The sequence below is a fragment of the Hemiscyllium ocellatum genome, unplaced genomic scaffold, assembly GCF_020745735.1.
Source record: "Hemiscyllium ocellatum isolate sHemOce1 unplaced genomic scaffold, sHemOce1.pat.X.cur. scaffold_1409_pat_ctg1, whole genome shotgun sequence".
Classification (NCBI taxonomy): domain Eukaryota; kingdom Metazoa; phylum Chordata; class Chondrichthyes; order Orectolobiformes; family Hemiscylliidae; genus Hemiscyllium; species Hemiscyllium ocellatum.
Genome location: NW_026867766.1, coordinates 20,996 through 93,084, shown reverse-complemented (window position 1 = coordinate 93,084; position 72,089 = coordinate 20,996). Strand labels below are relative to the sequence as shown.

The following is a 72,089-nucleotide window of genomic DNA, read 5'->3' as shown; positions in this document are numbered from 1 at the left end:
TCCTAATACAACCTGCTGCCCCCTGATCCTAATACAACCTGCTTCTCCTGATCCTAATACAACCTGATGGTTCTTAACCTAATACAACCTGCTGCCCCTGATCCTAATACAACCTGCTGCTCCTGATCCTAATACAACCTGATGGTTCTTAACCTAATACAACCTGCTGCTCCTGATCCTAATACAACCTGATGGTTCTTAACCTAATACAACCTGCTGCCCCTGATCCTAATACAACCTGATGGTTCTTAACCTAATACAACCTGCTGCCCCTGATCCTAACACAACCTGCTGCCCCTGATCCTAATACAACCTGCTGATCCTGATCCTAATACAACCTGCTGCTGCTGATCCTAATACAACCTGCTGCTCCTGATCCTAATACAACCTGCTGCCCCTGATCCTAATACAACCTGCTGCCCCCGATCCTAATACAACCTGCTGCTCCTTATCCTAATACAACCTCCTGCCCCCGATCCTAATACAACCTGCTTTCCCTGATCCTAATACAACCTGCGGCCCCTGATCCTAATACAACCTGCTTTCCCTGATCCTAATACAACCTGCTGCTCCTGATCCTAATACAACCCGCTGCTCCTGATCCTAATACAACCTGCTGCCCCCGATCCTAATACAACCTGCTGCTCCTTATCCTAATACAACCTGCTGCGCCTGATCCTAATACAACCTGCTGCTCCTTATCCTAATACAACCTGCTGCCCCTGATCCTAATACAACCTGCTGCCCCTGATCCTAATACAACCTGCTGTCCCTGATCCTAATACAACCTGCTGCTCCTGATCCTAATACAACCTGCTGCTCCTGATCCTAATACAACCTGCTGCCCCTGGTCCTAATACAACCTGCTACCCCTGATCCTAATACAACCTGCTGCTACTTATCCTAATACAACCTGCTGCCCCTGATCCTAATACAACCTGATGGTCCTGATCCTAATGCAACCTGCTGCTCCTGATCCTAATACAACCTGCTGCTCCTGATCCTAATACAACCTGCTGCCCCTGATCCTAATACAACCTGATGGTCCTTATCCTAATACAACCTGCTACCCCTGATCCTAATACAACCTGCTGCTGCTGATCCTAATACAACCTGCTGCTCCTGATCCTAATACAACCTGCTGCTCCTGATCCTAATACAACCTGCTGCTACTTATCCTAATACAACCTGCTGCCCCTGATCCTAAAACAACCTGCTGCTCCCGATCCTAATACAACCTGCTGCACCTGATCGTAATGCAACCGGCTGCCCCTGATCCTAATACAACCTACTGCCCCAGACCCTAATACAACCTGCTGCCCCTGATCCTAATACAACCTGCTGCCCCTGATCCTAATACAACCTGCTGCCCCTGATCCGAATGCAACCGGCTGCCCCTGATCCTAATACAACCTACTGCCCCAGACCCTAATACAACCTGCTGCCCCTGATCCTAATACAACCTGCTGCCCCTGATCCTAATACAACCTACTGCCCCAGACCCTAATACAACCTGCTGCCCCTGATCCTAATACAACCTGCTGCCCCTGATCCTAATACAACCTGCTGCCCCTGATCCTAATACAACCTGCTGCCCCTGATCCGAATACAACCTGCTGCTCCTGATCCTAATACAACCTGCTGCCCCTGATCCTAATACAACCTGCTGTCCCTGATCCTAATACAACCTGCTGCTCCTGATCCTAATACAACCTGCTGCCCCTGATCCTAATACAACCTGATGGTCCTTATCCTAATACAACCTGCTGCCCCTGATCCTAATACAACCTGCTGCTCCTGATCCTAATACAACCTGCTGCCCCTGATCCTAATACAACCTGCTGCCCCTGATCCTAATACAACCTGCTGCCCCTGATCCTAATACAACCTGCTGCCCCTGATCCTAATACAACCTGCTGCCCCTGATCCTAATACAACCTGCGGCCCCTGATCCTAATACAACCTGCTGCCCCTGATCCTAATACAACCTGCTGCTCCTGATCCTAATACAACCTGATGGTCCTTATCCTAATACAACCTGCTGCCCCTGATCCTAATACAACCTGATGGTCCTTATCCTAATACAACCTGCTGCCCCTGATCCTAATACAACCTGCTGCCCCTGATCCTAATATAACCTGCTGCTCCTGATCCTAATACAACCTGCTGCTCCTTATCCTAATACAACGTGCTGCACCTGACCCTAATACAACCTGGTGCCCCTGATCCTAATACAACCTGCTACCCCTGATCCTAATACAAACTGCTGATTCTGATCCTAATACAACCTGCTGCCCCTGATCCTAATACAACCTGCTGCTGCTGATCCTGATACAACCTGCTGCTCCTGATCCTAATACAACCTGCTACCCCTGATCCTAATACAACCTGCTGCCCCTGATCCTGATACAACCTGCTGCTCCTGATCCTAACTCAACCTGCTGCCCCTGATCCTAATACAACCTGCTGTCCCTGATCCTAATACAACCTGCTGCTCCTGATCCTAATACAACCTGCTGCCCCTGATCCTAATACAACCTGCTGCCCCTGATCCTAATATAACCTGCTGCTCCTGATCCTAATACAACCTGCTGCTCCTGATCCTAATACAACCTGCTGCCCCTGATCCTAATACAACCTGCTGCCCCTGATCCTAATACAACCTGCTGCCCCTGATCCTAATATAACCTGCTGCTCCTGATCCTAATACAACCTGCTGCTCCTGATCCTAATACAACGTGCTGCCCCTGACCCTAATACAACCTGGTGTCCCTGATCCTAATACAACCTGCTACCCCTGATCCTAATACAACCTGCTGCCCCTGATCCTGATACAACCTCCTGCCCCCGATCCTGATACAAACTGCTGCTCCTGATCCTAATACAACCTGCTGCCGCTGATCCTAATACAACCTGCTGCTGCTGATCCTAATACAACCTGCTGCCCCTGATCCTAATACAACCTGCTTCCCCTGATCCTAATACAACCTGCTACCCCTGATCCTAATACAACCTGCTTTCCCTGATCCTAATACAACCTGCTACCCCTGATCCTAATACAACCTGCTTTCCCTGATCCGAATACAAACTGCTCCGCCTGATCCTAATACAACCTGCTGCTCCTGATCCTAATACAACCTGCTGCTCCTGATCCTATTACAACCTGCTGCCCCTGATCCTAATACAACCTGCTGCCCCTGATCCTAATACAACCTGCTGCCCCAGACCCTAATACAACCTGCTGCCCCTGATCCTAATACAACCTGCTGCCCCTGATCCTAATACAACCTGCTGCCCCTGATCCTAATACAACCTGCTGCTCCTGATCCTAATACAACCTGATGGTTCTTATCCTAATACAACCTGCTGCTCCTGATCCTATTACAACCTGCTGCCCCTGATCCTAATACAACCTGCTGCCCCTGATCCTAATACAACCTGCTGCCCCAGATCCTAATACAACCTGCTGCCCCTGATCCTAATACAACCTCCTGCCCCTGATCCTAATACAACCTGCTGTCCCTGATCCTAATACAACCTGCTGCCCCTGATCCTAATACAACCTGATGGTTCTTATCCTAATACAACCTGCTGCTCCTGATCCTAATACAACCTGCTGCCCCTGATCCTAATACAACCTGCTGCCCCTGATCCTAATACAACCTGCTGCCCCTGATCCTAATACAACCTGCTGCCCCTGATCCTAATACAACCTGCTGCCCCTGATCCTAATACAACCTGCTGCTCCTTATCCTAATACAACCTCCTGCCCCCGATCCTAATACAACCTGATGGTTCTTAACCTAATACAACCTGCTGCCCCTGATCCTAATACAACCTCCTGCCCCCGATCCTAATACAACCTGCTGCTCCTTATCCTAATACAACCTCCTGCCCCCGATCCTAATACAACCTGCTGCTCCTGATCCTAATACAACCTGCTGCTCCTGATCCTAATACAACCTGCTGCCCCTGATCCTAATACAACCTGCGGCCCCTGATCCTAATACAACCTCCTGCCCCTGATCCTAATTCAACCTGCTGCCCCTGATCCTAATACAACCTGCTGCCCCTGATCCTAATTCAACCTGCTGCCCCTGATCCTAATACAACCTGCTGCCCCTGATCCTAATATAACCTGCTGTCCCTGATCCTAATACAACCTGCGGCCCCTGATCCTAATACAACCTCCTGCCCCTGATCCTAATTCAACCTGCTGCTCCTGATCCTAATACAACCTGCTGCTCCTGATCCTAATACAACCTGCTGTCCCTGATCCTAATACAACCTCCTGCCCCCGATCCTAATACAAACTGCTGATTCTGATCCTAATACAACCTGCTGCCGCTGATCCTAATACAACCTGCTGCTGCTGATCCTAATACAACCTGCTGCCCCTGATCCTAATACAACCTGCTGCCCCTGATCCTAATACAACCTGCTACCCCTGATCCTAATACAACCTGCTGCCCCTGATCCTAATACAACCTGCTGCTGCTGATCCTAATACAACCTGCTGCCCCTGATCCTAATACAACCTGATGGTTCTTATCCTAATACAACCTGCTGCCCCTGATCCTAATACAACCTGCTGCCCCCGATCCTAATACAACCTGCTGCCCCTGATCCTAATACAACCTGATGCCCCGATCCTAATACAACCTGCTGCTCCTTATCCTAATACAACCTCCTGCCCCCGATCCTAATACAACCTGCTGCCCCTGATCCTAATACAACCTGCTGCCCCTGATCCTAATACAACCTGCTGCCCCTGATCCTAATACAACCTGCTGCCCCCGATCCTAATACAACCTGCTGCTCCTTATCCTAATACAACCTCCTGCCCCCGATCCTAATACAACCTGCTTTCCCTGATCCTAATACAACCTGCGGCCCCTGATCCTAATACAACCTGCTTTCCCTGATCCTAATACAACCTGCTGCTCCTGATCCTAATACAACCCGCTGCCCCTGATCCTAATACAACCTGCTGCCCCTAATCCTAATACAACCTGCTGCTCCTTATCCTAATACAAACTGCTCCGCCTGATCCTAATACAACCTGCTGCTCCTGATCCTAATACAACCTGCTGCCCCTGATCCTAATACAACCTGCTGCTACTTATCCTAATACAACCTGCTGCCCCTGATCCTAATACAACCTGCTGGTCCTTATCCTAATACAACCTGCTGCTCCTTATCCTAATACAACCTGCTGCTCCTGATCCTAATACAACCTGCTGCTACTTATCCTAATACAACCTGCTGCCCCTGATCCTAATACAACCTGATGCCCCTGATCCTAATACAACCTGCTGCTCCTGATCCTAATACAACCTGCTGCCCCTGATCCTAATACAACCTGCTGGTCCTTATCCTAATACAACCTGCTACCCCTGATCCTAATACAACCTGCTGCTGCTGATCCTAATACAACCTGCTGCTCCTGATCCTAATACAACCTGCTGCTCCTGATCCTAATACAACCTGCTGCTACTTATCCTAATACAACCTGCTGCCCCTGATCCTAATACAACCTGCTGGTCCTTATCCTAATACAACCTGCTGCCCCTGATCCTAATGCAACCTGCTGCTCCTGATCCTAATACAACCTGATGCTCCTGATCCTAATACAACCTGCTGCCCTGATCCTAATACAACCTGCTGCCGCTGATCCTAATACAACCTGCTGCCCCTGATCCTAATACAACCTGCTGCCGCTGATCCTAATACAACCTGCTGCTACTTATCCTAATACAACCTGCTGCCCCTGATCCTAAAACAACCTGCTGCACCTGATCGTAATGCAACCGGCTGCCCCTGATCCTAATACAACCTACTGCCCCAGACCCTAATACAACCTGCTGCCCCTGATCCTAATAGAACCTGCTGTCCCTGATCCTAATACAACCTGCGGCCCCTGATCCTAATACAACCTGCTGCCCCTGATCCTAATACAACCTGCTGCTCCTGATCCTATTACAACCTGCTGCCCCTGATCCTAATACAACCTGCTGCCCCTGATCCTAATACAACCTGCTGCCCCTGATCCTAATACAACCTGCTACCCCTGATCCTAATACAACCTGCTGCCCCTGATCCGAATACAACCTGCTGCCCCTGATCCTAATACAACCCGCTGCCCCTGATCCTAATACAAACTGCTCCACCTGATCCTAATACAACCTGCTGCTCCTGATCCTAATACAACCTGCTGCTCCTGATCCTATTACAACCTGCTGCCCCTGATCCTAATACAACCTGCTGCCCCTGATCCTAATACAACCTGCTGCCCCAGACCCTAATACAACCTGCTGCTCCCGATCCTAATACAACCTGCTGCCCCTGATCCTAATACAACCTGCTGTCCCTGATCCTAATACAACCTGCTGCTCCTGATCCTAATACAACCTGATGGTTCTTATCCTAATACAACCTGCTGCTCCTGATCCTAATACAACCTGTTACCCCTGATCCTAATACAACCTGCTGTCCCTGATCCTAATACAACCTGCTGCTCCTGATCCTAATACAACCTGATGGTTCTTATCCTAATACAACCTGCTGCCCCTGATCCTAATACAACCTGTTACCCCTGATCCTAATACAACCTGCTGCTCCTGATCCTAATACAACCTGATGGTTCTTATCCTAATACAACCTGCTGTCCCTGATCCTAATACAACCTGCTGCTCCTGATCATAATACAACCTGCTGCCCCTGATCCTAATACAACCTGCTGCTGCTGATCCTAATACAACCTGCGGCCCCTGATCCTAATACAACCTCCTGCCCCTGATCCTAATATAACCTGCTGTCCCTGATCCGAATACAACCTGCTGCCCCCGATCCTAATACAACCTGCTGCTCCTGATCCTAATACAACCTGCGGCCCCTGATCCTAATACAACCTCCTGCCCCTGATCCTAATATAACCTGCTGTCCCTGATCCTAATACAACCTGCGGCCCCTGATCCGAATACAACCTGCTGTCCCTGATCCTAATACAACCTGCTGCCCCTGATCCTAATACAACCTGCTGTCCCTGATCCTAATACAACCTGCTGTCCCTGATCCTAATACAACCTGCGGCCCCTGATCCTAATACAACCTGCTGCCCCTGATCCTAATACAACCTGCTGCCCCTGATCCTAATACAACCTGCTGCCCCTGATCCTAATACAACCTGCTGCCCCTGATCCTAATACAACCTGCTGTCCCTGATCCTAATACAACCTGCGGCCCCTGATCCTAATACAACCTGCTGCCCCTGATCCTAATACAACCTGCTGCTCCTGATCCTAATACAACCTGCTGCTCCTGATCCTAATACAACCTCCTGCCCCCGATCCTAATACAAACTGCTGATTCTGATCCTAATACAACCTGCTGCTGCTGATCCTAATACAACCTGCTGCTGCTGATCCTAATACAACCTGCTGCCCCTGATCCTAATTCAACCTGCTGCCCCTGATCCTAATACAACCTGATGGTTCTTATCCTAATACAACCTGCTGCCCCTGATCCTAATACAACCTGCTGCTCCTGATCCTAATACAACCTGATGGTTCTTAACCTAATACAACCTGCTGCCCTGATCCTAATACAATCTGCTGTCCCTGATCCTAATACAACCTGATGGTTCTTAACCTAATACAACCTGCTGCTCCTGATCCTAATACAACCTGATGGTTCTTAACCTAATACAACCTGCTGCCCCTGATCCTAATACAACCTGATGGTTCTTAACCTAATACAACCTGCTGCTCCTGATCCTAACACAACCTGCTGCCCCTGATCCTAATACAACCTGCTGATCCTGATCCTAATACAACCTGCTGCTGCTGATCCTAATACAACCTGCTGCTCCTGATCCTAATACAACCTGCTGCCCCTGATCCTAATACAACCTGCTGCCCCCGATCCTAATACAACCTGCTGCTCCTTATCCTAATACAACCTCCTGCCCCCGATCCTAATACAACCTGCTTTCCCTGATCCTAATACAACCTGCGGCCCCTGATCCTAATACAACCTGCTTTCCCTGATCCTAATACAACCTGCTGCTCCTGATCCTAATACAACCCGCTGCCCCTGATCCTAATACAACCTGCTGCCCCTGATCCTAATACAACCTGCTGCTCCTTATCCTAATACAACCTGCTGCGCCTGATCCTAATACAACCTGCTGCGCCTTATCCTAATACAACCTGCTGCCCCTGATCCTAATACAACCTGCTGCCCCTGATCCTAATACAACCTGCTGTCCCTGATCCTAATACAACCTGCTGTCCTGATCCTAATACAACCTGCTGCTCCTGATCCTAATACAACCTGCTGCCCCTGGTCCTAATACAACCTGCTACCCCTGATCCTAATACAACCTGCTGCTACTTATCCTAATACAACCTGCTGCTCCTGATCCTAATACAACCTGATGCCCCTGATCCTAATGCAACCTGCTGCTCCTGATCCTAATACAACCTGCTGCTCCTGATCCTAATACAACCTGCTGCTCCTGATCCTAATACAACCTGCTGCCCTGATCCTAATACAACCTGCTGGTCCTTATCCTAATACAACCTGCTACCCCTGATCCTAATACAACCTGCTGCTGCTGATCCTAATACAACCTGCTGCTCCTGATCCTAATACAACCTGCTGCTCCTGATCCTAATACAACCTGCTGCTACTTATCCTAATACAACCTGCTGCCCCTGATCCTAAAACAACCTGCTGCTCCTGATCCTAATACAACCTGCTGCACCTGATCGTAATGCAACCGGCTGCCCCTGATCCTAATACAACCTACTGCCCCAGACCCTAATACAACCTGCTGCCCCTGATCCTAATACAACCTGCTGCCCCTGATCCTAATACAACCTGCTGCCCCTGATCCTAATGCAACCTGCTGCCCCTGATCCTAATACAACCTACTGCCCCAGACCCTAATACAACCTGCTGCCCCTGATCCTAATACAACCTGCTGCCCCTGATCCTAATACAACCTGCTGCCCCTGATCCTAATACAACCTGCTGCCCCTGATCCTAATACAACCTGCTGCCCCTGATCCTAATACAACCTGCTGCCCCTGATCCTAATACAACCTGCTGCCCCTGATCCTAATACAACCTGCTGCTCCTGATCCTAATACAACCTGCTGCCCCTGATCCTAATACAACCTGCTGTCCCTGATCCTAATACAACCTGCTGCTCCTGATCCTAATACAACCTGCTGCCCCTGATCCTAATACAACCTGCTGGTCCTTATCCTAATACAACCTGCTGCCCCTGATCCTAATACAACCTGCTGCTCCTGATCCTAATACAACCTGCTGCCCCTGATCCTAATACAACCTGCTGCTCCTGATCCTAATACAACCTGCTGCCCCTGATCCTAATACAACCTGCTGCCCCTGATCCTAATACAACCTGCTGCCCTGATCCTAATACAACCTGCGGCCCCTGATCCTAATACAACCTGCTGCCCCTGATCCTAATACAACCTGCTGCTCCTGATCCTAATACAACCTGCTGGCCCTGATCCTAATACAACCTGCTGCCCTGATCCTAATACAACCTGATGGTCCTTATCCTAATACAACCTGCTGCCCCTGATCCTAATACAACCTGCTGCCCCTGATCCTAATACAAACTGCTGCTCCTGATCCTAATACAACCTGCTGCTCCTTATCCTAATACAACGTGCTGCACCTGACCCTAATACAACCTGGTGTGCCTGATCCTAATACAACCTGCTACCCCTGATCCTAATACAACCTGCTGCTCCTTATCCTAATACAACCTCCTGCCCCCGATCCTAATACAAACTGCTGATTCTGATCCTAATACAACCTGCTGCCCCTGATCCTAATACAACCTGCTGCTGCTGATCCTGATACAACCTGCTGCTCCTGATCCTAATACAACCTGCTACCCCTGATCCTAATACAACCTGCTGCCCCTGATCCTGATACAACCTGCTGCTCCTGATCCTAATACAACCTGCTGCCCCTGATCCTAATACAACCTGCTACCCCTGATCCTGATACAACCTGCTGCTCCTGATCCTAATACAACCTGCTGCCCCTGATCCTAATACAACCTGCTGCCCCTGATCCTAATACAACCTGCTGTCCATGATCCTAATACAACCTGCTACCCCTGATCCTAATACAACCTGCTGCCCCTTATCCTAATACAACCTGCTTCCCCTGATCCTAATACAACCTCCTGCCCCTGATCCTGATACAACCTGCTGCTCCTGATCCTAATACAACCTGCTGCCGCTGATCCTAATACAACCTGCTGCTGCTGATCCTAATACAACCTGCTACCCCTGATCCTAATACAACCTGCTGCCGCTGATCCTAATACAACCTGCTACCCCTGATCCTAATACAACCTGCTTCTCCTGATCCTAATACAACCTGCTGCCCCTGATCCTAATACAACCTGCTGCCCCTGATCCTAATACAACCTGCTACCCCTGATCCTAATACAACCTGCTTTCCCTGATCCGAATACAACCTGCTGCTCCTGATCCTAATACAAACTGCTCCGCCTGATCCTAATACAACCTGCTGCCCCTGATCCTAATACAACCTGCTGCCCCTGATCCGAATACAACCTGCTGCTCCTGATCCTAATACAACCCGCTGCCCCTGATCCTAATACAACCTGCTGCGCCTGATCCTAATACAACCTGCTGCCCCTGATCCTAATACAACCTGCTGCCCCTGATCCTAATACAACCTGCTGCCCCTGATCCTAATACAACCTGCTGCCCCTGATCCTAATACAACCTGCTGCCCCTGATCCTAATACAACCTGCTGCCCCTGATCCTAATACAAACTGCTCCGCCTGATCCTAATACAACCTGCTGCGCCTGATCCTAATACAACCTGCTGCTCCTGATCCTAATACAACCTCCTGTCCCAGACCCTAATACAACCTCCTGCCCCCGATCCTAATACAACCTGCTGCCCCTGATCCTAATACAACCTACTGCCCCTGATCCTAATACAACCTGCTGTCCCTGATCCTAATACAACCTGCTGCCCCTGATCCTAATACAACCTGCTGCCCCTGATCCTAATACAACCTGCTGCCCCTGATCCTAATACAACCTGCTGCCCCTGATCCTAATACAACCTGATGGTCCTTATCCTAATACAACCTGCTGCCCCTGATCCTAATACAACCTGCTGCCCCTGATCCTAATACAACCTGATGGTCCTTATCCTAATACAACCTGCTGCCCCTGATCCTAATACAACCTGATGGTCCTTATCCTAATACAACCTCCTGCCCCTGATCCTAATACAACCTGCTGCCCCTGATCCTAAGACAACCTGCTGCCCCTGATCCTAATACAACCTGATGGTCCTTATCCTAATACAACCTCCTGCCCCTGATCCTAATACAACCTGCTGCTCCTGATCCTAATACAACCTGCTGCCCCTGATCCTAATACAACCTGCTGTCCCTGATCCTAATACAACCTGCTGTCCCTGATCCTAATACAACCTGCTGCTCCTGATCCTAATACAAACTGCTGCCCCTGATCCTAATACAACCAGCTGCCCCTGATCCTAATACAACCTGCTGCTCCTGATCCTAATACAACCTGCTGCCCCTGATCCTAATATAACCTGCTGCTCCTGATCCTAATACAACGTGCTGCCCCTGACCCTAATACAACCTGCTGCCCCTGATCCTAATACAACCTGCTGCCCCTGATCCTAATACAACCTGCTGCCCCTGATCCTAATACAACCTGCTGCTCCTGATCCTAATACAACCTGCTGCCCCTGATCCTAATATAACCTGCTGCTCCTGATCCTAATACAACCTGCTGCCCCTGATCCTAATACAACCTGCTGCTCCTGATCCTAATACAACCTGCTGCTCCTGATCCTAATACAACCTGCTTTCCCTGATCCTAATACAACCTGCTGCTGCTGATCCTAATACAACCTGCTGCTGCTGATCCTAATACAACCTGCTGCCCCTGATCCTAATACAACCTGATACCCCTGATCCTAATACATCCGGCTGTGCCTGATCCTAATACAACCTGCTGCCCGTGATCCTAATACAACCTGCTGTCCCTGATCCTAATACAACCTGCTGCCCCTGATCCTAATACAACCTGCTTTCCCTGATCCTAATACAACCTGCTGCTCCTGATCCTAATACAACCTGCTGCTACTGATCCTAATACAACCTGCTGCTCCTTATCCTAATACAACCTGCTGCTCCTGATCCTAATACAACCTGCTGCCCCGGATCCTAATACAACCTGCTGTCCCTGATCCTAATACAACCTGTTACCCCTGATCCTAATACAACCTGCTGCCCCCGGATCCTAATACAACCGGCTGTGCCTGATCCTAATACAACCTGCTGCCCGTGATCCTAATACAACCTGCTGTCCCTGATCCTAATACAACCTGCTGTCCCTGATCCTAATACATCCTGCTGCTCCTGATCCTAATACAACCTGCTGCCCCTGATCCTAATACAACCTGCTGCTCCTGATCCTAATACAACCTGCTACCCCTGATCCTAATACAACCTGCTGCCCCTGATCCTAATACAACCTGCTGCTCCTGATCCTAATACAACCTGCTGCTCCTGATCCTAATACAACCTGCTGCTCCTGATCCTAATACAACCTGCTGCTCCTGATCCTAATACAACCTGCTTTCCCTGATCCTAATACAACCTGCTGCTGCTGATCCTAATACAACCTGCTGCCCCTGATCCTAATACAACCTGATACCCCTGATCCTAATACATCCGGCTGTGCCTGATCCTAATACAACCTGCTGTCCCTGATCCTAATACAACCTGCTGCCCCTGATCCTAATACAACCTGCTGTCCCCGATCCTAATACAACCTGCTTTCCCTGATCCTAATACAACCTGCTGCTCCTGATCCTAATACAACCTGCTGCTCCTCATCCTAATACAACCTGCTGTCCCCGATCCTAATACAACCTGCTGTCCCCGATCCTAATACAACCTGCTTTCCCTGATCCTAATACAACCTGCTGCTCCTCATCCTAATACAACCTGCTGCCCACGATCCTAATACAACCTGCTGCTCCTGATCCTAATACAACCTGCTGCCCCTGATCCTAATACAACCTGCTGCCCCGGATCCTAATACAACCTGCTGTCCCTGATCCTAATACAACCTGTTACCCCTGATCCTAATACAACCTGCTGCCCCCGGATCCTAATACAACCGGCTGTGCCTGATCCTAATACAACCTGCTGTCCCTGATCCTAATACAACCTGCTGCCCCGATCCTAATACAACCTGCTGCTCCTGATCCTAATACAACCTGCTGCTCCTTATCCTAATACAACCTGCTACCCCTGATCCTAATACAACCTGCTGTCCCTGATCCTAATACAACCTGCTGCCGCTGATCCTAATACAACCTGCTGCCCCTGATCCTAATACAACCTGCTGCTCCTGATCCTAATACAACCTACTGCTCCTTATCGTAATACAACCTGCTGCACCTTATCCTAATACAACCTGCTGTCCCTGATCCTAATACAACCTGCTGCCCCTGATCCTAATACAACCTGCTGCTCCTGATCCTAATACAACCTGCTGCCCCTGATCCTAATACAACCTGCTGCCCACGATCCTAATACAACGTGCTGCTCCTTATCCTAATACATTCTGCTGCCCCTGATCGTAATACAACCTGCTGCTCCTGATCCTAATACAACCTGCTGCTCCTTATCCTAATACAACCTGCTGCCCCTGATCCTAATACAACCTGCTGCTCCTTATCCTAATACAACCTGCTGCCCACGATCCTAATACAACGTGCTGCTCCTTATCCTAATACAACCTCCTGCCCCCGATCCTAATACAACGTGCTGCTCCTTATCCTAATACAACCTGCTGCCCACGATCCTAATACAACCTGCTGCTCCTTATCCTAATACAACCTGCTACCCCTGATCCTAATACAACCTGGTGCTCCTGATCCTAATACAACCTGCTGCCCCTGATCCTAATACAACCTGCTGCTCCTGATCCTAATACAACCTGCTACCCCTGATCCTAATACAACCTGCTGCTCCTGATCCTAATACAACCTGCTGCCCCTGATCCTAATACAACCTGCTGCTCCTGATCCTAATACAACCTGCTACCCCTGATCCTAATACAACCTGGTGCTGCTGATCCTAATACAACCTGCTGCCCCTGATCCTAATACAACCTGCTGCTCCTGATCCTAATACAACCTGCTACCCCTGATCCTAATACAACCTGCTGCTCCTGATCCTAATACAACCTGCTACCCCTGATCCTAATACAACCTGGTGCTGCTGATCCTAATACAACCTGCTGCCCCTGATCCTAATACAACCTGCTGCTCCTGATCCTAATACAACCTGCTACCCCTGATCCTAATACAACCTGCTGCCCCTGATCCTAATACAACCTGCTGCCCCTGATCCTAATACAACCTGCTGCTCCTTATCCTAATACAACCTGCTGCTCCTGATCCTAATACAACCTGCTGCCGCTGATCCTAATACAACCTGCTGCTCCTTATCCTAATACAACCTGCTGCTCCTGATCCTAATACAACCTGCTGCTCCTTATCCTAATACAACCTGCTGCCCCTGATCCTAATACAACCTGCTGTCCCTGATCCTAATACAACCTGCTGCCCCTGATCCTAATACAACCTGCTACCCCTGATCCTAATACAACCTGCTGCACCTGATCCTAATACAACCTGCTGCTCCTGATCCTAATACAACCTGATACCCCTGATCCTAATACAACCTGCTTTCCCTGATCCTAATACAACCTGCTGCTGCTGATCCTAATACAACCTGCTGCTCCTGATCCTAATACAACCTGCTGCCCCTGATCCTAATACAACCTCCTGCCCCCGATCCTAATACAACCTCCTGCCCCCGATCCTAATACAACCTGCTGCTCCTGATCCTAATACAACCTGCTGCTCCTGATCCTAATACAACCTGCTGCCCCTGATCCTAATACAACCTGCTGCCCCTGGTCCTAATACAACCTGCTGCTCCTTATCCTAATACAACCTGCTGCCCCTGGTCCTAATACAACCTGCTGCTCCTTATCCTAATACAACCTGCTGCCCCTGATCCTAATACAACCTGCTGCCCCTGATCCTAATACAACCTGCTGCTCCTGATCCTAATACAACCTGCTGCTCCTTATCCTAATACAACCTGCTGCTCCCGATCCTAATACAACCTGCTGCCCCTGATCCTAATACAACCTGCTGCCCCTGATCCTAATACAACCTGCTGCTCCTTATCCTAATACAACCTGCTGCCCCTGATCCTAATACAACCTGCTGCTCCTGATCCTAATACAACCTGCTGCCCCTGATCCTAATACAACCTGCTGCTCCTGATCCTAATACAACCTGCTGCCCACGATCCTAATACAACCTGCTGCTCCTGATCCTAATACAACCTGCTGCCCCTGATCCTAATACAACCTGCTGCCCCCGGATCCTAATACAACCGGCTGTGCCTGATCCTAATACAACCTGCTGCCCCTGGTCCTAATACAACCTGCTGTCCCTGATCCTAATACAACCTGCTGCCCCGATCGTAATACAACCTGCTGCCCTGATCCTAATACAACCTGCTACCCCTGATCCTAATACAACCTGCTGCCCCTGATCCTAATACAACCTGCTGCTCCTGATCCTAATACAACCTGCTGCTCCTGATCCTAATACAACCTGTTGCCCGTGATCCTAATACAACCTGCTGTCCCTGATCCTAATACAACCTGCTACCCCTGATCCTAATACAACCTGCTGCCCCTGATCCTAATACAACCTGCTGCCCCTGATCCTAATACAACCTGCTGCTCCTGATCCTAATACAACCTGTTGCCCGTGATCCTAATACAACCTGCTGTCCCTGATCCTAATACAACCTGCTGCTCCTGATCCTAATACAACCTGCTGCTCCTTATCCTAATACAACCTGCTGCCCCTGATCCTAATACAACCTGCTGCTCCTCATCCTAATACAACCTGCTGCCCACGATCCTAATACAACCTGCTGCTCCTGATCCTAATACAACCTGCTGCCCCTGATCCTAATACAACCTGCTGCTCCTGATCCTAATACAACCTGCTGCCCCTGATCCTAATACAACCGGCTGCCCCTGATCCTAATACAACCTGCTGCCCGTGATCCTAATACAACCTGCTGCCCGTGATCCTAATACAACCTGCTGCCCCTGATCCTAATACAACCTGCTGCCCCGATCCTAATACATCCTGCTGCTCCTGATCCTAATACAACCTGCTGCTCCTTATCCTAATACAACCTGCTACCCCTGATCCTAATACAACCTGCTGTCCCTGATCCTAATACAACCTGCTGCCGCTGATCCTAATACAACCTGCTGCCCCGATCCTAATACAACCTGCTGCTCCTGATCCTAATACAACCTGCTGCTCCTGATCCTAATACAACCTGCTACCCCTGATCCTAATACAACCTGCTGCCCCTGATCCTAATACAACCTGCTACCCCTGATCCTAATACAACCTGCTGCCCCTGATCCTAATACAACCTGCTGCTCCTTATCCTAATACAACCTGCTGCCCCCGGATCCTAATACAACCTGCTGTCCCTGATCCTAATACAACCTGCTGCCCCTGATCCTAATACAACCTGCTACCCCTGATCCTAATACAACCTGCTGCACCTGATCCTAATACAACCTGCTGCTCCTGATCCTAATACAACCTGATACCCCTGATCCTAATACAACCTGCTGCTCCTGATCCTAATACAACCTGCTACCCCTGATCCTAATACAACCTGCTGCACCTGATCCTAATACAACCTGCTGCTCCTGATCCTAATACAACCTGATACCCCTGATCCTAATACAACCTGCTGCCCCTGATCCTAATACAACCTGATACCCCTGATCCTAATACAACCTGCTGCGCCTGATCCTAATACAACCTGCTGCCCGTGATCCTAATACAACCTGCTGTCCCTGATCCTAATACAACCTGCTTTCCCTGATCCTAATACAACCTGCTGCTCCTGATCCTAATACAACCTGCTGCCCCTGATCCTAATACAACCTGCTGCTCCTGATCCTAATACAACCTGCTGCCCCTGATCCTAATACAACCTGCTGCCCCTGATCCTAATACAACCTGCTGCTCCTGATCCTAATACAACCTGCTGCACCTGATCCTAATACAACCTGCTGCCCCTGATCCTAATACAACCTGCTGCTCCCGATCCTAATACAACCTGCTGCTCCTGATCCTAATACAACCTGCTGCCCCTGATCCTAATACAACCTGCTGCTCCCGATCCTAATACAACCTGCTGCTGCTGATCCTAATACAACCTGCTGCCCCTGATCCTAATACAACCTGATACCCCTGATCCTAATACATCCGGCTGTGCCTGATCCTAATACAACCTGCTGCCCGTGATCCTAATACAACCTGCTGTCCCTGATCCTAATACAACCTGCTGCCCCTGATCCTAATACAACCTGCTGTCCCCGATCCTAATACAACCTGCTGCCCCAGACCCTAATACAACCTGCTGCCCCTGATCCTAATACAACCTGCTGCCCCAGACCCTAATACAACCTGCTGCCCGTGATCCTAATACAACCTGCTGTCCCTGATCCTAATACAACCTGCTGCCCCTGATCCTAATACAACCTGCTGTCCCCGATCCTAATACAACCTGCTGCCCCAGACCCTAATACAACCTGCTGTCCCTGATCCTAATACAACCTGCTGCCCGTGATCCTAATACAACCTGCTGTCCCTGATCCTAATACAACCTGCTGCCCCTGATCCTAATACAACCTGCTGTCCCTGATCCTAATACAACCTGCTTTCCCTGATCCTAATACAACCTGCTTTCCCTGATCCTAATACAACCTGCTGCTCCTGATCCTAATACAACCTGCTGCCCCTGATCCTAATACAACCTGCTGCCCACGATCCTAATACAACCTGCTGCTCCTGATCCTAATACAACCTGCTGCCCCTGATCCTAATACAACCTGCTGCCCCGATCCTAATACAACCTGCTGCTCCTGATCCTAATACAACCTGCTGCCCCTGATCCTAATACAACCTGCTGCCCCGATCCTAATACAACCTGCTGCTCCTGATCCTAATACAACCTGCTGTCCCTGATCCTAATACAACCTGCTGCCCCGATCCTAATACAACCTGCTGCTCCTGATCCTAATACAACCTGCTGCTCCTTATCCTAATACAACCTGCTACCCCTGATCCTAATACAACCTGCTGTCCCTGATCCTAATACAACCTGCTGCCGCTGATCCTAATACAACCTGCTGCCCCTGATCCTAATACAACCTGCTGCTCCTGATCCTAATACAACCTACTGCTCCTTATCCTAATACAACCTGCTGCCCACGATCCTAATACAACCTGCTGCCCCCGGATCCTAATACAACCGGCTGTGCCTGATCCTAATACAACCTGCTGCCCATGGTCCTAATACAACCTGCTGTCCCTGATCCTAATACAACCTGCTGCCCCGATCGTAATACAACCTGCTGCTCCTGATCCTAATACAACCTGCTGCCCCTGATCCTAATACAACCTGCTGCTCCTTATCCTAATACAACCTGCTGCCCCTGATCCTAATACAACCTGCTGCCCCTGATCCTAATACAACCTGCTGTCCCTGATCCTAATACAACCTGCTGCCCATGGTCCTAATACAACCTGCTGTCCCTGATCCTAATACAACCTGCTGCCCCGATCGTAATACAACCTGCTGTCCGTGATCCTAATACAACCTGCTGCCCCTGATCCTAATACAACCTGCTGCCCCTGATCCTAATACAACCTGCTGCTCCTGATCCTAATACAACCTGCTGCTCCTGATCCTAATACAACCTGTTGCCCGTGATCCTAATACAACCTGCTGTCCCTGATCCTAATACAACCTGCTGCCCCTGATCCTAATACAACCTGCTACCCCTGATCCTAATACAACCTGCTGCACCTGATCCTAATACAACCTGCTGCTCCTGATCCTAATACAACCTGCTTTCCCTGATCCTAATACAACCTGCTGCTGCTGATCCTAATACAACCTGCTGCTGCTGATCCTAATACAACCTGCTGCCCCTGATCCTAATACAACCTGCTGCTGCTGATCCTAATACAACCTGATACCCCTGATCCTAATACATCCGGCTGTGCCTGATCCTAATACAACCTGCTGCCCGTGATCCTAATACAACCTGCTGTCCCTGATCCTAATACAACCTGCTGCCCGTGATCCTAATACAACCTGCTGTCCCTGATCCTAATACAACCTGCTTTCCCTGATCCTAATACAACCTGCTGCTCCTGATCCTAATACAACCTGCTGTCCCTGATCCTAATACAACCTGCTTTCCCTGATCCTAATACAACCTGCTGCTCCTAATCCTAATACAACCTGCTGCCCCGGATCCTAATACAACCTGCTGTCCCTGATCCTAATACAACCTGTTACCCCTGATCCTAATACAACCTGCTGCCCCCGGATCCTAATACAACCGGCTGTGCCTGATCCTAATACAACCTGCTGCCCGTGATCCTAATACAACCTGCTGTCCCTGATCCTAATACAACCTGCTGTCCCTGATCCTAATACAACCTGCTGCTCCTTATCCTAATACAACCTGCTACCCCTGATCCTAATACATCCTGCTGCTCCTGATCCTAATACAACCTGCTGCTCCTTATCCTAATACAACCTGCTACCCCTGATCCTAATACAACCTGCTGTCCCTGATCCTAATACAACCTGCTGCCGCTGATCCTAATACAACCTGCTGTCCCTGATCCTAATACAACCTGCTGCTCCTGATCCTAATACAACCTGCTGCTCCTTATCGTAATACAACCTGCTACCCCTGATCCTAATACATCCTGCTGCTCCTGATCCTAATACAACCTGCTGCTCCTTATCCTAATACAACCTGCTACCCCTGATCCTAATACAACCTGCTGTCCCTGATCCTAATACAACCTGCTGCCGCTGATCCTAATACAACCTGCTGCCCCTGATCCTAATACAACCTGCTACCCCTGATCCTAATACAACCTGCTGCCCCTGATCCTAATATAACCTGCTGCTCCTGATCCTAATACAACCTGCTGCTCCTTATCCTAATACAACCTGCTGCCCCGATCCTAATACAACCTGCTGCTCCTGATCCTAATACAACCTGCTGCTCCTTATCCTAATACAACCTGCTGCCCCTGATCCTAATACAACCTGCTGCTCCTGATCCTAATACAACCTGCTGCTCCTTATCCTAATACAACCTGCTGCTCCTGATCCTAATACAACCTGCTGCCCCTGATCCTAATACAACCTGCTGCCCCTGATCCTAATACAACCTGCTACCCCTGATCCTAATACAACCTGCTGCACCTGATCCTAATACAACCTGCTGCTCCTGATCCTAATACAACCTGATACCCCTGATCCTAATACAACCTGCTTTCCCTGATCCTAATACAACCTGCTGCTGCTGATCCTAATACAACCTGCTGCCCCTGATCCTAATACAACCTGCTGTCCCTGATCCTAATACAACCTGCTGTCCCCGATCCTAATACAACCTGCTTTCCCTGATCCTAATACAACCTGCTGCTCCTGATCCTAATACAACCTGCTGCTACTGATCCTAATACAACCTGCTGCTCCTTATCCTAATACAACCTGCTGCCCCTGATCCTAATACAACCTGCTGCCCACGATCCTAATACAACCTGCTGCTCCTGATCCTAATACAACCTGCTGCCCCTGATCCTAATACAACCTGTTACCCCTGATCCTAATACAACCTGCTGCCCCCGGATCCTAATACAACCGGCTGTGCCTGATCCTAATACAACCTGCTGTCCCTGATCCTAATACAACCTGCTGCCCCGATCCTAATACAACCTGCTGCTCCTGATCCTAATACAACCTGCTGCTCCTGACCCTAATACAACCTGCTACCCCTGATCCTAATACAACCTGCTGTCCCTGATCCTAATACAACCTGCTGCCGCTGATCCTAATACAACCTGCTGCCCCTGATCCTAATACAACCTGCTGCTCCTGATCCTAATACAACCTACTGCTCCTTATCGTAATACAACCTGCTGCACCTTATCCTAATACAACCTGCTGCTCCTGATCCTAATACAACCTGCTGCCCACGATCCTAATACAACCTGCTGCTCATGATCCTAATACATTCTGCTGCCCCTGATCGTAATACAACCTGCTGCTCCTGATCCTAATACAACCTGCTGCTCCTGATCCTAATACAACCTGCTGCTCCTGATCGTAATACAACCTGCTGCTCCTGATCCTAATACAACCTGCTGCTCCTTATCCTCATACAACCTCCTGCCCCCGATCCTAATACAACGTGCTGCTCCTTATCCAAATACAACCTGCTGCCCCTGATCCTAATACAACGTGCTGCTCCTTATCCTAATACAACCTGCTGCCCACGATCCTAATACAACGTGCTGCTCCTTATCCTAATACAACCTCCTGCCCCCGATCCTAATACAACGTGCTGCTCCTTATCCTAATACAACCTGCTGCCCACGATCCTAATACAACCTGCTGCTCCTTATCCTAATACAACCTGCTGCCCCTGATCCTAATACAACCTGCTGTCCCTGATCCTAATACAACCTGCTGCTCCTTATCCTAATACAACCTGCTACCCCTGATCCTAATACAACCTGCTGCTCCTGATCCTAATACAACCTGCTACCCCTGATCCTAATACAACCTGCTGCCCCTGATCCTAATACAACCTGCTGCTCCTTATCCTAATACAACCTGCTGCTCCTGATCCTAATACAACCTGCTGCTCCTTATCCTAATACAACCTGCTGCTCCTGATCCTAATACAACCTGCTGTCCCTGATCCTAATACAACCTGCTGCCCCTGATCCTAATACAACCTGCTACCCCTGATCCTAATACAACCTGCTGCACCTGATCCTAATACAACCTGATACCCCTGATCCTAATACATCCGGCTGTGCCTGATCCTAATACAACCTGCTGCCCGTGATCCTAATACAACCTGCTGTCCCTGATCCTAATACAACCTGCTGCCCCTGATCCTAATACAACCTGCTGTCCCCGATCCTAATACAACCTGCTTTCCCTGATCCTAATACAACCTGCTGCTCCTGATCCTAATACAACCTGCTGCTACTGATCCTAATACAACCTGCTGCTCCTTATCCTAATACAACCTGCTGCCCCTGATCCTAATACAACCTGCTGCTCCTGATCCTAATACAACCTGCTGCCCACGATCCTAATACAACCTGCTGCTCCTGATCCTAATACAACCTGCTGCTCCTGATCCTAATACAACCTGCTGTCCCTGATCCTAATACAACCTGCTGTCCCTGATCCTAATACAACCTGCTGCACCTGATCCTAATACAACCTGCTGCCCCCGATCCTAATACAACCGGCTGCCCCTGATCCTAATACAACCTGCTGCCCCGATCCTAATACAACCTGCTGCTCCTGATCCTAATACAACCTGCTGCTCCTTATCCTAATACAACCTGCTACCCCTGATCCTAATACAACCTGCTGTCCCTGATCCTAATACAACCTGCTGCCCCTGATCCTAATACAACCTGCTGCTCCTGATCCTAATACAACCTGCTGCCCCTGATCCTAATACAACCTGCTGCTCCTGATCCTAATACAACCTGCTGCTCCTTATCGTAATACAACCTGCTGCACCTTATCCTAATACAACCTGCTGCTCCTGATCCTAATACAACCTGCTGCCCCTGATCCTAATACAACCTGCTGCTCCTGATCCTAATACAACCTGCTGCTCCTTATCCGAATACAACCTGCTACCCCTGATCCTAATACAACCTGCTGCTCCTGATCCTAATACAACCTGCTGCTCCTTATCCTCATACAACCTCCTGCCCCCGATCCTAATACAACGTGCTGCTCCTTATCCTAATACAACCTGCTGCCCACGATCCTAATACAACGTGCTGCTCCTTATCCTAATACAACCTCCTGCCCCCGATCCTAATACAACGTGCTGCTCCTTATCCTAATACAACCTGCTGCCCACGATCCTAATACAACCTGCTGCTCCTTATCCTAATACAACCTGCTACCCCTGATCCTAATACAACCTGGTGCTGCTGATCCTAATACAACCTGCTGCCCCTGATCCTAATACAACCTGCTGCCCCTGGTCCTAATACAACCGGCTGCCCCTGATCCTAATACAACCTGCTGCCCCTGGTCCTAATACAACCTGCTGCTCCTGATCCTAATACAACCTGTTGCCCGTGATCCTAATACAACCTGCTGTCCCTGATCCTAATACAACCTGCTGCCCCTGATCCTAATACAACCTGCTGCTCCTGATCCTAATACAACCTGCTGCCCCTGATCCTAATACAACCTGCTGTCCCTGATCCTAATACAACCTGCTGCTCCTGGTCCTAATACAACCTGATACCCCTGATCCTAATACAACCTGCTGCCCCTGATCCTAATACAACCTGATACCCCTGATCCTAATACATCCGGCTGTGCCTGATCCTAATACAACCTGCTGCCCCTGATCCTAATACAACCTGCTGCTCCTGATCCTAATACAACCTGCTGCCCCTGGTCCTAATACAACCTGCTGCTCCTGATCCTAATACAACCTGCTGCTCCTGATCCTAATACAACCTGTTGCCCGTGATCCTAATACAACCTGCTGTCCCTGATCCTAATACAACCTGCTGCCCCTGATCCTAATACAACCTGCTGCCCCTGATCCTAATACAACCTGCTGTCCCTGATCCTAATACAACCTGCTGCCCCTGATCCTAATACAACCTGCTGCTCCTGGTCCTAATACAACCTGATACCCCTGATCCTAATACAACCTGCTTTCCCTGATCCTAATACAACCTGCTGCCCCTGATCCTAATACAACCTGATACCCCTGATCCTAATACATCCGGCTGTGCCTGATCCTAATACAACCTGCTGCCCGTGATCCTAATACAACCTGCTGCTCCTGATCCTAATACAACCTGCTGCTCCTGATCCTAATACAACCTGCTGCTCCTTATCCTAATACAACCTGCTGCTCCTGGTCCTAATACAACCTGCTGCTCCTGATCCTAATACAACCTGTTGCCCGTGATCCTAATACAACCTGCTGCTCCTGATCCTAATACAACCTGCTGCCCCTGATCCTAATACAACCTGCTGCTCCTGGTCCTAATACAACCTGATACCCCTGATCCTAATACAACCTGCTTTCCCTGATCCTAATACAACCTGCTGCCCCTGATCCTAATACAACCTGATACCCCTGATCCTAATACATCCGGCTGTGCCTGATCCTAATACAACCTGCTGCCCGTGATCCTAATACAACCTGCTGCTCCTGATCCTAATACAACCTGCTGCTCCTGATCCTAATACAACCTGCTGCTCCTTATCCTAATACAACCTGCTGCTCCTGGTCCTAATACAACCTGCTGCTCCTGATCCTAATACAACCTGTTGCCCGTGATCCTAATACAACCTGCTGCTCCTGATCCTAATACAACCTGCTGCCCCTGATCCTAATACAACCTGCTGCTCCTGATCCTGATACAACCTGCTGCCCCTGATCCTAATACAACCTGATACCCCTGATCCTAATACAACCTGCTTTCCCTGATCCTAATACAACCTGCTGCCCCTGATCCTAATACAACCTGTTACCCCTGATCCTAATACATCCGGCTGTGCCTGATCCTAATACAACCTGCTGCCCGTGATCCTAATACAACCTGCTGTCCCCGATCCTAATACAACCTGCTTTCCCTGATCCTAATACAACCTGCTTTCCCTGATCCTAATACAACCTGCTGCACCTGATCCTAATACAACCTGCTGCACCTGATCCTAATACAACCTGCTGTCCCTGATCCTAATACAACCTGCTGCCCCTGATCCTAATACAACCTGCTGCCCCTGATCCTGATACAACCTGCTGCCCCTGATCCTAATACAACCTGCTGCTCCTGATCCTAATACAACCTGCTGTCCCTGATCCTAATACAACCTGCTGCTCCTGATCCTAATACAACCTGCTGCTCCTGATCCTAATACAACCTGCTGCTCCTGATCCTAATACAACCTGCTGCCCCTGATCCTAATACAACCTGCTGCCCCTGATCCTAATACAACCTGCTGCTCCTGATCCTAATACAACCTGCTCCTCCTGATCCTAATACAACCTGCTGCTCCTGATCCTAATACAACCTGCTGCCCATGATCCTAATACAACCTGCTGTCCTTGATTCTAATACAACCTGCTGTCACTGATCCTAATACAACCTGCTGCTCCTGATCCTAATACAACCTGCTGTCCCTGATCCTAATACGACCTGCTGTCCCTGATCCTAATACGACCTGCTGCTGCTGATCCTAATACAACCTGCTGCCCCTGATTCTAATACAACCTGCTGCTCCTGATCCTAATACAACCTGCTGTCACTGATCCTAATACAACCTGCTGCTCCTGATCCTAATACAACCTGCTGTCCCTGATCCTAATACGACCTGCTGTCCCTGATCCTAATACAACCTGCAGCTCCTGATCCTAATACAACCTGCTGCCCCTGATCCTAATACAACCTGCAGCTCCTGATCCTAATACAACCTGCTGTCCCTGATCCTAATACAACCTGTTGTCCCTGATCCTAATACAACCTGCTGCTCCTGATCCTAATACAACCTGCTGCTCCTTATCCTAATACAACCTGCTACCCCTGATCCTAATACAACCTGCTGCTCCTGATCCTAATACAACCTGCTGCTCATTATCCTAATACAACCTACTGCTCCTTATCGTAATACAACCTGCTGCTCCTGATCCTAATACAACCTGCTGCTCCTGATCCTAATACAACCTGCTGCCCCTGATCCTAATACAACCTGCTGCTCCTGATCCTAATACAACCTGCTGCTCATTATCCTAATACAACCTGTTGCCCGTGATCCTAATACAACCTGCTGCTCCTGATCCTAATACAACCTGCTGCTCATTATCCTAATACAACCTACTGCTCCTTATCGTAATACAACCTGCTGCTCCTGATCCTAATACAACCTGCTGCTCATTATCCTAATACAACCTGCTGTCCCTGATCCTAATACAACCTGCTGCTCCTGATCCTAATACAACCTGCTGCTCATTATCCTAATACAACCTGCTGCCCGTGATCATAATACAACCTGCTGCTCCTGATCCTAATACAACCTGCTGCTCCTGATCCTAATACAACCTGCTGTCCCTGATCCTAATACAACCTGCTGTCCCTGATCCTAATACAACCTGCTGTCCCTGATCCTAATACAACCTGCTGCTCCTGATCCTAATACAACCTGCTACCCCTGATCCTAATACAACCTGCTGCTCCTTATCCTAATACAACCTCCTGCCCCCGATCCTAATACAACCTGCTGCTCCTGATCCTAATACAACCTGCTGCTCATTATCCTAATACAACCTGCTGTCCCTGATCCTAATACAACCTGCTGCTCCTGATCCTAATACAACCTGCTGCTCATTATCCTAATACAACCTGCTGCCCGTGATCCTAATACAACCTGCTGCTCCTGATCCTAATACAACCTGCTACCCCTGATCCTAATACAACCTGCTGCTCCTTATCCTAATACAACCTCCTGCCCCCGATCCTAATACAACCTGCTGCTCCTGATCCTAATACAACCTGCTGCTCCTTATCCTAATACAACCTGCTGTCCCTGATCCTAATACAACCTGCTGCTCCTGATCCTAATACAACCTGCTGCTCATTATCCTAATACAACCTGCTGCCCCTGATCCTAATACAACCTGCTGCCCCTGATCCTAATACAACCTGCTCCTCCTGATCCTAATACAACCTGCTGCTCCTGATCCTAATACAACCTGCTGCTCCTGATCCTAATACAACCTGTTGCCCATGATCCTAATACAACCTGCTGCCCCTGATCCTAATACAACCTGCTACCCCTGATCCTAATACAACCTGCTGTCCCTGATCCTAATACAACCTGCTGGTCCTGATCCTAATACAACCTGCTGCCCCCGATCCTAATACAACCTGCTGCCCCTGGTCCTAATACAACCTGCTGCTCCTGATCCTAATACAACCTGCTGCTCCTGATCCTAATACAACCTGCTGCCCCTGATCCTAATACAACCTGCTGCTCCTGATCCTAATACAACCTGCTGCTCCTGATCCTAATACAACCTGCTGTCCCTGATCCTAATACAACCTGCTACCCCGATCCTAATACAACCTGCTGTCCCTGATCCTAATACAACCTGCTACCCCGATCCTAATACAACCTGCTGCCCCTGATCCTAATACAACCTGCTGCTCCTGATCCTAATACAACCTGCTGCCCCTGATCCTAATACAACCTGCTGTCCCTGATCCTAATACAACCTGCTGCCCCTGATCCTAATACAACCTGTTACCCCTGATCCTAATACAACCTGTTACCCCTGATCCTAATACAACCTGCTGTCCCTGATCCTAATACAACCTACTGCCCCTGATCCTAATACAACCTGCTGTCCCTGATCCTAATACAACCTGCTGTCCCTGATCCTAATACAACCTGCTGCTCCTGATCCTAATACAACCTGCTGTCCCTGATCCTAATACAACCTGCTGCTCCTGATCCTAATACAACCTGCTGCCCCTGATCCTAATACAACCTGCTGCCCCTGATCCTAATACAACCTGCTGTCCCTGATCCTAATACAACCTGCTGCTCCTTATCCTAATACAACCTCCTGCCCCCGATCCTAATACAACCTGTTACCCCTGATCCTAATACAACCTGCTACCCCTGATCCTAATACAACCTGCTGCTCCTGATCCTAATACAACCTGCTGTCCCTGATCCTAATACAACCTGCTGCTCCTGATCCTAATACAACCTGCTGTCCCTGATCCTAATACAACCTGCTACCCCGATCCTAATACAACCTGCTGCTCCTGATCCTAATACAACCTGCTGTCCCTGATCCTAATACAACCTGCTGCTCCTGATCCTAATACAACCTGCTGTCCCTGATCCTAATACAACCTGCTACCCCGATCCTAATACAACCTGCTGCTCCTGATCCTAATACAACCTGCTGCTCCTGATCCTAATACAACCTGCTGCCCCTGATCCTAATACAACCTGCTGCTCCTGATCCTAATACAACCTGCTGCCCCTGATCCTAATACAACCTGCTGCTCCTGATCCTAATACAACCTGCTGCCCCTGATCCTAATACAACCTGCTGCTCCTGATCCTAATACAACCTGCTGTCCCTGATCCTAATACAACCTGCTGCTCCTTATCCTAATACAACCTGCTGCCCCTGATCCTAATACAACCTGCTGCTCCTTATCCTAATACAACCTGCTGTCCCTGATCCTAATACAACCTGCTGTCCCTGATCCTAATACAACCTGCTGCCCCTGATCCTAATACAACCTGCTGCTCCTGATCCTAATACAACCTGCTGTCCCTGATCCTAATACAACCTGCTGCTCCTGATCCTAATACAACCTGCTGCCCCTGATCCTAATACAACCTGCTGTCCCTGATCCTAATACAACCTGCTGCCCCTGATCCTAATACAACCTGCTGTCCCTGATCCTAATACAACCTGCTGCTCCTGATCCTAATACAACCTGCTGTCCCTGATCCTAATACAACCTGCTGTCCCTGATCCTAATACAACCTGCTGCTCCTGATCCTAATACAACCTGCTGCCCCTGATCCTAATACAACCTGCTGCCCCTGATCCTAATACAACCTGCTGTCACTGATCCTAATACAACCTGCTGTCCCTGATCCTAATACAACCTGCTGCCCCTGATCCTAATACAACCTGCTGCCCCTGATCCTAATACAACCTGCTGCCCCTGATCCTAATACAACCTGCTGCCCCTGATCCTAATACAACCTGCTGCCCCTGATCCTAATACAACCTGCTGCCCCTGATCCTAATACAACCTGCTGTCCCTGATCCTAATACAACCTGCTGTCCCTGATCCTAATACAACCTGCTGCCCCTGATCCTAATACAACCTGCTGCTCCTTATCCTAATACAACCTCCTGCCCCCGATCCTAATACAACCTGTTACCCCTGATCCTAATACAACCTGCTGTCCCTGATCCTAATACAACCTGCTGCTCCTGATCCTAATACAACCTGCTGCCCCTGATCCTAATACAACCTGCTGCTCCTTATCCTAATACAACCTCCTGCCCCCGATCCTAATACAACCTGTTACCCCTGATCCTAATACAACCTGCTGCCCCTGATCCTAATACAACCTGCTGCTCCTGATCCTAATACAACCTGCTGCTCCTGATCCTAATACAACCTGCTGCCCCTGATCCTAATACAACCTGCTGTCCCTGATCCTAATACAACCTGCTGCTCCTGATCCTAATACAACCTGCTGCCCCTGATCCTAATACAACCTGCTGCTCCTGATCCTAATACAACCTGCTGCTCCTGATCCTGATACAACCTGCTGCTCCTGATCCTAATACAACCTGCTGCTCCTGATCCTAATACAACCTGCTGCTCCTGATCCTAATACAATCTGCTGCCCCTGATCCTAATACAACCTGCTGCCCCTGATCCTAATACAACCTGCTGCTCCTGATCCTAATACAACCTGCTGCCCCTGATCCTAATACAACCTGCTGCCCCTGATCCTAATACAACCTGCTGCTCCTGATCCTAATACAACCTGCTGCTCCTGATCCTAATACAACCTGCTGCTCCTGATCCTAATACAACCTGCTGCCCCTGATCCTAATACAACCTGCTGCTCCTGATCCTAATACAACCTGCTGCTCCTGATCCTAATACAACCTGCTGCTCCTTATCCTAATACAACCTCCTGCCCCTGATCCTAATACAACCTGCTGCCCCTGATCCTAATACAACCTGCTGCTCCTTATCCTAATACAACCTCCTGCCCCTGATCCTAATACAACCTGCTGCCCCTGATCCTAATACAACCTGCTGCTCCTTATCCTAATACAACCTCCTGCCCCTGATCCTAATACAACCTGCTGCTCCTTATCCTAATACAACCTCCTGCCCCTGATCCTAATACAACCTGCTGCCCCTGATCCTAATACAACCTGCTGCTCCTGATCCTAATACAACCTGTTACCCCTGATCCTAATACAACCTGCTGCTCCTGATCCTAATACAACCTGCTGCCCCTGATCCTAATACAACTTGCTACCCCTGATCCTAATACAACCTGCTGCTCCTGATCCTAATACAACCTGCTGCTCCTGATCCTAATACAACCTGCTGCTCCTGATCCTAATACAACCTGCTGCCCCTGATCCTAATACAACCTGCTGCCCCGATCCTAATACAACCTGCTGTCCCTGATCCTAATACAACCTGCTGCCCCTGATCCTAATACAACCTGCTGCTCCTGATCCAAATACAACCTGCTGTCCCTGATCCTAATACAACCTGCTGTCCCTGATCCTAATACAACCTGCTGTCCCTGATCCTAATACAACCTGCTGCCCCTGATCCTAATACAACCTGCTGCTCCTGATCCTAATACAACCTGCTGCTCCTGATCCTAATACAACCTGCTGCTCCTGATCCTAATACAACCTGCTGCTCCTGATCCTAATACAACCTGCTGCCCCTGATCCTAATACAACCTGCTCCTCCTGATCCTAATACAACCTGCTGCCCATGATCCTAATACAACCTGCTACCCCGATCCTAATACAACCTGCTGTGCCTGATCCTAATACAACCTGCTCCTCCTGATCCTAATACAACCTGCTGCCCCTGATCCTAATACAACCTGCTCCTCCTGATCCTAATACAACCTGCTGCCCATGATCCTAATACAACCTGCTACCCCGATCCTAATACAACCTGCTGCCCCTGATCCTAATACAACCTGCTGCCCATGATCCTAATACAACCTGCTACCCCGATCCTAATACAACCTGCTGTGCCTGATCCTAATACAACCTGCTGTCCTTGATCCTAATACAACCTGCTACCCCGATCCTAATACAACCTGCTGTGCCTGATCCTAATACAACCTGCTGTCCTTGATCCTAATACAACCTGCTGCCCCTGATCCTAATACAACCTGCCGCTCCTTATCCTAATACAACCTGCTGCTCCTGATCCTAATACAACCTGCTGCTCCTGATCCTAATACAACCTGCTGGTCCTGATCCTAATACAACCTGCTGTGCCTGATCCTAATACAACCTGCTGCCCCTGATCCTAATACAACCTGCTGCTCCTGATCCTAATACAACCTGCTGTCCCTGATCCTAATACAACCTGCTACCCCTGATCCTAATACAACCTGCTGCTCCTGATCCTAATACAAACTGCTCCGCCTGATCCTAATACAACCTGCTGCTCCTGATCCTAATACAACCTGCTACCCCTGATCCTAATACAACCTGCTGTCCCTGATCCTAATACAACCTGCTGCCCCTGATCCTAATACAACCTGCTGCCCCTGATCCTAATACAACCTGCTGCCCCTGATCCTAATACAACCTGCTGCCCCTGATCCTAATACAACCTGCTGTCCCTGATCCTAATACAACCTGCTGCTCCTGATCCTAATACAACCTGCTGCTCCTGATCCTAATACAACCTGCTGCTCCTGATCCTAATACAACCTGCTGCTCCTGATCCTAATACAACCTGCTGTCCCTGATCCTAATACAACCTGCTGCTCCTGATCCTAATACAACCTCCTGCCCCCGATCCTAATACAACCTGCTACCCCTGATCCTAATACAACTTGCTACCCCTGATCCTAATACAACCTGCTGCTCATTATCCTAATACAACCTGCTGCTCATTATCCTAATACAACCTGCTGCTCCTGATCCTAATACAACCTGCTGCTCCTGATCCTAATACAACCTGCTGCCCCTGATCCTAATACAACCTGCTGCTCCTGATCCTAATACAACCTGCTGCCCCTTTAGGAATAGGAAATTCGACGTTTCGGGCATAAGCCCTTCATCAGGAATGAGGAGAGTGTGCCAGGCAGGCTAAGGTAAAAGGTAGGGAGGCGGGACTTGGGGAGGGGCGATGGAGATGTGATAGGTGTAAGGAGGTCAGGGTGAGGGTGATAGGCCGGAGTGGGGTGGGGGCGGAGTGGTCAGGAAGAAGATTGCAGGTTAGGAGGGTGGTGCTGAGTTCGAGGGAATCGACTAAGACAAGGTGGGGGGAGGGGAAATGAGGAAACTGGAGAAATCTGAGTTCATCCCTTGTGGTTGGAGGGTTCCCAGGCAGAAGATGAGGCGCTCTTCCTCCAACTGTCGTGTTGTTATGTTTTGCCGGTGGAGGACCTGACGAGGGAGTCACGGAGGGAGTGGTCTTTGCGGAACGCTGATAGGGGAGGGGAGGGAAATATTCCCCTGGTGGTGGGGTCCGTTTGGAGGTGGCGGAAATGACGGCGGATGATACGCTGTATGCGGAGGTTGGTGGGGTGGTAGGTGAGAACCAGTGGGGTTCTGTCTTGGTAGCGGTTGGAGGAGTGGGGCTCAAGGGCGGAGGAGCGGGAAGTGGAGGAGATGCGGTGGAGGGCATCGTCGATCACGTCTGGGGGGAATCTGCGGTCCTTGAAGAAGGAGGCCATCTGGGCTGTGCGGTGTTGGAATTGGTCCTCCTGGGAGCAGATGCGGCGGAGACGAAGGAATTGGGAATATGGGATGGAGTTTTTACAGGGGGCAGGGTGGGAGGAGGTGTAGTCCAGTTAGCTGTGGGAGTCAGTCAGTTTATAGTAGATGTCTGTGTTGAGTCGGTCGCCTGAGATAGAAATGGAAAGGTTCATCAACTGTTCATGAACAGTTCATCAACTTTACTAACACCTTCCATCCCGACCTCAAATTCACCTGGACTGTCTCAGACTCCTCCCTCCCCTTCCTAGACCTTTCCATCTCTAACTTCTTGAATGTTCTTGGGGCTGCCCCCATCCAGATAGGTGGGGAGTATCCCACACACCCCTGACTTGAGCCCTGTTGTTGGCAGACTGTGTTTTTTGGGAGGGGTGGTTGATCAGGAGGTGAGTAGCACACACTGCAGTATCCCAGGCCTCTGGCCTAGGCTGGTACCTATGGTATTTGTACAGCGAGACCATTTCAGTTTCTGATCTATGTTGATGGGGCTATTAGTGATGGTAATGCCATTGAGTGCCATCCAGCAATGGTTAGATTCTCTCTTGTCGGAGATGGTCATTCTCTGGCACTCATGTGATGCGCCTATTACTTGCCAATTAACAGCCAAAGGTCAGATATTCCCCAGGCCTTGCTGCATTCAGCCTTGGATTGCTTCTAAGCTGAGGAATTAAAAATGGTCTTGACCATTGTGCAATCATCAGCTAACATTACCCTTCTGATTTTCAAATGGATGGATACAGGCAAACTGGGTGTACACTGGGATACAGACAGACGGCATGTAATCTGGTATACAGACTGACTGGGTGTATCTTAGGATACACGCATACTGGGTGTACATTGGGACACAGGCAAACTGGGTGTACACTGGTATACAGGCAGACTTGGTCTACATTGAGACATAGACCAACTGGTTGTACACTGGGTTACAGATAGACTGAGTGTACATTGGGATACAGACAGACTTGGTGTACACTGGGATACAGACAGACTGAGTGTACATTGAGATACAGACTGGGTGTACACTGGATTACAGGCAGACTAGCTGTACACTGAGATATAGACAGTCTTGTGTACAGGGAAACAGTGACCGACTGGGTGTACAAGGGGATACAGGAAGTCTGGGTGTACATTGGGATATGGGCAGACAGGGTGTATACTGGGATATAGATAGATACATGTACAATGGGATACAGGCAGACTGGGTGTGAACTGGGATACAGGCAGTCTGGATATACACTGGGATATGGGAAGACTGGATGTACATTGGGAAACAGACAGACTGTGCGTACATTGGGACACAGGCAGACTGGGTGTACACTGAGACACAGACACTGAATTAGTAGTGCTGGAAGAGCACAGCAGTTCAGGCAGCATCTGAGGAGCAGTAAAATCGACGTTTCGGGCAAAAGCCCTTTTACCTGAGACACAGACAGACTGGTGTACACTGGGATACAGAGAGACTGAGAGTACACAGGGATACAGGCACACTGGCTGCAGGCAGACTGGGTGGACACCTGGATACAAGCAGACTCTGTGTACACTGGAAAGCAGAGAGAATGTGTGTACAGTGGGACACAGACGAACTGGCTATACACTGGGAGACAGGAATCCTGGGTATTCATTGGGATACAGAGAGACTGGGTGTACAGTGCATTACAGAGAGACTGGGAGTACAGTGAGACACAGGCTGTTTGTATACTGGGATACAAAGAGACTGGGTATAAACTGGGATACAGGCAGACTGGGTGCACATTGGGATACAGGCAGAGTGGGTGTATATTGGGATACAGGAAGAGTGGGTGTACACTGGGATACAGACAGACTGTGTGTACACAGAGATACAGGCAGATTGTGTGTACACTGGGATACAGACAGACTGGGTATTCACCAAGACACAGGGTGTACACTGGGATACAGAGAAACTGGGAGTACCTGGGATATGGGCTGACTGGGTCTACACTGGGATACAGGCAGACTGGCTGTACATTGGGATATAGACAGATTGGGTGTACATTGGAATATGGAGAGAATGGGTGTACAGTGGGAGACAGAGAAACTGGGTGTACACTGGAACACAGAAGGCTGGGTGTACATTGGGATATAAGCCATCTGGGCGCACACTTGGACACAGACAAACTATGTGTACAGTGAGATACAGGCAGACTGAGAGTATACTGGGATACAGACCGAATGCATTGACACTGGGATACAGGCAGACTGGTGTACACTGGGACACAGGCAATCTTCTGTATACTGAAACATAGATGGACAGGGTGTACACTGAGATACAGGCAGACTGGGTGTACACTGACACACAGGCAGGATGTACACTGTGATACAGACTGGGTGTACACTGGGATACAGGCAGACTGGGTGTACACTGAGACACAGACAGGATGTACACTGATACAGACAGGGTGTACACTGGGATACAGGCAGACTGGCCATACATTGGGATACAGAGAGAGTGAGGTGTACTTTATGACACAGACGGACTGGGGGAACACTGCGTCACACCAGGTTAAACAGCACAGAGATGGGTGAGGGAGGTTGTGTACAGTTATTGTGCTGCATTCATTGAAACAAAACATGGGAAGGATTAAACCTCACATCTCTGAGATTGAACGTGATCTCCAAATTGGTCCAGAATTTGTTGGAGAAGTCGGGGTACATGTCGAGAACCTCCAGCAGATCATCTCGCAGGATCCGGTGTAAATCACAGTATGTTAGAGCCCGGACGTCAGAGTTCGATTTCCCTGGCCTGGCGTAAAGGCTGATCGGTTCTCCAAACGTGTCGTTCTTCCCTGGAATAATAAACAAAAACCAAATATATCAAACCTCTGCACTGGGACCACACAATGATCAGAGAGTCTGGCTCAGGGGGGAGGGTCTGGCTCAGTGGGGAGGGTCTGGCTCAGGGGGGAGGGCCTGGCTCAGTGGGGAGGGTCTGGCTCAGGGGGGAGGGTCTGGCTCAGTGGGGAGGGTCTGGCTCAGGGGGGAGGGTCTGGCTCAGTGGGGAGGGTCTGGCTCAGTGGGGAGGGTCTGGCTCAGGGGGGGAGGGTCTGGCTCAGGGGAGAGGGTCTGGCTCAGTGGGGAGGGTCTGGCTCAGGGGGGAAGGGTCTGGCTCAGGGGGAAAGGGTCTGGCTCGGGGGGGAAGGTCTGGCTCAGGGGGGAGGGTCTGGCTCAGGGGGGGAAGGTCTGGCTCAGGGGGGAGGGTCTGGCTCGGGGGGGGAAGGTCTGGCTCGGGGGGGAAGGTCTGGCTCGGGGGGGAGGGCCTGGCTCAGGGGGGAGGGTCTGGCTCGGGGGGGAGGGTCTGGCTCAGGGGGGAGCACTGTCACGTCTAGGGGGGACATCTCACATTCATGTCTCATTCCGGATCTTTTTCAGAAACAGGAGCAGGTCATTCAGCCCATCGATTGAAGGATTTCTTCTTTACCCTTGGAGCAGATCTGTGGGACCCCCACCCTTCTGTTCCAAACGTGTGGTACATTTTGCTGAGCTCACATTGGGGGTTCTTTGTAAGGGAAGTCACGTTTAGTCCCATATTCCTACTTACTGCCCGTGTATTCCTCATCCTCAAGATGTGGTCGAAGTCCTTTTGGAAATTAGTTACGTAACAATTCCAACCACCTTTCCCAGCCGACTATTTCAGACTGGCAACTCTCTGGGTGAGGAAAGCAATCTGCTAGATCTTTTACCGATCAGTTTGAATCAGTGGTCTTTGGTTTTTGCCAGAAAGCAGAACCATTTTATTTAATCCATCTCAGTGCTTCACAAGCATTTTCCCACTGACACCCCAAACCAAGGCTTGAAAATTGTCACATGCCCTCCCCACGAGAGTAAGGACCTGCTTGAGCAGGATAGCTTGGTCCTCAGCGGCACGGTGGCTCAGTGGTTAGCACCGCTGCCTCACAGCGCCAGGGACCTGGGTTCAACTCCAGCCTCGGGCGACTGTCTGTGTGGAGTTTGCACATTCTCCCTGTGTCTGTGTGGGTTTCCTCCAGGTGCTCCGGTTTCCTCCCATAGTCCAAAGATGTACAGGTTAGGTGAACTGGCCATGCTATGTTGCCCATAGAGTTAGCTGACATTAGTCAGGGGTAATGGGTCTGGGTGGGTTGCTCTTCAGAGGGTCGGTGTGGACCGGTTGGGCCGAAGGGCCTGTTTCCACACTGTAGGGAATCTAATCTAATCATTTAGCTCCCCAGCAGCCATTGCTAGCATTCTCAAGATCCTAAAATCTAACTTGGGATCCCGAGTTAGTGTCTTCTCCTCCATTTTGGAAAGCTCAGCTCTCTTGAATCTGACTATAACAATGGCACCAAAATTGGTGCCATAATGGACAGTGAAGAAGGATATCTAAGAGAACAAAGGGATCTTAATCCGATGGGCCAATGGATGGTGGATGAATTTTTATTTTGATAAATGTGAGGCTTTTGGACTTTGGTAAAGCAATCCAGGGTAGGACTTACACAGAAGGGCGGTGTGGAGGGCTGTTGAACAGAGGGGTTCAGGTACATAGTCCCTTGAAGGTGGTGTCACGGGTAGACAGGGTAGGGAAGAAGGCATTTGGCTCACTTGTCTTCATTGGTCACACCTTTCAGTACAGGAGTTGGCACATCGTGCTATGGTTGTACAGGACTTTGGTCAGGCCACCTTTGGCGTACTGTTCTGATGACAATGCTTTGGGAAGGATATTACATTGGACAGGGTACAGAAAAGATGTACAAGGATGTTACCAGGACTGGGAAGGTTTGAGTTATAAGGAGAGGCTGGGGTTATTTTTCCTTGAGCATAGGAGGTTGAGAGGTGAACTTGTAGAGGTTTATAAAATTACAAGGATCATAAAGAAGGTGAGTAGTAAAGGTCTTTTCCCCAGGGTGTGGGATTCAAAACTGGAGCACAAACATTTAAGGTGAGAGGGGATAGATTTAAAAGGGACCTGAGGGACAATTTGTTTCCCACTGAGAGTAGTTTATATGTCACAGAGAGTCATAGAGTCCTACAGCACAGAGACAGGCCCTTCGGCCCACACTGGTCCATGCTGACCAAAATGTCCACCCACTCTGACCTCATTTCCCTGCACTGGGCCCATATCCTTCTAATCCTTTCCTATCCATGTATTTGTCCAAATGCCTTTTAAATGTTGTTAATGTACCCACCCCAACCACTTCCCTGGCAGCTTATTCCATCTGCGTACCACCCTCTGTGTAAATAACATTGCCCCTCAGGTTCCCTTTTATACTTACCCCTCCAACCTGAAACTGACCCCCTCTAGTCCTCGATTCCCCAACCCTGGGAAAATGACTGAGTGCGTTCACCCAATTCAGGCCTCTCCTGATCTTATACACTGCTACAAGATCTCAGTCTCCTACACTTTAAATTTAAAATGGTCCTAGCTTGTCCAACCTCTCCCGATAAATCCCGATAATTGCCACTGAGTCCTGGCTACAGCATTGTCAATTTTTTTCTGCCCTCTCTCTAGTTTCATAACATCCTTCCTATAGCAAGGTGATCAAAATGTGGAATCACCTCCCAGAGGAAGTGGTAGATGCAGGGTGTGGTTACAACATTTAAAAGATATTTGGACAGAAGCATGAATAGGAAAGGTTTAGAGAGATAAGGAGGAGGACAAGCAGGAGGGAGAGGGACACAGCAAGGCAGGCAGCATCAGGAGGGAGAGGGACACAGCAAGGCAGGCAGTATCAGGAGGGAGAGGGACACAGCAAGGCAGGCAGTATCAGGAGGGAGAGGGGCACAGCAAGGCAGGCAGTATCAGGAGGGAGAGGGACACAGCAAGGCAGGCAGCATCAGGAGGGAGAGGGGCACAGCAAGGCAGGCAGTATCAGGAGGGAGAGGGACACAGCAAGGCAGGCAGTATCAGGAGGGAGAGGGACACAGCAAGGCAGGCAGTATCAGGAGGGAGAGGGGCACAGCAAGGCAGGCAGCATCAGGAGGGAGAGGGACACAGCAAGGCAGGCAGTATCAGGAGGGAGGGACACAGCAAGGCAGGCAGTATCAGGAGGGAGAGGGGCACAGCAAGGCAGGCAGCATCAGGAGGGAGAGGGACACAGCAAGGCAGGCAGTATCAGGAGGGAGAGGGGCACAGCAAGGCAGGCAGTATCAGGAGGGAGAGGGACACAGCAAGGCAGGCAGTATCAGGAGGGAGAGGGGCACAGCAAGGCAGGCAGTATCAGGAGGGAGAGGGACACAGCAAGGCAGGCAGCATCAGGAGGGAGAGGGACACAGCAAGGCAGGCAGCATCAGGAGGGAGGGACACAGCAAGGCAGGCAGCATCAGGAGGGAGAGGGGCACAGCAAGGCAGGCAGCATCAGGAGGGAGAGGGGCACAGCAAGGCAGGCAGCATCAGGAGGTAGAGGGGCACAGCAAGGCAGGCAGTATCAGGAGGGAGAGGGACACAGCAAGGCAGGCAGCATCAGGAGGGAGAGGGACACAGCAAGGCAGGCAGTATCAGGAGGGAGAGGGACACAGCAAGGCAGGCAGCATCAGGAGGGAGAGGGACACAGCAAGGCAGGCAGTATCAGGAGGGAGAGGGACACAGCAAGGCAGGCAGCATCAGGAGGGAGAGGGACACAGCAAGGCAGGCAGTATCAGGAGGTGAAGAAGTCAATATTTCAGGTGTAACCCTTTTTCTGGACTGGAGGTGGGTGTTGGGGAAGCTGCAGATAAAGAGGGTGTTGGGGGCAGGTGGTGAAGTGGGGATAGGTGAAGGCAGGCAGAGGGTAGGACCTGGTTGGTCAGTGGGAGGAATGAATCTGGTTGGTGGCTGGGGATATGGGCCTGGCTTACTTTGGGAAATCTGGTCAATGTGGACGATTGGAGCTAAGGGCCTATTTCTGTGCTGTAAATCTCTGCAACTTTATAATCCGGGAAGCCTCTATCCTTTAGCTCTCTCTATCTCTTCTGTTCCAGGAGGAACAGTGTGAAACCTTTCAGCTCCCTCATCCCCGGTAACAGGCTGCTGGAGCTGGCTGAGGGTTTGCTGTCTTTTACAAAGTTGCACATGGGGCTGGGGCTGAGCCAGTGATTTGTGAATTTGTTGTACAATCCCTTTGCTTTCACCTTGTATTCCTGTTTGTCTACCCACCTTGCCAATGTGCCCTGCCACCCTGGGCCAAGGGTTGTCAATCTCTCCCTGATTGTCCCCACTTTGAAAGTCCTGCCGTTTCGGATGCACAGTCTTGCTTTAGTTGCTCTCCCAAATTGCAACCATTCACACATCCCACAGCGAATCCCATCTGCCGAGCATCATGGAGATTCACCACCCTGGCTGGGTCATTGTGAAATCCATTACAGACTGGCTACAGCACAGAAACAGGCCATTCAGCCCATCATGTTTTCACTGGCTCTCTGAAGGAGCAATCCAATTCTAGCCACTCGCCCACTCTTTCCCCATAACACTGCACAGTCTTCCTTTTCAGGTTCTCATCCAATTCCCTCTTGATTGAACTGACCCCACCACCCTCTCCATGTTTTCCTGAGAACCTCTCGGTGGTGCTGTCTGATTCTCAATCCTTCCATCAATGGGAACTGTTGCTCCCTATCTATTCCGACCTGATCCCTCATGATTCTTAACCATTCCATCAAACCCCATCTCCATCTCCTCTAGGAAATCAGATCCAATTTCTCCAATCTGCCTGAAGATCCTCGAAACATCTGCTGGGCTAACAATCCGCCGAAAATGAGGACTGCACTCCACTGGTCACAGGCCTCCAGTCTGAAAAACAACCCCATCTATTCCCACCTGCCAGCACCCAGCTCATATCCCTCCAAACCCTCCCTATTGATTTACAAGGATGCTGCCAGGGTTGGAGGGTTTGAGCTACAGGGAGAGGCTGCACAGGCTGGGGCTGTATTCCCTGGAGCGTCGGAGGCTGAGGGCTGACCTTATAGAGGTTTACATAATCATGAGGCGCATTGATAGGATAAATAGGCCACGTCTTTTCCCTGGAGTCGGGAGTCCAGAACTAGAGGGCATAGATTTAGGGTGAGAGGGGAAAGATATAAAAGAGACCTAAGGGGCAACTTTTTCACACAGAGGGTGGTACGTGTATGGAATGAGGAAGGGTGGAGGCTGGTACAATTGCAACATTTAAAAGGCATTGATCCCAGGGAAAAGACTTTGCCTCTTTATCCTATCCATGCCCCTCATAATTTTGTAAACCTCTATAAGGTCACCCCTCAGCCTCCGACGCTCCAGGGAATATAGCCCCAGCCTGTGCAGCCTCTCCCTGTAGCTCAAACCCTCCAACCCTGGCAACATCCTTGTAAATCTATAGGGAGGGTTTGGAGGGATATGAGCTGGGTGCTGGCAGGTGGGAATAGATGGGGTTGGCCTCTCTGGTTGGCATGGATGGGTTTGATTGATGGGTCTGTTTCCGTGCTGTACATCTCTTATCAGGTGCTGCAGAGTCAGGGTCAAACTGTGTGGTGCGATCATCAGGGAACACCCTCTGCTTACGGTCTTCTGTTGGAGGGAGGTTCATTAAAAGGTTTGAAGACAGTTGGATCCAGGGCCCGACTTTGTGAAGCTGTGGTGGGACAGCAACAGAAATCCCGATCTCTTACCAAGTCACACCACTCCCACCCCCACCCCCAACCCCACCCCCACCCCCACCCCACCCCCAGTCCATCCTGGGCTCTTTTACTACAGGGGAAGATCCAAATTTAAATATTTTCTTTAGGGGAAGACAGTGGTGCTATTATCGCTGGACTATTAAACTAGAAACCCAGCTAATGTTCTGTGGGACCTGGATTTGAATCCTGCCAAGGCGGATGGTGGAATTTGAATTCAGTGCAAAGTCTGGAGTTAAAGTTCTCAAGATGACCACTGAACCACCATCAGAAATAACCATCTGGTTCACTAATGTCCTTCAGGGAATGACATCTGCCCTCCTTACCTGGCCTGGCCTACATGTGACTCCAGACCCACAGCAACGTGGTTGTCTCTTAACTGCCCCCTGGGTAATTAGGGACGGGTAATAAATGCTGGCCCGGCCACAGAAGTGAGTGAATTCGTAAAACAAAATCTTTTCTGCAGCTTTTGTGAACTGTGGTGTCTGAGCCCGTTCGTCCCCTGTGTCCGATGGTGCCCACCCACTGCCCCCAACAGGAAGACCATCCCAAACTCTAACAGCGAGGAGGCTGACGTACCCAAGATGGCTACCACCACATCGTTACGCAGGATCTCGATAGAGCCACGGGATATGAAGTAGAGCGCAGTCAATACGTCGCCATAATGGACCAGAGTGTCACCAGGAGGAGCATGTGTGGTCTTGAACTTCATCGCCAGGGCCCTCAGGCAGCCCGGGCTGGCCCCCCTGAAGACCTTACAGTTCTGGAGGAGGCTCCTGTTCAGGTGCAGGCAAATGTCGGCCTGCAAGCATTCCGGGAAGCCTTTCAACACCTGAACCGAGAGAGAGAGAGAGAGAGAGAGAGACAGGACCCAGTCACTTCCAGTAAAAAGGGGCAACATTCCGGGGACATTACAATAAATCAAGGAAATGTGGCTGCTGGAAATCTGAATCAAAAAGAGAAATTGCTGGGGAAACTCGACAGGCCTGTAGGGAGAAAGCAGGGTTAATGTTCCGAGGCTCGATCAGAACTGATCGCAGCTGAGATAAAGGTGGAGAGCCCTAAATCTGCAGGGTCCCCAGGCAGAGAGTGAGGGGCTGTTTCTCCAGCTTACACTGAGCTTCACTGGAGCACGGCAGCGAGTCTGAGACCAAGGTATTGGCCAGGGAACAGGGTGCGGGGGTCTCAGCCAGGGAACAGGGTGGGGGGAGTCTCAGCCAGGGAACAGGGTGGGGGGAGTCTCAGCCAGGGAACAGGGTGGGGGGAGTCTCAGCCAGGGAACAGGGTGGAGGGGGGAATCTCAGCCAGGGGACAGGGTGGGAGGCTCTCAGCCAGGGGACAGGGTGGGGGGAGTCTCAGCTAGGGAGCAGGGTGGGGGGAGTCTCAGCCAGGGAACAGGGTGGGGGGAGTCTCAGCCAGGGAACAGGGTGGGGGAGTCTCAGCCAGGGAACAGGGTGGGGGGGGGAATCTCAGCCAGGGGACAGGGTGGGAGGCTCTCAGCCAGGGGACAGGGTGGGGGGAGTCTCAGCCAGGGAGCAGGGTGGGGGGAGTCTCAGCCAGGGAACAGGGTGGGGGGAGTCTCAGCCAGGGAACAGGGTGGGGGGAGTCTCAGCCAGGGAACAGGGTGGAGGGGGGAATCTCAGCCAGGGGACAGGGGTGGGAGGCTCTCAGCCAGGGGACAGGGTGGGGGGAGTCTCAGCCAGGGAGCAGGGTGGGGGGTGTAATGGGGCAGGCAGCTGGAAAGTCAGGGTTGTGTTTGTGGGCGTGTTGTAGATGTTTGGTGAGGCCATCACCCAGCCTCAGTGGAGAGGGGATCACGCTGTGAGCACAGAACACAGTAACCACTGGAGTGGGGGGGTCCATTGCTGCTTCACCTGGAACGTTTGTTTGGAGCCTTGCACAGCGAGGAGGGGAGGGGTAAACAAGGAAACGTACCATGGGGCTGGGGGGAGGGGGGAGGACTGCAGATACTGGAGAGTCACAGAGTGAAAGAGTGTGGTGCTGGAAAAGCACAGCAGGTCAGGCAGCATCCGAGGAGCAGGGGAGTCAACATTTCGGGTATAAGCCCTTCATCAGGAATATGGGGGAGGGGGAAGTGGGGGGCAGGTATTGGGAATGGAGGAGGAGTGGACCAGGGTGGGTCCCAGAGGGTATAGTCCCTGTGGAATGTTGACGGGGGTGGGGAGTGTGTATCATCTCACTGGAAATGGCAGCTAATGGAGTCAGGCGCTGCTGGGATGGGAAGTGAGGATGGGGGTGGGAGGGTGGTGAGGGCAGAGGTGTGGGGAATAAATCAGACGCAGCTAAGGGCCCTGTCTACCTCAGGTGAGGGAAATAGGTCGACATTTCTGAGGGCCCCCCAACTCCATGGAAGGTGGTATCATCAGGACAGATGTGCCGGAGATACAGAAACTGGGAGAATGGAGTTGAGTCCTTACAGGAAGCAGATCGTTGAGGATGTATGGTCAAGGTAACTGTGGGGGTCAATGGGTTGTAACTGTTAGACAATTTGGGTAACCACTTTGCAGAACACTAACTCCTCTCTGTAAAAATCAGCCTGAGTTTCCAGTCGTCCATTTCAGCACAGGGGCATGTTCCCTGGCTAACGTCTCAGTCCCTGGCTAACGTCTCAGTCCCTGGCTAACGTCTCAGGGTCCCTGGCTAACATCTCGGGGTCCCTGGCTAACATCTCAGGGTCCCTGGCTAACGTCTCGGTCCCTGGCTAACGTCTCAGTCCCTGGCTAACGTCTCAGGGTCCCTGGTTAACGTCTCGGGGTCCCTGGCTAACATCTCAGGGTCCCTGGTTAATGTCTCAGGGTCCCTGGCTAACGTCTCGGGGTCCCTGGTTAACGTCTCAGTCCCTGGCTAACGTCTCGGGGTCCCTGGTTAACGTCTCGGGGTCCCTGGCTAACGTCTCAGTCCCTGGCTAACGTCTCGGTCCCTGGCTAACGTCTCAGTCCCTGGCTAACGTCTCGGGGTCCCTGGCTAACATCTCGGGGTCCCTGGCTAACGTCTCGGGGCCCCTGGCTAACGTCTCGGGGTCCCTGGCTAACATCTTGGGGTCCCTGGTTAATGTCTCAGGGTCCCTGGCTAACGTCTCGGGGTCCCTGGTTAACGTCTCAGTCCCTGGCTAACGTCTCGGGGTCCCTGGCTAACGTCTCGGGGTCCCTGGCTAACGTCTCAGTCCCTGGCTAACATCTCGGGGTCCCTGGCTAACGTCTCAGTCCCTGGCTAACGTCTCGGGGTCCCTGGCTAACGTCTCGGTCCCTGGCTAACGTCTCAGTCCCTGGCTAATGTCTCGGGGTCCCTGGCTAACGTCTCGGGGTCCCTGGCTAATGTCTCGGGGTCCCTGGCTAACGTCTCAGTCCCTGGCTAACGTCTCAGTCCCTGACTAACGTCTTGGGGTCCCTGGCTAACGTCTCAGTCCCTGGCTAACGTCTTGGGGTCCCTGGCTAACGTCTCAGTCCCTGGCTAACGTCTCAGTCCCTGACTAACGTCTCGGGGTCCCTGGCTAACGTCTCAGTCCCTGGCTAACGTCTCAGTCCCTGGCTAACGTCTTGGGGTCCCTGGCTAACGTCTCAGTCCCTGGCTAACGTCTCAGTCCCTGACTAACGTCTCGGGGTCCCTGGCTAACGTCTCAGTCCCTGGCTAACGTCTCAGTCCCTGACTAACGTCTCGGGGTCCCTGGCTAACGTCTCAGTCCCTGGCTAACGTCTCGGTCCCTGGCTAATGTCTCAGTCCCTGACTAACGTCTCGGGGTCCCTGGCTAACATCTCGGGGTCCCTGGCTAATGTCTCAGTCCCTGGCTAACGTCTCGGTCCCTGGCTAATGTCTCAGTCCCTGACTAACGTCTCGGGGTCCCTGGCTAATGTCTCAGTCCCTGACTAACGTCTCGGGGTCCCTGGCTAACGTCTCGGTCCCTGGCTAACGTCTCAGTCCCTGACTAACGTCTTGGGGTCCCTGGCTAACGTCTCAGTCCCTGACTAACGTCTCGGGGTCCCTGGCTAACATCTCGGGGTCCCTGGCTAGCTGCAGTGCTCCAGTGAAGCTCAGTATAACCAACAATATCAGCGTCTCATTCCCGACCTGGGGACCCAGCAGTCTCTGGGACTCAACAGTGTATTCAATATTGTTTGAGGGTGATTCCATCCGTCTGTGTGATCCACCCAGCCCCACATCCAGTCCTGTTATCACATGGGTGACCTTGAGTAGAGCCAGCCCTGTCTCAGTACTCACAGCTCTCATTATCACGTGTTCAGATTCTGTTCGGTTTTGGCCTATATCAATGATCCCCTTGCTTACCTACCCTCATCACTTCCCTCTTTTTAGGTCCCACCTCCAACCTACCATCTCACACCTCCCTTCCCCCAACCCCCAAAACCTCACCTTCAGCATCAAAAAGGACTTTTACCGGAGTCTCACATTTCTGAGGAAGGATCACTGGACCCAGCATGTTCACTCTGCTCTCTCTCTCCACAGTTGCTGAGAGACCTGACGGGTTTCAACAGCAATTTCTGGTTTTGCTTCCAAAACATTTTTAGTTTCTGACTGAATTACGTTCCCATATTTGAGTAAATCAAAGCACTAACCCCCCCTCCCCACTCCCTCCCATTTCCCACTCACTATCCCCCCTCCCCACTCCCTCCCATTTCCCCCCTCCCCATGTTAATCACTGTCTAATCTCACTGTTCTGGATAATGTGAAGGAGTTGGAGTTGCCCCAGTCCTGTGCAGTGTGTCACTCACCGTAGAGTTCCCTGTTGTTCTAACCAGTGTATTTATGAGGCTGGTCCAGTTCTGTCTGTGGTTAATAGTAACCCCCAGGTTATGGAGGAGCTGGCAATGGTAATGCCATTGTATGCCCTGAGTGTTTTGATGACAATCTCTCTTGTTGGAGACAGTCATTACCTGGCAATGTGTTCCTCACAGGAATGATAGTTGCCACTCAACCAGCTTAAACCTGAAAGTGCTTCATTATCTGAGGAGTTCTGAATGATGCTGAACATTGTGCAGTTGTCAGCAAATCTCCTCTCTTCTGATCTCACGCTGCGGGGTGGCAGGGTGGGGGCGATGCTTTATTCTCCCCTTTAGGATAATCTCGCTACGAACATGCCCTTTAGTTTTCCTGGGCTGTGTTTGAGGGCGCTGGTTCCTTATCCTCGGTTAAGGCTCCTCTCACTCCTTGCTCATGTTTGATCTCAGGGCCCTGGGGTCTCTCGTTAATACTGATGCCATGCAATGCAACACACACCATACTGTACCACCTCTGTAGTGCCTCTCATGGTGACACAGAACACCCTTGATGACCTCACCTGATAGCCCCCTGTTTTACCAGAACGTGGACTTGTTTCATGGGGATTGTTGCCACTAATCTTCCTGTCCTTTGTCTTGGGTCTACTGAGTGATTATTGATTCATCCCCAGACAGTATCTACAGATGAGACCTGCTTCTTGGATAGCAAGATGGTTCCATCTGTAGATAGACTGGCAATACGCCCCACCAACTGGCAGGAAATATCACAAGAAAGAAGTAATTACTGGAACATTGGAGCTGGTCCAGAGCTGAAAGTGAGACTGTGTGAGACCTTGGTGGAATGGGTGAAGTCAATGTACACCACGAACATTAATCCTTTCACAACAATTATCTCCTTCATGGCACGGTTGCTCAGTGGTTAGCACTGCTGCCTCACAGCGCCAGGGACCTGGGTTCGATTCCAGCCTCAGGAGACTGTGTGGAGTTTGCCTGTTCTCCCCTGTATCTGCATGGGTTTCCTCCCTCGATCCAATGATGTACAGGTTAGGGTGGATCGGCCATGGCAAACTGTCCCATAGTGTTCAGGGATGCTCAGGCTAGGTGAGTTAGGGGATTGGGCCTGGGCAGGATGCTCTTCTGAGGTTTGGTGTGGACTCAACGGGCTGAATGGCCTGCCCCCACACTGCAGGGATTCTATGATTGCATGTCCTTCCTCCATTCCCTAACCCCTCCTTTCATTATCTACCCTCTCCCTCCCTAAATGTTCCAGTGTGACCAGATCCCTGCTCCTGAAAAAGCTGCTCGGGATAATTATTCCATCAGTTTGTGCAGTCACTGTCTCCACACCCAATCACTGCCAACAGCCAAGATACACAGGGAGGTTATTCAACCGTGGGGTGCATCATGGTCGAACCTGACATGTTCCTCACTGGATGTCCAAATGCACATGGGCTGCCAGTGGGTGAGGAACATTGCCAGTGGGTGAGGAGCTCTGCCAGTGGGTGGGGAGCACTGCCAGTGGGTGAGGAGCTCTGCCAGTGGGTGAGGAGCTCTGCCAGTGGGTGGGGAGCACTGCCAGTGGGTGAGGAGCTCTGCCAGTGGGTGAGGAGCTCTGCCAGTGGGTGGGGAGCATGGCCAGTGGGTGAGGAGTAGTGCCAGTGGGTGAGGAGCTCTGCCAGTGGGTGGGGAGCACTGCCAGTGGGTGGGGAGCTCTGCCAGTGGGTGAGGAGCTCTGCCAGTGGGTGGGGAGCACTGCCAGTGGGTGAGGAGCTCTGCCAGTGGGTGGGGAGCTCTGCCAGTGGGTGAGGAGCTCTGCCAGTGGGTGGGGAGCATGGCCAGTGGGTGAGGAGTAGTGCCAGTGGGTGAGGAGCTCTGCCAGTGGGTGGGGAGCACTGCCAGTGGGTGGGGAGCTCTGCCAGTGGGTGGGGAGCTCTGCCAGTGGGTAAGGAGCTCTGCCAGTGGGTGGGGAGCACTGCAAGTGGGTGGGGAGCACTGCCAGTGGGTGAGGAGCTCTGCCAGTGGGTGGGGAGCACTGCCAATTGATGGGGAGCATTGCCAGTGGGTGGGGAGCAGTGCCAGTGGGTGAGGAGCTCTGCCAGTGGGTGGGGAGCACTGCCAGTGGGTAAGGAGCTCTGCCAGTGGGTGGGGAGCACTGCCAGTGGGTAAGGAGCTCTGCCAGTGGGTGGGGAGCACTGCCAGAGGGTGAGGAGCTCTGCCAGTGGTGAGGAGCTCTGCCAGTGGGTGGGGAGCACTGCCAATTGATGGGGAGCACTGCCAGTGGGTGGGGAGCAGTGCCAGTGGGTGAGGAGCTCTGCCAGTGGGTGGGGAGCACTGCCAGTGGGTGAGGAGCTCTGCCAGTGGGTGGGGAGCACTGCCAATTGATGGGGAGCACTGCCAGTGGGTGGGGAGCAGTGCCAGTGGGTGAGGAGCTCTGCCAGTGGGTGGGGAGCATTGCCAGTGGGTGAGGAGTAGTGCCAGTGGGTGAGGAGCTCTGCCAGTGGGTGGGGAGCACTGCCAGTGGGTGAGGAGCTCTGCCAGTGGGTGAGGAGCTCTGCCAGTGGGTGGGGTGTACTGCCAGTGGGTAAGGAGCTCTGCCAGTGGGTGGGGAGCAGAGCCAGTGGGTGAGGAGCACTCACAGTGGGTGAGGAGCTCTGCCAGTGGGTGGGGAGCACTGCCAGTGGGTGAGGAGCTCTGCCAGTGGGTGGGGAGCACTACCAATGGATGGGGAGCACTGCCAGTGGGTGAGGAGCAGTGCCAGTGGGTGAGGAGCATGGCCAGTGGGTGAGGAGTAGTGCCAGTGGGTGGGGAGCACTGTCAATTGATGGGGAGCACTGCCAGTGGGTGGGGAGCAGTGCCAGTGGGTGAGGAGCTCTGCCAGTGGGTGGGGAGCATTGCCAGTGGGTGAGGAGTAGTGCCAGTGGGTGAGGAGCTCTGCCAGTGGGTGGGGAGCACTGCCAGTGGGTGAGGAGCTCTGCCAGTGGGTGAGGAGCTCTGCCAGTGGGTGGGGTGTACTGCCAGTGGGTAAGGAGCTCTGCCAGTGGGTGGGGAGCAGAGCCAGTGGGTGAGGAGCACTGCCAGTGGGTGAGGAGCTCTGCCAGTGGGTGGGGAGCACTGCCAGTGGGTGAGGAGCTCTGCCAGTGGGTGGGGAGCACTACCAATGGATGGGGAGCACTGCCAGTGGGTGAGGAGCAGTGCCAGTAGGTGAGGAGCATGGCCAGTGGGTGAGGAGTAGTGCCAGTGGGTGAGGAGTAGTGCCAGTGGGTGAGGAGCATGGCCAGTGGGTTGAGGGTCAGACATAACCTTCATGCAGAGAGAAAGCTGCTGATGTTGGAACAGCTGAGAACCGCTAACCTCAGCGACAGACTTTATTCCTCACTCGAATCTTTCACAATTAAAGCAAATTCTGTCTGAAGCCAGAGAGCCAGTTCCGGATCTTTCTGAGTGTGAGCAATCTGCTCTGTCAGCCTCAATCAGCTGTTCACTCAAAACTGTCCTGAGGTAGTTCAGCCCCCCATGGAATCTGAGAGGGATAGTAACCGTCACTGCACTGACGAGTGTTCTCTCTCTCACACTCTCATTCTTCCCTCTTCACTGTTCCCGGGCCAGTGTTCCGATCTGTCCACACAATCGTATGCTTCTCTTTTGAGGTGAAAACACTAACATTTTGAGTTAACCACAGCTGGTGGGTCTATTCCTTGGAGATTTTAATTCTCTTTAGAATATATCTGTTCAATGTAATCTGAAATACCCGCTGAAGCATCTGTCTGTTGTCGGTCCTGTGCAGAGCAGATCTAGACCCACAGGCCTCCTCATAATCCTTTTATAAAATAACCCACCACAAATCACTTCAATCATTGAATCTCCTCATATCTTAGCAACAATGTCTGAGTAGCTAATGTAAGGTGTGCCTAATTGCAATCAACTAGGACTTGTGAAGACAACAGTCTTTTCTTGTTAATAGTTGATTCTCCACCATGTTAAAACAAATAGACCCTTAGTCCCAGTCAAATAAAGATGATTGGTAGCACAAAACAACACACTGTCACCCCATCGGCAGGCTCAGCGGTCTTCAGGATGTGGTAAATACTTTAGAGTCAAGCTGCCCACAAATCTTATCAGACATCTCTCCAATCGGTGGGCCTCCAACTCAGTAGGGACCCTGAAACTGAGCCACAAGACCCCTCTCAGGCTTTTGTGTAGGGGGGTAAGTGCAGTGATTGTAACAAGGTCTGCCAGGACACCTCACAGAATAGGAGTTCCCTGATTGCGGCTCAGTCAGGGAGCCCTGGCTGACAGAGATAACCAGGAGTGTCAGAGGTTCTGCTCACTCTGAGAGCTGCCTCTGAGGGAGCTGGGTCAGTGGTGAAGGACTCTCCATTTTGTGTGAGGAAGGTGACTGACTCTGTACTGTCTGGGCCACAGCCCGTGTGTTGCTGCTGTCGGGTTTCTATGAAGGAGCAGAGTTTTTTTTCTCTCTTGTTCCCGGTAGACTTCTTTGATTTCTGGTTTTCTGTATTGTTTGTTGTGGTTATTTTTTCTGGGTTTCTTTCTGTTTATTATCTTTAGTTTGAGCTGTGCTCAGCGGCGCAGGCAGCTGCTACCAACACCACCACCGCTGCTGCTGCCTGGGCCTACACCTCCCACTGCAACCTGGGCCCTGCCGACACCTCAGCACTGCTGCAGCCTGGGCCTACCTCCACTGCTGCTGCCTGGGCCTACACCTCCCATTGCAGCCTGGGCCCTGCCTACACCTCAGCACTGCTGCTGCCTGGGCCTACCTCCACTGCTGCTGCCTGGGCCTGCTCCTCCCACTGCAGCCTGGCCCTGCCTACACATCAGCACTGCTGCTGCTTGGGGCCTACCTCCATTGCTGCTGCCTGGGCCTACACCTCCCACTGCAGCCTGGGCCCTGCCTACACCTTAGCACTGCTGCTGCTTGGGGCCTACTTCCACTGCTGCTGCCTGGGGCCCCACCTACACCTGGGTCTGCTGCTGCTGCTGCTGCTTGGGACTACCTCGACTTGCTCCACTGCAGCTGCCTGGGCCCACCAACACCCAGGACTGTTGCTGTCACTGCCCCAGCCTCCCAGTGTTGTGACTGCCATCGCCTGAGGCTCACGCAGAGGAAGAATATCTGGGATCACCCAGCAGCATAAAGCGGTAAGCTCTGAAATATCAGGCCCAGCTGCTGCCTCAGGCTCGGCTGCTCCAGCCCCAGCTGCAATCCCGATCCCCTTCAGGCACCTGACTAAATGCCTGGGGGTAAAGGCCTATCCCCATCCCAACATGTCTATCGAGGCCCACAGCAAGGCCATGGCTGGTGTGGTCGGCCCACTGGCCATCGTCGCTGCGGCCCGCATGTACGGGAAGGCTGTATTCTCCCTCAAGACCGAGCAGGCGGTCCACCTGGCCGTGGAGAGGGAGCTCACTGTGGGCAGGACACATCTGCCCATTGACCCACTGCAGGTCACGGCCCAGAGGGTTGTGATTTCCAACGTCCCGCCCTTCATTGCCAGTGAGCAACTTCTACCCCATCTTCAAATTCTGGGGGAAATCCAGTCGGGTGTCCACCCGCTCCTGCTCGGTCTGAAGGACCCTGCCCTCCGGCACATTTACTCCTTCGATGCCAGGTGTTCATTTGTCCGGCCCGGGAGGGGGTCACGGAGGGCTCTTTTTAAAAAAAACCAGGAGTGTCGGAGGTTCTGTTCACTCTGAGGGAGCCGTGTAACTGTCCGTGTAACTGTCCGTGTAACTGCTGTGTAACTGTCCGTGTAACTATCCGTGTAACTGCTATGTAACTGTCCGTGTAACTGTCCGTGTAACTGTCTGTGTAACTGCTGTGTAACTGTCCGTGTAACTATCCGTGTAACTGCTATGTAACTGTCTGTGTAACTGTCCGTGTAACTGCTATGTAACTGTCCGTGTAACTGTCCGTGTAACTGCTGTGTAACTGTCCGTGTAACTATCCGTGTAACTGCTATGTAACTGTCCGTGTAACTGTCCGTGTAACTGCTGTGTAACTGTCCGTGTAACTGTCCGTGTAACTGCTGTGTAACTGTCTCTCCACCTGTAAAAAAAGGGGGACATGGTGATGGGGTACCGGCCTGTGTGGAGTAATTTCAATAAGGGTCTGAAAGAGTTAATGCTGGGGAGAGCATGAAACACAATGATGTCATATGCAGACTCGAGCAAGAGAGCAGTTTTGGAATTTGAAGCCGTAAGGATCTAACATGGAGGTCTCCCTCATGGTGTCAGTGACAACGTCTGTCATACTAATGTAACTTGTATGATCCCGACAGTGGGGATAGACACATCCAGTCCATGGAGTCCCCAAAGTGCATCATGCATGCCCTGTAACCCTGCATTCCCCATGGCCATTCAACTCTAGCCTGCACAATATGGGGCAATTTAGCATGGCCAGCCCACTCTGACCTGCACATCATTGGTCTGTGGGAGGACACCGGAGCACCCGGAGGAAACCCACGCAAACACAGGGAGGATGTGCAAACTCCACACAGTCAGTCCCCTGAGGCTGGAATCGAACCTGGGTCCCTGGTGCTGTGAGGCAGCGGTGCTAACCACTGAGCCACCGTGCCCGAGCTGATAGTGTGTGATAAGCTACTCCTTGTTTAATACAGCAGCCCCTCCTCATTAGGCCCTGGGGTGGTTTGGCTGCAGGTTGTCAGGGAAGAAGAGGGCAGCAATCCACCAGATGGGTGGGTGGGGACTCACCAGAGCACCCGGTGCCAGCCAGACGGCTAGACAGCGAAAAGGTCAAGGTTATAAGAATCATCAGACAAAGCTTTCAGAAAGCAGCTCATGCACATTGAAAGAGCAGAACCCTAAAGAATGCTGCTGGAAAATAAATTCATGGTCAGATTGTACAAGACAAGGAATCCACAGTCCGTTGTAAAATATAATCCAGTCCTGGTAAGAGACTGCTCTGACGAAGAGTGATCTAGATTGGAAACATTAGCTTTCTCTCTCTCCATGGATGCTGCCTGACCCGCTGTGATCTCCAGCATTATTAATTGTCTGGTTAAGAGATGGTCTGCATTGGGAGATTCAGCAACTCCCAAGAGTTGGAGTATTGGCCATTCCAAAACTAGTCCGGGCTCTATCGTGAGGCAGTGAGCTGCAGGAGTGGTTCTGAGTTGGATTTTCAGTCAGTACGTGAGCAGAGGTCCGAGGCTCTGTGGGTGAAGGTTAAAAGGACCAGTGATCAAGGGATCACTTTAAAATGGTGCAATAATCCAGCTGGGAAAAGTTAGAAGTGAAAACCATTTGCTTCCAGCTCAGACTGAACATTGTCACTATAGGGCACGACAGGGCATGACTGTAATCAGGGAACTCCAGCACTGAAGAAGCCATTTAAATGACGTTTCCGATCTAGCAATGTTGCAAAGCCAGAATTAAGGGAACAAAGGGGCAATTTAGAAACTTAAACAGACCAGGCCTAATGGAAGGAGGACGTTAGGTGATTATGAGGTCACAGAATAGGACTGAGATCCATTACTTAAACAACAGTAAACAATGGAGAAAGAGCATGTTCAACCCCAGACCCAGCCCAAATAAACCATGAAAACTACGGGAATTATTAGCTGAGCCACAGGCAGTGTGAACTATCCAGGGAAATCTGTGGAATTATTGGGACTCATGGAGTCATGAAAAATGGGATTCATTTTGTAAATCCATTCAAATAACAGGAATCGTTATTAAAGCCAAAGGCATTGGGATTCATTCAGTAAGGAAATGGAAACTATTGATCAAAGGTACGATTAGCAGGGTTCATCGTGAAAAGCTATAATAAGGCTGAAATCATTCATATTGCTCATCAAAGGTAAGAATTCTTCAAGAGCCTGGGAAGCCCTCCAGTGAGCAGTAGACAGGAGCAGAGTTACCACAGTGCTGTGGAGAATGGGGAGCTGGGATCGTATTCTACTTCGATTCCCAGCAAGCCACATCAAAGGTTATGGTGGGAGATACAGGCTTACGGTGTGGGGGTATACTGTCGAGAGGCAACATATTTGAGTAATACCCTGATTCTGTCATAGCCAATGGCTCGCTGTCCACGATCTCTCCCTGACAGCATGAGACAAGGTGAAAATAATAACTGCAGATGCTGGAAACCAGATTCTGGATTAGTGGTGCTGGAAGAGCACAGCAGTTCAGGCAGCATCCAACGAGCAGCGAAATCGACGTTTCGGGCAAACGCCCTTCATCAGGAATAAAGGCCTGAGATACGTTTCCTTTGCCAACATCTGTAATCTCAACGGATCCTGTCCTCTACTGCGATCCACCAGACATCTGGGAAGCCGAATTGTTCTTTGATCGGTTTTTAAAAAATTTCCCTTTGATCTGCTTTTCCCTGACCATTTGTTTCTTTCCTTTGATTAATTTAACCCTTTCTGTCATTGGATGAAGGTTGAGGTCAAAGCATGCATTCACTCTCAAGAGTAGAAAGACCTAACTTATCTGATTCCGTGTGGCATACCTTCCATCTGAGCTGGGATTCCTCCTAAACCATGCAGTTCCCTTGTTGTAGGTTACAAACTGTGTGTCTTCACCTGTGGCACACTATTGAATAATATAATTTGACATGCAACTATTTCAAACTTTAATATTAATGTAATGTCCACTGTCATAAATATCTTCATGCCAAAATGCTGGAGGTGGGTCACTGAATCCCCCTTTATGGACACTTTTCTTCTGTTGTAGCCTGTTCTTGTCAACTTAAGGGCATTTAACTGGTCATTGGATAAACATACGGATGAGAGTGGAATGGTGTAGGTTAGATGGGCTTCAGATTGGTTCCACAAGTTGGCGCAACATCGAGGGTCAAAGGGCTGTACTATCCTGTCACGTTCTAAGTTCTACCTCATGAAATCCTTGAATAAGTAGTTAGTTGACTTCTTGCTGTTCTGTGTCTGTGGACTCTTTCTGCACATTTTCTACAAGTGACGGAGGTAAAACGTTCTCTTTTTTGGTAGCTGGGCACTGCTTGTGCCTGTGCGGTTTCCTTGCTCCACGGCATTGACAATAACTGCTGGTATCTCCCTGGGAATGGGGTTGAGGGAAGTGGGGAGTGTGCCTCAGGGGCAAGCCGTGGTTGGAGAGGGCGTGATGGGAGAAAGGTCAGAACCTAGAGAAGGGTGTGATTCAGGGGATGGTCGCTGAGTTTGTAACGATGAAAGTGAACAACCCATGGAGTAAGTGAGAATGTTGGCAGCAGGTTTTTTTGGGTGTTGCTGGAGAAAGCAGGTGGGAAGTTCTCCAGCAATACTCAAACACCAGAGGGAGAGCAAGTGGATTCACCCAATAACCCCCTCCCCACCATAAAGGCCCCAAAATGCCCAGGAAATTCCAATCATGGGGTCCCATTGTAGGCTATGGACCAAGTGAGTGCAGATTAATGGGATTGATGTAGTTTGGTGTCCATTTGTCAGCATTGGGTTGAAGGGCTTGTTTCTGTTTTACTCTGACTTGATGACTCTCTGAATGTGGAACTGTCAGGATTGGTAAGAGATGCTCTATAAGGAACAGTATGATTCTCTTCTGAGAGAGAGAGAGAGAGAGACGGGGTGTAATAGGGAGAGAGGATGTGGTAGGGAGAGGGAGTACATTGGGGAGAGAGGGGCTGCAGTGGGGAGAGGTATTAAACATTTCAACAAAAGAGTACTCAGCCACCAGTCTACAAGAAAACACAAAATCACTGAGGTAATGATTCCTTGCAAAAGAGTGTGGAGTCTCTAGTTTAAGGCTGTAGAAGTTCAGGAGCTACTATCTGGGTGAAAATTTAGTGGCTGCTACTGTTTTCATGTGTTGTCATACCTCAAAGTGATTCACATACTGTGAATTACTTGAGATGCTGTGGTTGCGTTAGTAATCTGCATTCGATTCCAGCCTGGGGTAACTGTCTATGTGGAGCTTGTACATCCTCCCTGTGTCATGTCTGGGTGCTCCAGTTTCCTCCCACAAATCAAAGATGTGCAGGTTAGGTAAATGGGCCAAGCTAAATTGCCCATAGTGTTCCGGGATGTGTAGGGTGCATTAGTCAGGGGTAGCTGTAGAGTAATAGGGTTGGGGAATGGGTCTGAGTGGTTTGCTGTTCAGAGGGTCAGTGTAGACTTTGTGCCATTAGGCCTCACTAATCTGCAAAAGTATGTTTTACATCATGGCTTTTGCGTGGAAGTTTCTGTCTTTTTTTTTGTTACAAAGTGTATATTACTAACATTGATTTGTGCCAATATAAATACTGTGACTACAAAATAGAATGTATCTGCAAATAAACAAATATTTTGGATGAAATGATTCACCCCACAGATTTATATGTATGTGCATGTGCATGAGTGTGTGAGAGAGTGTAATAAGTAATTGAAAATTGTACCAATTAATTAAGATATAGAGACCATAACAATTTATCAAGGTGATGGTGTCAAAACTGGGCAGGACGGAAGGCTATAACCTGGTGTCGTGTCACGTTGGACTTTGTCCCACCCTTGTCCAACACTGACACCTCCACATCATGTCTCGGAGATTAAAGCTTTCATCGTGTGTTGTGTCTTTAATGGATGACAAGGATTATTGTGCATTTTTGATGAATTCCTCAAACTCTGCCTACGTGAGTCCAAAAGCTGCTATGTCAGCACAAGCAGAGACGACATTGTTACCATGCAGCACACCAAACCTTTTCATTAATCAGCATGTATGGCTGGTCAAATATTCTGGATAATGACCAGGTCCACCTAACCGCTGTAAACTCTGAATCTCCGAGACATGATGTGGTCAAGGGTGGGGCAAAGTCCAAAGTGACACGACACCAGGTTATAGTCTTCCTTCCTGCCCAGTTTTGACACCATCACCTTGATAAATTGTTATGGTCTCTATATCTTAAGTAAATCAAAACTGTATTAATTAATTATTACACTTCCTCACACACACACACACGCTTGTACACGTCCGTACATATAAATCCATGGGGTGAATCATTTCATCCAAGATGTTTGTTTATTTGCAGATACATTCTATTTTGTTCAAAAATCACACGATTTGTAGTCACAGTCAGTCAATTATGGCATCTTATAAATACCAGTTTTCAGAATAAAACCAGCCTGATTCTAAGTTAAAACTCTAAGACATATTCTGAACAATACCTCAGACCTACAATTCCTATTCCTGAGATATTCCTATCGCTCTGCCTGATTGTCATGACAACGAGGCACTGACATTGCCTGTAGACATTTTACACACTGTCTAACACTCTTGGTCACCTGCAGGGATGGATTATCTGACCCTCCACTCACACCACTTGTATGATCTTTGGATCTCTCTGTCTAGAAACTCTGTGATGTGGAGGTGCTGGTTGGACTGGGGTGGTCAAAGTTGAAAAATCACACAACAGCAGGTCACAGTTTAACAGGTTGATGTGGAAGTACAAGCTTTCGGAGCGCTGTTCCTTCGTCAGGTAACTGTGGGACAGGACCAGAGGATGCAAACTTTAGAGCAAAGGATCACAGTGTCATGCAACTGATGCGATATATTGAACAACTGAGATTGCTGTTAAGTCTTTCATCTTTTAGAATGGATTGCGGGTTTTGGTTCATTAATATGTAAATCCCAGAACTTGTTTTAAGTCACATTCTGGAGATAACGCAAGCTTTTATAAAAATAGGTGACATCTCAGCTCAGACGATGCGTTAAAGGTGTGAGGTTAGAGTCTGTCTGTGTCCCAGTCTAGGGTCAGACTGTTCTGTTTCCAGTTATCTCAAGAATGTGACTTCAAAGTAGTTCTGGGATTTACATATTAATGAGCCGAAACCTGCAACCCATTCTAAAGGATGAAAGACTGAACAGCAATCTCGGTTTGTTCAGTATCTCGCATCAGTTGCATCACACTGTGATCTTTTGCTATAAATTCCATGTGCTTTTGATCCTGCTCCATGAGTTACCTGGCGAAGGAGCAGCACGCTGAAAGCTGGCAAAATACTTCCAATTAAACCTGTTGCATTGTAACCTGGTGTTGTGTGATTTTTAATTTGATAAACTCTGTGTCTGTGTCTGCTGCCCTCTCACTGCACACAATGAAGGGGCTGCGTTCCGAAAGCTTGTGATTTGAAATCAACCTGTTGGACGATAACCTACTGTCATGTGATTTCTGATTTCTAGATATTAATGTTCCTAAAAAAAGTATCTATGTAAAAACATCAACATACCTCCTAAAACCGATATCAAAACACACAGGAAACAATAGAAATGTAATGCAGGGGGCATATACATTGCTGTTAGACTTTACTTACAGAATCAATACTCAGACATTGAGCAGACAGAGGTATTTGAGGGCCTTTTTGCCAGTTTACCAAGAGCGCCGGAAGATTAAGACGCCAGTTAAGACAAAGTTTGCTATTTTTCAGCAAATATAGGAGCGAGTGAGGAGAAACCCTGAAAATCAAAAATTAGCCCTCGAGAAAATTTGCAAAAGAATTTCAACAGTACGATGATGAATCCTGCTGCCCTGGAAGCAATGAAATTGTATAAAGTCATCGCTGGGTTTGGAGTGATCAGTTACAATGATTACCTCGCCCTGGATAAAGCACAAAATTCCTCTCAGCCTTTGTCGATCTGTCCGTTGTGTGTTGTGCTCCCAATCTCTGCCCCATAGCCATTCCCTACTTACCGCATTCATGTCAATCCCATTGGTGTATGACCAGGCATGCTGAAAATACTCCTCCAATCTCTGCCGCAGTGGATTGGGAATCTGATGGAAGCGAATAAATTCCTTCACTCGGAGCATCTGGGTGTGGTAACGGGCGGTGCCGGAATATAATCGCTGGATAATCGCAGAGACATTCCCAAAAATACTGGCATACATCAGTGCTGGGAGACAGGAACAATAAGTCAAAGATCAGTCATTCAGAACCGTGGTTACACGGAATGAGTTTTCCTTTGCCAAGCACCAGTCTGAAATATGGGACAGCCGCCATTCGCAAATAACTTCTTACCTTAAATGAGCCAGGGGATGGACAAGATCGCGACAGGCACTGGGATGAGGCACTGGGATAAGGCACTGGGATAAGGTATTGGGTGAGGCACTGGGATAAGGCACTGGGATGAGGCACTGGGATGAGGCACTGGGAACACTGCTGGGATAAGGCTTTGGGATTATGTTAAGGGTGGGACAAGGGAATGGGGGTTAGTGGGAAATGACAGAGGTGAGAATGGAGGGGTATGAGACAGGGAAGTGGGTAGGCTGGATATAGGAAATGATACAACCTTGATGGTGTGTGGAGTGATGGGGATGGTGGAGGGAGTGATGGGGATGGTGTAGAGAGTGATGGGGATGGTGTAGAGAGTGATGGGGACGGTGTAGGGAGTGATGGGGATGGTGTAGGGAGTGATGGGGACGGTGCAGGGAGTGATGGGGACGGTGTAGAGAGTGATGGGGACGGTGTAGAGAGTGATGGGGATGGTGTAGGGAGAGATGGGGAGGGTGTAGGGAGTGATGGGGATGGTGTAGAGAGTGATGGGGATGGTGTACAGAGTGAATGGGACGGTGTATAGAGTGATGGGGTGGCGTAGAGAGTCATGGGGTGGTGCAGAGAGTAATGGGGATGGTATAGAGAGTGATGGGGATGGTGTAGAGAGTGATCAGGATGGTGTAGAGAGTTATGGGGATGGTGTAGGGAGTGATGGGGATGGTGTAGAGTGATGGCGTGGTGTAGGGAGTGAAGGGGATGGTGTAGAGTGTGATGGGGACGGTGTAGGGAGTGATGGGGACGGTGTAGAGTGATGGCGTGGTGTAGGGAGTGATGGGGACGGAGTAGAGAGTGATGGGGACGGTGTAGAGAGTGATGGGGATGGTGTAGAGAGAGATGGGGAGGGTGTAGGGAGTGATGGGGAGGGTGTAGAGAGTGATGGGACGGTGTAGGGAGTGATGGGGACAGTGTAGAGAGAGATGGGGTGGTGTAGGGAGTGATGCGGACAGTGTAGAGTGATGGGGACGGTGTAGAGAGTGATGGGGACGGTGTAGAGAGTGATGGGGACGGTGTAGGGAGTGATGGGAAGGGTGTAGGGAGTGATGGGGACGGTGTACAGAGTGAATGGGACGGTGTATAGAGTGATGGGGTGGTGTAGAGAGTGATGGGGGTGGTGTAGAGATTGATGGGGATCGTGTAGGGAGTGATGGGGACACTTTAGGGAGTGATGGGGATGGTGTAGGGATTGATGGGGATGGTGTAGGTAATGATGGTGATGGTGTAGAGAGTGATGGGGATGGTGTAGAGAGTGATGGGGTGGTGTAGAGAGTGATGGGGACGGTGTAGGGAGTGATGGGGTGGTGTAGAGAGTGATGGGGACGGTGTAGAGTGTGATGGGGACGGTGTAGGGAGTGATGGGGACGGTGTAGGGAATGACGGGGATGGTGTAGAGAGTGATGGGGACGGTGTAGAGTGTGATGGGGACGGTGTAGGGAGTGATGGGGACGGTGTAGGGAATGACGGGGATGGTGTAGAGAGTGATGGGGTGCTGTAGAGAATGATGGGGATGGTGTAGAGAGTGATGGGGTGGTGTAGAGAATGATTGGGACGGTGTAGAGAGAGTTGGGGGTGGTGTAGGGAATGACGGGGATGGTGTAGAGAGCGATGGGGATGGTGTAGGGAGTGATGGGGACGGTGTAGGGAGTGATGGGGATGGTGTAGAGAGTGATGGGGACGGTGTATAGAGTGATGGGAAGGGTGTAGGGAGTGATGGGGACGGTGTATAGAGTGATGGGGTGGTGTAGAGAGTCATGGGGTGTGTAGAGAGTGATGGGGAGGGTGTAGGGAGTGATGAGAACAGTGTAGAGGGTGATGGGGTGGTGTAGAGAGTGATGGGGACAGTGTAGGGAGTGATGGGGATGGTGTAGGGAGCGATGGGGATGGTGTAGGGAATGATGGTGATGGTGTAGAGAGTGATGGGGGTGGTGTAGAGAGTGATGGGGACTGTGTAGGGAAAGATGGGGATGGTGTAGAGAGTGATGGGGACGGTGTAGGGAGAGATTGGGACGGTGTAGAGTGTGATGGGGAGGGTGTAGGGAGTGACGGGGACGGTGTAGGGAGTGATGGGGACGGTGTAGGGAGTGATGGGGACGGTGTAGAGAGTGATGGGGACGGTGTAGAGAGTGATGGGGTGGTGTAGAGAGTGATGGGGACAGTGTAGAGAGTGATGGGGATGATGTAGGGAGTGATGTGGATGGTGTAGCGTGATGGGGATGGTGTAGGGAGTGATGGGGATGGTGAAGAGTGATGGGGATGGTGTAGGGAGTGATGGGGACGGTGTAGGGAGTGATGGGGATGGTGTAGAGAGTGATGGGGACGGTGTAGAGAGTGATGGGGAGGGTGTAGGGAGTGATGGGACGGTGTAGAGAGTGATGGGGATGGTGTAGGGAGTGATGGGGACAGTGTAGAGTGATGGGGATGGTGTAGGGAGTGATGGGGATGGTGTAGAGTGATGGGGATGGTGTAGGGAGTGATCGGGATGGTGTAGAGAGTTATGGGGACGGTGTAGGGAGTGATGGGGATGGTGTAGAGAGTGATGGGGATGGTGTAGGGAGTGATGGGGATGGTGTAGGGAGTGATGGGGTGGTGTAGAGAGTGATGGGGATGGTGTAGGGAATGATGGGGACAGTGGAGGGAATGATGGGGATTGTGTAGAGAGTGATGGGGACGGTGTAGAGAGTGATGGGGATGGTGTAGAGAGTGATGGGGACGGTGTAGGGAGTGATGGGGTTGGTGCAGGGAGTGATGGGGATGGTGTAGAGAGTGATGGGGTGGTGTAGAGTGTGATGGCGATGGTGTAGGGAGTGATGGGGACGGTGTAGGGAGTGATGGGGACGGTGTAGAGTGTGATGGGGATGGTGTAGAGAGTGATGGGGGTGGTGTAGAGAGTGATGGAGACGGTGTAGGGAGTGATGGGGACGGTGTAGAATGTGATGGGGACGGTGTAGGGAGTGATGGGGACGGTGTAGGGAGTGATGGGGACGGTGTAGAGTGTGATGGGGATGCTGTAGGGAGTGATGGGGATGGTGTAGAGAGTGATGGGGACGGTGTAGGGAGTGATGGGGTTGGTGCAGGGAGTGATGGGGATGGTGTAGAGAGTGATGGGGTGGTGTAGAGTGTGATGGCGATGGTGTAGGGAGTGATGGGGATGGTGTAGGGAGTGATGGGGTGGTGTAGAGAGTGATGGGGATGGTGTAGGGAATGATGGGGACAGTGGAGGGAATGATGGGGATTGTGTAGAGAGTGATGGGGACGGTGTAGAGAGTGATGGCGATGGTGTAGGGAGTGATGGGGATGATGTAGGGAGTGATGGGGACGGTGTAGAGAGTGATGGGGAGGGTGTAGGGAGTGATGGGACGGTGTAGAGAGTGATGGGAAGGGTGTAGGGAGTGATGGGGACGGTGTGCAGAGTGAATGGGATGGTGTATAGAGTAATGGGGTGGTGTAGAGAGTCATGGGGTCGTGTAGAGAGTGATGGGGATGCTGTAGGGAGTGATGGGGATGGTGTAGAGAGTGATGGGGATGGTGTAGAGAGTGATGGGGACGGTGTAGAGTGTGATGGGGATGGTGTAGAGTGTGATGGGGTGGTGTAGGGAGTGATGGGGATGGTGTAGAGAGTGATGGGGACGGTGTAGGGAGTGATGGGGACGGCGTAGGGAGTGATGGGGACGGTGTAGGTAGTGATGGGGACGGTGTAGGGAGTGATGGGGTGGTGTAGGGAGTGATGGGGATGGTGTAGGGAGTGATGGGGATGGTGTAGAGAGTGATGTGGACGGTGTAGAGAGTGATGGGGATGGTGTAGAGAGAGATGGGAGGGTGTAGGGAGTGATGGGGACGGTGTAGAGAGTGATTTGGAGGGTGTAGGGAGTGATGGAGACGGTGTAGAGAGTGATGGGAAGGGTGTAGGGAGTGATGGGGACGGTGTGCAGAGTGAATGGGATGGTGTATAGAGTAATGGGGTGGTGTAGAGAGTCATGGGGTCGTGTAGAGAGTGATGGGGAGGCTGTAGGGAGCGATGGGGAAGGTGTAGAGTGTGATGGGGACGGTGTAGGGAGTGATGGGGACGGTGTAGAATGTGATGGGGACGGTGTAGGGAGTGATGGGGATGGTGTAGGGAGTGATGGGGACGGTGTAGAGTGTGATGGGGACTGTGTAGGGAAAGGTGGGGATGGTGTAGAGAGTGATGGGGACGGTGTATAGAGTGACGGGAACGGTGTAGAGAGTGATGGGGACGGTGTAGGGAGTGATTGGGACGATGTAGAGTGTGATGGGGAGGGTGTAGGGAGTGACGGGGACGGTGTAGGGAGTGATGGGGACGGTGCAGGGAGTGATGGGGACGGTGTAGAGTGTGATGGGGACGGTGTAGGGAGTGATGGGGATGGTGTAGAGAGTGATGGGGACGGTGTATAGAGTGATGGGAAGGGTGTAGGGAGTGATGGGGACGGTGTATAGAGTGATGGGGTGGTGTAGAGAGTCATGGGGTGTGTAGAGAGTGATGGGGAGGGCGTAGGGAGTGATGAGAACAGTGTAGAGGGTGATGGGGGTGGTGTAGAGAGTGATGGGGACGGTGTAGGGAGTGATGGGGATGGTGTAGGGAGTGATGGGGATGGTGTAGGGAATGATGGTGATGGTGGAGAGAGTGATGGGGGTGGTGTAGAGAGTAATGGGGACTGTGTAGGGAAAGATGGGGATGGTGTAGAGAGTGATGGGGACGGTGTATAGAGTGACGGGAACGGTGTAGAGAGTGATGGGGACGGTGTAGGGAGTGATTGGGACGGTGTAGAGTGTGATGGGGAGGGTTTAGGGAGTGACGGGGACGGTGTAGGGAGTGATGGGGACGGTGTAGGGAGTGATGGGGATGGTGTAGGGAGTGATGGGGACGGTGTAGAGTGTGATGGGGACGGTGTAGGGAGTGATGGGGATGGTGTAGAGAGTGATGGGGATGATGTAGGGAGTGATGTGGATGGTGTAGCGTGATGGGGACGGTGTAGGGAGTGATGGGGATGGTGAAGAGTGATGGGGATGGTGTAGGGAGTGATGGGGACGGTGTAGGGAGTGATGGGGATGGTGTAGAGAGTGATGGGGACGGTGTAGAGAGTGATGGGGAGGGTGTAGGGAGTGATGGGACGGTGTAGAGAGTGATGGGGATGGTGTAGGGAGTGATGGGGATGGTGTAGAGTGATGGGGATGGTGTAGGGAGTGATCGGGATGGTGTAGAGAGTGATGGGGACGGTGTAGAGTGTGATGGGGATGGTGTAGAGTGTGATGGGGTGGTGTAGGGAGTGATGGGGATGGTGTAGAGAGTGATGGGGACGGTGTAGGGAGTGATGGGGACGGCGTAGGGAGTGATGGGGACGGTGTAGGTAGTGATGGGGACGGTGTAGGGAGTGATGGGGTGGTGTAGGGAGTGATGGGGATGGTGTAGGGAGTGATGGGGATGGTGTAGAGAGTGATGTGGACGGTGTAGAGAGTGATGGGGATGGTGTAGAGAGAGATGGGAGGGTGTAGGGAGTGATGGGGACGGTGTAGAGAGTGATTTGGAGGGTGTAGGGAGTGATGGGACGGTGTAGAGAGTGATGGGAAGGGTGTAGGGAGTGATGGGGACGGTGTGCAGAGTGAATGGGATGGTGTATAGAGTAATGGGGTGGTGTAGAGAGTCATGGGGTCGTGTAGAGAGTGATGGGGAGGCTGGAGGGAGCGATGGGGAAGGTGTAGAGTGTGATGGGGACGGTGTAGGGAGTGATGGGGACGGTGTAGAATGTGATGGGGACGGTGTAGGGAGTGATGGGGATGGTGTAGTGAGTGATGGGGACGGTGTAGAGTGTGATGGGGACTGTGTAGGGAAAGGTGGGGATGGTGTAGAGAGTGATGGGGACGGTGTATAGAGTGACGGGAACGGTGTAGAGAGTGATGGGGACGGTGTAGGGAGTGATTGGGACGATGTAGAGTGTGATGGGGAGGGTGTAGGGAGTGACGGGGACGGTGTAGAGTGTGATGGGGACGGTGTAGAATGTGATGGGGACGGTGTAGGGAGTGATGGGGATGGTGTAGGGAGTGATGGGGACGGTGTAGAGTGTGATGGGGACTGTGTAGGGAAAGGTGGGGATGGTGTAGAGAGTGATGGGGACGGTGTATAGAGTGACGGGAACGGTGTAGAGAGTGATGGGGACGGTGTAGGGAGTGATTGGGACGATGTAGAGTGTGATGGGGACGGTGCAGGGAGTGATGGGGACGGTGTAGAGTGTGATGGGGACGGTGTAGGGAGTGATGGGGATGGTGTAGAGAGTGATGGGGACGGTGTATAGAGTGATGGGAAGGGTGTAGGGAGTGATGGGGACGGTGTATAGAGTGATGGGGTGGTGTAGAGAGTCATGGGGTGTGTAGAGAGTGATGGGGAGGGCGTAGGGAGTGATGAGAACAGTGTAGAGGGTGATGGGGGTGGTGTAGAGAGTGATGGGGACGGTGTAGGGAGTGATGGGGATGGTGTAGGGAGTGATGGGGATGGTGTAGGGAATGATGGTGATGGTGGAGAGAGTGATGGGGGTGGTGTAGAGAGTAATGGGGACTGTGTAGGGAAAGATGGGGATGGTGTAGAGAGTGATGGGGACGGTGTATAGAGTGACGGGAACGGTGTAGAGAGTGATGGGGACGGTGTAGGGAGTGATTGGGACGGTGTAGAGTGTGATGGGGAGGGTTTAGGGAGTGACGGGGACGGTGTAGGGAGTGATGGGGACGGTGTAGGGAGTGATGGGGATGGTGTAGGGAGTGATGGGGACGGTGTAGAGTGTGATGGGGACGGTGTAGGGAGTGATGGGGATGGTGTAGAGAGTGATGGGGATGATGTAGGGAGTGATGTGGATGGTGTAGCGTGATGGGGACGGTGTAGGGAGTGATGGGGATGGTGAAGAGTGATGGGGATGGTGTAGGGAGTGATGGGGACGGTGTAGGGAGTGATGGGGATGGTGTAGAGAGTGATGGGGACGGTGTAGAGAGTGATGGGGAGGGTGTAGGGAGTGATGGGACGGTGTAGAGAGTGATGGGGATGGTGTAGGGAGTGATGGGGATGGTGTAGAGTGATGGGGATGGTGTAGGGAGTGATCGGGATGGTGTAGAGAGTTATGGGGACGGTGTAGAGAGTGATGGGGATGGTGTAGGGAGAGATGGGGAGGGTGTAGGGAGTGATGGGGATGGTGTAGAGAGTGATGGGGATGGTGTACAGAGTGAATGGGACGGTGTATAGAGTGATGGGGTGGCGTAGAGAGTCATGGGGTGGTGCAGAGAGTAATGGGGATGGTATAGAGAGTGATGGGGATGGTGTAGAGAGTGATCAGGATGGTGTAGAGAGTTATGGGGATGGTGTAGGGAGTGATGGGGACGGTGTAGAGTGATGGCGTGGTGTAGGGAGTGAAGGGGATGGTGTAGAGTGTGATGGGGACGGTGTAGGGAGTGATGGGGACGGTGTAGAGTGATGGCGTGGTGTAGGGAGTGATGGGGACGGAGTAGAGAGTGATGGGGACGGTGTAGAGAGTGATGGGGACGGTGTAGAGAGAGATGGGGAGGGTGTAGGGAGTGATGGGGAGGGTGTAGAGAGTGATGGGACGGTGTAGGGAGTGATGGGGACAGTGTAGAGAGAGATGGGGTGGTGTAGGGAGTGATGCGGACAGTGTAGAGTGATGGGGACGGTGTAGAGAGTGATGGGGACGGTGTAGAGAGTGATGGGGACGGTGTAGGGAGTGATGGGAAGGGTATAGGGAGTGATGGGGACGGTGTAGAGAGAGTTGGGGGTGGTGTAGAGAGTGATGGGGACGGTGTAGAGAGAGATGGGGGTGGTGTAGGGAATGACGGGGATGGTGTAGAGAGCGATGGGGTGGTGTAGAGAATGATGGGGATGGTGTAGAGAGTGATGGGGATGGTGTAGAGAGTGATGGGGTGGTGTAGAGAATGATGGGGACGGTGTAGAGAGAGATGGGGACGGTGTAGAGAGTGATGGGGACGGTGTAGAGAGAGATGGGGAGGGTGTAGGGAGTGATGGGGAGGGTGTAGAGAGTGATGGGACGGTGTAGGGAGTGATGGGGACAGTGTAGAGAGAGATGGGGTGGTGTAGGGAGTGATGCGGACAGTGTAGAGTGATGGGGACGGTGTAGAGAGTGATGGGGACGGTGTAGAGAGTGATGGGGACGGTGTAGGGAGTGATGGGAAGGGTATAGGGAGTGATGGGGACGGTGTACAGAGTGAATGGGACGGTGTATAGAGTGATGGGGTGGTGTAGAGAGTGATGGGGGTGGTGTAGAGATTGATGGGGATGGTGTAGGGATTGATGGGGATGGTGTAGGTAATGATGGTGATGGTGTAGAGAGTGATGGGGATGGTGTAGAGAGTGATGGGGTGGTGTAGAGAGTGATGGGGACGGTGTAGGGAGTGATGGGGTGGTGTAGAGAGTGATGGGGACGGTGTAGAGTGTGATGGGGACGGTGTAGGGAGTGATGGGGACGGTGTAGGGAATGACGGGGATGGTGTAGAGAGTGATGGGGTGCTGTAGAGAATGATGGGGATGGTGTAGAGAGTGATGGGGTGGTGTAGAGAATGATTGGGACGGTGTAGAGAGAGTTGGGGGTGGTGTAGAGAGTGATGGGGACGGTGTAGAGAGAGATGGGGGTGGTGTAGGGAATGACGGGGATGGTGTAGAGAACGATGGGGTGGTGTAGAGAATGATGGGGATGGTGTAGAGAGTGATGGGGATGGTGTAGAGAGTGATGGGGTGGTGTAGAGAATGATGGGGACGGTGTAGAGAGAGATGGGGACGGTGTAGGGAGTGATGGGGACGGTGTAGGGAATGACGGGGATGGTGTAGAGAGTGATGGGGACGGTGTAGAATGTGATGGGGACGGTGTAGGGAGTGATGGGGACGGTGTAGGGAATGACGGGGATGGTGTAGAGAGTGATGGGGTGCTGTAGAGAATGATGGGGATGGTGTAGAGAGTGATGGGGTGGTGTAGAGAATGATTGGGACGGTGTAGAGAGAGTTGGGGGTGGTGTAGAGAGTGATGGGGACGGTGTAGAGAGAGATGGGGGTGGTGTAGGGAATGACGGGGATGGTGTAGAGAGCGATGGGGTGGTGTAGAGAATGATGGGGATGGTGTAGAGAGTGATGGGGATGGTGTAGGGAGTGATGGGGTGGTGTAGAGAATGATGGGGACGGTGTAGAGAGAGATGGGGGTGGTGGAGAGAGTGATGGGGACGGTGTAGGGAGTGATGGGGACGGTGTAGGGAGTGATGGGGATGGTGTAGGGAGTGATGGGGACGGTGTAGGGAGTGATGGGAACGGTGTAGGGAGTGATGGGGATGGTGTAGAGAGTGATGGGGACGGTGTATAGAGTGATGGGAAGGGTGTAGGGAGTGATGGGGACGGTGTATAGAGTGATGGGGTGGTGTAGAGAGTCATGGGGTGTGTAGAGAGTGATGGGGAGGGTGTAGGGAGTGATGAGAACAGTGTAGAGGGTGATGGGGTGGTGTAGAGAGTGATGGGGACAGTGTAGGGAGTGATGGGGATGGTGTAGGGAGCGATGGGGATGGTGTAGGGAATGATGGTGATGGTGTAGAGAGTGATGGGGTGGTGTAGAGAGTGATGGGGACGATGTAGGGAGAGATTGGGACGGTGTAGAGTGTGATGGGGAGGGTGTAGGGAGTGACGGGGACGGTGTAGGGAGTGATGGGGACGGTGTAGGGAGTGATGGGGACGGTGTAGAGAGTGATGGGGACGGTGTAGAGAGTGATGGGGTGGTGTAGAGAGTGATGGGGACAGTGTAGAGAGTGATGGGGATGATGTAGGGAGTGATGTGGATGGTGTAGCGTGATGGGGACGGTGTAGGGAGTGATGGGGATGGTGAAGAGTGATGGGGATGGTGTAGGGAGTGATGGGGACGGTGTAGGGAGTGATGGGGAGGGTGTAGGGAGTGATGGGACGGTGTAGAGAGTGATGGGGATGGTGTAGGGAGTGATGGGGACAGTGTAGAGTGATGGGAATGGTGTAGGGAGTGATGGGGGTGGTGTAGAGAGTGATGGGGACGGTGTAGGGAGTGATGGGGACGGTGTAGAATGTGATGGGGACGGTGTAGGGAGTGATGGGGACGGTGTAGAGTGTGATGGGGATGCTGTAGAGAGTGATGGGGATGGTGTAGAGAGTGATGGGGACGGTGTAGGGAGTGATGGGGTTGGTGCAGGGAGTGATGGGGATGGTGTAGAGAGTGATGGGGTGGTGTAGAGTGTGATGGCGATGGTGTAGGGAGTGATGGGGATGATGTAGGGAGTGTTGGGGACGGTGTAGAGTGTGATGGGGATGGTGTAGAGAGTGATGGGGGTGGTGTAGAGAGTGATGGGGGTGGTGTAGAGAGTGATGGGGACGGTGTAGGGAGTGATGGGGACGGTGTAGAATGTGATGGGGACGGTGTAGGGAGTGATGGGGACGGTGTAGGGAGTGATGGGGACGGTGTAGAGTGTGATGGGGACGGTGTAGGGAGTGATGGGGATGGTGTAGAGAGTGATGGGGACGGTGTGTAGAGTGATGGGAAGGGTGTAGGGAGTGATGGGGACGGTGTATAGAGTGATGGGGTGGTGTAGAGAGTCATGGGGTGTGTAGAGAGTGATGGGGACGGTGTAGGGAGTGATGGGGATGGTGTAGGGAGTGATGGGGATGGTGTAGGGAATGATGGTGATGGTGTAGAGAGTGATGGGGGTGATGTAGAGAGTGATGGGGACTGTGTAGGGAAAGATGGGGATGGTGTAGAGAGTGATGGGGACGGTGTATAGAGTGACGGGAACGGTGTAGAGAGTGATGGGGACGGTGTAGGGAGTGATTGGGACGGTGTAGAGTGTGATGGGGAGGGTGTAGGGAGTGACGGGGACGGTGTAGGGAGTGATGGGGACGGTGTAGGGAGTGATGGGGACTGTGTAGAGAGTGATGGGGACGGTGTAGAGAGTGATGGGGTGGTGTAGAGAGTGATGGGGACAGTGTAGAGAGTGATGGGGATGATGTAGGGAGTGGTGTGGATGGTGTAGCGTGATGGGGACGGTGTAGGGAGTGATGGGGATGGTGAAGAGTGATGGGGATGGTGTAGGGAGTGATGGGGACGGGTAGGGAGTGATGGGGATGGTGTAGAGAGTGATGGGGACGCTGTAGAGAGTGATGGGGAGGGTGTAGGGAGTGATGGGACGGTGTAGAGAGTGATGGGGATGGTGTCGGGAGTGATGGGGACAGTGTAGAGTGATGGGAATGGTGTAGGGAGTGATGGGGATGGTGTAGAGTGATGGGGATGGTGTAGGGAGTGATCGGGATGGTGTAGAGAGTTATGGGGACGGTGTAGGGAGTGATGGGGATGGTGTAGAGAGTGATGGGGATGGTGTAGGGAGTGATGGGGTAGTGTAGAGAATGATGGGGATGGTGTAGAGTGTGATGGCGATGGTGTAGGGAGTGATGGGGATGGTGTAGGGAGTGATGGGGACGGTGTAGAGTGTGATGGGGATGGTGTAGAGTGTGATGGGGATGGTGTAGAGTGTGATGGGGATGCTGTAGGGAGTGATGGGGATGGTGTAGAGAGTGATGGGGATGGTGTAGAGAGTGATGGGGACGGTGTAGAGTGTGATGGGGATGGTGTAGAGTGTGATGGGGTGGTGTAGGGAGTGATGGGGATGGTGTAGAGAGTGATGGGCACGGTGTAGGGAGTGATGGGGACGGTGTAGGGAGTGATGGGGACGGTGTAGGTAGTGATGGGGACGGTGTAGGGAGTGATGGGGTGGTGTAGGGAGTGATGGGGATGGTGTAGGGAGTGATGGGGATGGTGTAGAGAGTGATGTGGACGGTGTAGAGAGTGATGGGGATGGTGTAGAGAGAGATGGGAGGGTGTAGGGAGTGATGGGGACGGTGTAGAGAGTGATTTGGAGGGTGTAGGGAGTGATGGGACGGTGTAGAGAGTGATGGGAAGGGTGTAGGGAGTGATGGGGACGGTGTGCAGAGTGAATGGGATGGTGTATAGAGTAATGGGGTGGTGTAGAGAGTCATGGGGTCGTGTAGAGAGTGATGGGGATGCTGTAGGGAGTGATGGGGATGGTGTAGAGAGTGATCGGGATGGTGTAGAGAGTGATGGGGACGGTGTAGAGTGTGATGGGGATGGTGTAGAGTGTGATGGGGTGGTGTAGGGAGTGATGGGGATGGTGTAGAGAGTGATGGGGACGGTGTAGGGAGTGATGGGGACGGTGTAGGGAGTGATGGGGACGGTGTAGGGAGTGATGGGGTGGTGTAGGGAGTGATGGGGATGGTGTAGGGAGTGATGGGGATGGTGTAGAGAGTGATGTGGACGGTGTAGAGAGTGATGGGGATGGTGTAGAGAGAGATGGGAGGGTGTAGGGAGTGATGGGGATGGTGTAGAGAGTGATTTGGAGGGTGTAGGGAGTGATGGGACGGTGTAGAGAGTGATGGGAAGGGTGTAGGGAGTGATGGGGACGGTGTGCAGAGTGAATGGGATGGTGTATAGAGTAATGGGGTGGTGTAGAGAGTCATGGGGTCGTGTAGAGAGTGATGGGGAGGCTGGAGGGAGCGATGGGGAAGGTGTAGAGTGTGATGGGGACGGTGTAGGGAGTGATGGGGACGGTGTAGAATGTGATGGGGACGGTGTAGGGAGTGATGGGGATGGTGTAGGGAGTGATGGGGACGGTGTAGAGTGTGATGGGGACTGTGTAGGGAAAGGTGGGGATGGTGTAGAGAGTGATGGGGACGGTGTATAGAGTGACGGGAACGGTGTAGAGAGTGATGGGGACGGTGTAGGGAGTGATTGGGACGGTGTAG

At 51.2% G+C, this 72,089-nt stretch overlaps 1 protein-coding gene across 1 annotated transcript; it reads right to left on the bottom strand.

Moving 5' to 3' along the window:
- Positions 1 to 35,487: 35,487 nt before the first annotated feature.
- LOC132809916 (potassium voltage-gated channel subfamily H member 6-like) lies at positions 35,488 to 59,093 on the bottom strand (the record flags this gene model as incomplete). The annotated part of the gene is made up of 3 exons (XM_060822600.1): positions 35,488 to 35,681; positions 42,049 to 42,301; positions 58,894 to 59,093. Coding segments are annotated over 3 exons (647 nt in total), but the record flags the coding sequence as incomplete, so codon positions are not given.
- Between the last annotated feature and the right edge of the window lie 12,996 nt (positions 59,094 to 72,089).